Raw genomic sequence first — 64,298 nt, forward strand, 5'->3', positions numbered from 1 at the left:
AAGAGAAGAGCTGCTGCTTCAGGGAGGGGTTCCTGCAGAGACGGACAAGTGTAAAGCTAATTAATGTCTGTGCAAAGCAAAAACTTGAACAAACAAGTTCCATTTAGCACCTGCTTTTAGATTTCTAAACCACAAAGGCATTGCAGCATTGTGTGACATAAATAAATGGTTTTATAAAATTATTATTATTAATTAAAGAGGTGTTGCCAGGAGTTCTTCCTACACTTGATCACAATTTACCATTTAAAGATGTCACATGAAGCAAACACGCAATACAGAGGCTTTTTTATTTTTATATAAATTGAAACTTAAACTTGCAGCCTCTTACCGTCAGTTATTCGAGTTACAGTTTAGAAATATCACAACAGCCTCTAAGCCACCCAACTCACTGAACTTTGACTTAAGCAAACTCGAGTCTCAGGCTAGAGGGCATCACATTGGTCGACATGAGTCAATCAGCAAGGGGTAGGATCATACAAGCATTTACTTCTTCCTACTCTTTTGAACATGTGTATTACCTGTAAAAATGCATTTGTATATTTTTTTAATTTATCTCATATTTATTCTTTATTTGCACTTGCATGTTCAAAATAGAAAATGATGAAACTTGCAGGTGTTCACACTATTTTAACCGACATCTTTATGATCAATTCTTAGTCTTTTCCCAGCAGTGAGATGCCAATGTTTCCCATATACATGGAGAACATACCCGAGTGAATGATAAACACAAGTCATTTGCAAATACTGGCAATGAAAATTGGAAGAAATATTAATGAACATTTGCTTTACACTTGCTGTACTGCACAGCACAAACATGAGTAAAGCAGTAAAATACATTTTTGGGTCAATTTGTTCATAAAAATAATTCTTTTGAATAATGCCTGCATAGCATCGAAAGACATTAGTTAATTAGGTAAGGTCATGTCATGCAAATCAATATTTGGATGACAACCTACTTTGTCTTGGAAAGACCTAGTCTCAATATGCAGACCAAGATATGAAATTATTCTTAAAGGAAATGGGTATATGGTATTTAGAGCAGATCTCGGCTTACTTCCGGGTTGCACACCCTCTGGATCAGGTCCAAGGAGGGCCACAATCCAGCAGGGTTTCTGTCCTAGCATAGGACAACTGCTTTTTCCTGGGTTCCCAGGTTCTTTGAACATAGGACTTATGTGGACACGCCAGCTTTCGACGAAGCCAGCCATCATGTTTCTCAAATATACCTCTTAATAATTTCAATACAGGACGCTGTGCTGTGAAGAGATGGAGCATCATAATTCAGAACTCTACCTGGCGTAGCCAATGATGAGGCTGCCGAAAACGGTTCCAATACCAGCTCCAGAGCCGGCCACACCCACTGTGGCAGCTCCGGCACCAATGAACTTGGCGGCAGTGTCGATGTCTCGTGAGACTGCGCTGGTCTGGAAGGAGCGCGCCAGGACTGCAGACTGGCTGACTGGCAACAGGGCCTGAAAGGAGACACGTTTGGAGAGAAAAGTACGACCGTTTAAAACGTGCATACACAACATTTCTGCCCATTACATTTAAGTAAATGAAGCCTCAGAACTGAAACTCACAACACATCAGAAAAAAAAAAAGAAAAAAGAAAAAGTACAAAACCACACCAAGATGCTAAAATTAATAAATGTTAGCGCCACAGTAGCAGAGTTGGCATTAATGATACACCACATTGTACCATTTTGAACCAACTTAATCAGATTGACTTTAATATCTGTTGTCACTACAGTCAGATGCCCCATTTTAGACAGCTATCAATTTTATGACTATTAAACACCCAACATTTGTCCAGCTAGATGCTAAATGTGGATCTGCTACTATCCACTTAATCAGGATGCACAATGCAAGTAATGACAATTTTATTAATTTCAAGATATTTAGGCTTCTAAGAAGAAAGAAAGTTTAACTGAAAGACTGACCTGCTGCTCTACTGTGGCTTCAGGTCTGTTGAACAGGGAAACGGAGACTGGCCGGGCGAGGACTCTGGACCCCCCACGCAGCTAGAGTAAGACAAAAAAAAATTGACTAATAACACAACGGCACATTTTTTGCATACTAGTTTATACTGCAAATAAACAAAACATCTACGCCCTTTAAGATTGTTTCCTATAGTAACAGAACTGCACTGAAAATGAGTTGGGGGGAATTTGGAAAACAGTTGCACAATCAAAGTTCAGGACATTATTTTTTGCATTTGGTCTGTTTAGATCTTCTGCATTGATGGACAGATGGATCTATGCTTGTGACCAAGATGCTTTAATGTTGGTGGTCCCACTGTCAAATGCAATTGAGCACATGCAGACAACACATGGCTTTTGAAGATAAAATCTCCATACTCGTAACCCTATTAGCGATGACTGCTGAATTAAACTGGCATTTTATCAAAGTGTGAATGTTTCACCTAAATCTGGTAACAATAAATAAGAGCTTTAATATATAGGCTGGTAAGGCAGTGTAAAATATTTTGAGCACATACCACAGCTGGTGAAGTGACAAACTTGGCGCAGGCATACATGGTTGATGCTGGAAGAGAAGTTACATATTACAGCTTTAGACTGGAAATGTAAAGTTTCATACTGACTTCAACTTCTTAGTGAGAACAGATTGCAACATAAATAATCAATATACAAATCCAGATGTCAGACTTTGGAAATCTTTGTGAATTTCTTACGGCGTAACAGTACATGGGATGGCCAACCTGCCAGACTACAGACTTGATTTGATTTGTATGACTCACGAAAGAGACACTGGTTCATTCCCTACATTAACGCTGACAACCGAGCAGCAAGTAATACATGCTAAGCATAGTAAACCAGAATGAAACGACATAAAATGACAGTCAGAAATATACATATAGGGCATGCAAAGGTCAAGTCTAACGAACAAAATTGAGCGAGATGAGCACTTTTGGAATGGTCACGGTCGGTTCAGCCAAGGTGCTAATCCAATTGCACCGATCACTACAAGGATCAACATTAGATAAACCGCTGAAGATCCGCACAGGCTTCAGAATGAATGGGTTTAGCACTCCCCGTTTCAGACGCCATTAGGGTAAATCAAGACGGTATTTATGCCAATATATCGTCACGCTTGATTAAGAGAACTCGACAAGTGGAAGTATTTTGCAGAACGACTTTTACAAATCAAGTTAACTTGGATGACCGTCACCTTTAACAGTTCAGATGACTTCCCTCGTATAACATGGGAAGAGCTGGAGCTCGGCTAGGTTGCTAAGCTATCCATACTGCAGACTTGAAGGTCACAAATAACCTATGAACGGTCACATTGGGCCTGAAGAATTCCATTAAGCAAAGAACATACTGTAGAACAAATATTGCATGCAAAAAGGGTGATCTAACACAGCGGGTCTCCAAAGTATGTCCTTGCAAAGGCGGACGAGTCGAACACAGTAGGCCCGAATGTCAGACATTTTACGCACGACTGTCAACGGCGCTTGGCTGCACGGTGACCGGCGTCTGACCCGCTACGTGTACCGGTCATATGAGAACGCCAGAATCCAACCTAGAGCGTTTCACACAGCGATATATTCCTTAACGAGCCGCAATGATGAACAGTGTGTACAAACACACATGTGCCTTTACAGGTTTCACCCTCCCAAGTACTGTATCATTGAATGGTCGGCCCATCGTTAGCTTAGCCGGCTAACATCGTTTGCTAGCAACGATAGCAATCCTGGAAACAGTTCCTAGATGAATTATTTGCGCCACGTTTGAATACCAGTAGAAAACACCGAATCCAATGTGTATTCGTATTAATTAATGAGAGTCATTTTTACCGGATTATTTGAGCTTTCGGAGGGTCCGGCTTCAGCAGCTCTCGCACACAGCGGCAGTCAGTGAATGTAGGACGTGAGCCTTGTCACCTTGTCATTTATAAGAGCACAATCTACGTCCTAAACCCCAATTGGTCAGAAAGAGCGCTCCTTCCGTCAGAACTGGCCCGACTCTGTAATACTTCCGCAACGCAAGCGTCTTAAGTTCAACCCCATTGGACGACAACAGTTATGATTGGCTAAACGAGTGAAGAGGGCGGGACCTAAAGTAACTCATTAATTCTATTGGCCAGCGGTGCCGGGAGTGCCAAATTTAAGTAAAGACCTTTTAAAGCACATCCAGTGTCCTATATGCTTATTCGTTGAAATACAGGAAGTCCCGCCTTTGCAAAATAAATTCGATTTTCTAGGCCAAATGCTTTAATTGGGGACTTTTTTAAAATTAAAAAAATACTTTACTCCTTATTGCATCTGTATATCAAAGATATGTACTGAACGCACCATGCAGATAGTAAGATATTTCCACCAAGTGCTACTGTGCTTTGAACCATGACCTTTTGGTCCTATTTTCATCTGTGCAAAGGGTGAGGGATATAATACAATCCTCAATAGTAAGCTGGATTGTGTTCTTCAAAAGCCAGCTTGATGTAGTCAGACATTATGGAGTGCATGTTGCTACATTTGACATGCTCTAAGTTGTGACATAACCCTTTTATTTAAAAATGAAATGTTAAGGATTTATTGCAATATTTGGGAAAATGTGACCCAATATCTGTAGAAAGAAAGTAAAGTCATCATCATAGTTACAATATCTTCTAAAATGTGACCCAATATCTGTAGAAAGAAAGTAAAGTCATCATCATAGTTACAATATCTTCTAAAATGTAATCTAAAAATATTATGTATATTATGGAGGCGGTGGTAGCTCCGTCTGTTGAGGACTGGGCTGAGAAACGGTGGATCACACTAACACAGGCTATTAAAACATGATAAGCACATCTCTTCTATTCTTCTATCCATATTGGTCGTTTATCACATAAAATTGCTTTAACCAGGTTAAAGTGTCAGATACACGGAAAACAATTTTGATGAACAGATTTCCATTAGATGAATCAAATTTAAGCATGTGATTGCCTGTGGACAGGCGTGTGCCCTGATCATAAATATTAATATTCCCTTGTAAGAGATCTTATTCTGGACACAGACGAGGACAGTTCAGCACAGACGAGGACTTCAGCAGCGCGTTGAAGCTGCAGAGGGCGCCAAAATACAGGGTTCGCTCTAGCATCTCTTCCTCGCCCTCCTGGGCGGTGCCTCCTTCCTTCCTTCAGACTCGGGTCCTCTATCAGAGGCCTGGGAGTCTGAGGGTTCTGCGCAGGATCTTAGCTGTTCCTAGGACTGTGCTCTTCTGGACAGAAACCCCTGATGTGGTTCCTGGTATCTGTTGGAGCCATCTCCAACAGACAGGGGTTACTAGGGGTTACTGCCCCTAGTGTCCCAATCACTACTGGGACCACTGTTGCCTTCATACCCCACATTCTGTCTATCTCCTCCTTCAGCAACTCAAAATGATTCTCAGTAGTTTGTGTGGCCCCCACGTGCTTGTACACATTGTCCCACTGACAACATTGGGGTATGCTCCTAATGAGATGACGAATGGTGTCCTGGGGGATCTCCTCATGGAGCCTGTTTCTGATTGTTTGGTCAGAAACATTCACACCAGTGGCCTGCTGGAGGTCATTTTGTAGAGCTCTGCCAGTGCTCATCCTGTTCCTCCTTGCACAAAGGAGCAGATCCCGATCCTGCTGAGGGTCTGAGGACCTTCTACGGCCCTGTCCAGCTCTCCTGGAGTAACTACCTGTCTCCTGGAATCTCCTCCATGCTCTTGAGACTGTGCTGGGAGACACAGCAAACCTTCTTGCAACGGCACGTATTGATGTTCCATCCTGGAGGAGTTGGACTACTGTGCAACCTCTGTAGTGTCCAGTTACTGCACCATGTTATCAACAGAGATGTTGATCCGAGCCAAATTAATAACTACAGCAGCAGAAAGTCAGTCAGTAAAAAATCAGCTAAAAAGAGATGAGGAGGGAAAAAAGTATCAGTGGCCTCAACCTGGAAAGCCATTCCTGTTTTGGGGGCCGTTTCATTGTTGCCCCTCTGATGTTCCTGTTGTTGATTTCATTAACACCGAAGCAGCAGAAACTGATGAACAACCCCCTCTGCTACTTAACTGACCAGATCAATATCCCAGAAGTTTGACTGAGAGGTTGCTATACTCTGATTAAAAAGTGTTCCTCTAATTTTTTTCAGCAGTGTATATATCTCCACTCTTTGCCTGAGACGCATCAAATGTGCACTAGATGTCCCTCTAAGCATTTAAACATGGAAGCGACAGAAGGCGCTCCTGACTGTGTGACCTTTTTCATCACGCTGTGTAATGAGCACAACATATTCTGCTACAGACTTTGTGAATGAATGAATGCAGACATTGTTTATGAACTTGTCTCTTTTCCATGTCTCTTCCATAAGTTACATCCTGTATTCAGAAGCTGTCAAGAGCCTTAAACCAGGAAATCATTTAGATTCAGAGATTTCTAGGTTGTATTTTTTATCTTAAACCAAAGCATTTGATTCCACACAATTGTCTTTCTTTCTTTCAACCCCTTTCCACTCATGATTTAACAAAAGCCCAAATTCAGGGCAACATAAAATCACTGTAATTTCACCCAGAAAATATGATTTTTATATTTTCTTGTATATGGTGTCATTCACAATATCAACAAAAAACTAAGCAAAAAGTTTTATTTGCCCAACATTAATCAATCTACTTTATAATTATTGTTACTTCCCAAATTTTGTATTAATAACCTCTTCTTTTTGGGAAAACAATCAATGCGTACCTTTTATCAACCGAAATAGTTCAGACATCTCAATCAATGCATATTTTATAAAGAGGGATTCTAACGGCGAAAAGTGAACTGTATGCGGAATGTTTTACTGTTCATTTTTATTGGTGCCGTGCACAGACATTTCCTCAATCAAATTGTCTCCATCAGCACTGCCAAATATTGACCATGAGAGTACAAAACTATGGAAATGCTGTTGGCAACCAGACATAAATCTATCAACTTTAACGTCTGTCAGGAAGCCAAAATGCCTGCTCATTTTTCTCTCTCATTTCAGTTTATTTATTTTTGTTTTACTGAGGAGGACAAATTCACCCCCCTGTTTTTACTATCCTGGCACACACACACACACACGCGCGCACAGGCACACATTGTGGGATCTACCATCTTCATTAGTGCTGAGTGCCAGTTTGGTCTCTGGAGGCAGCAAACATGAATATTCATGGGTGCACAAACACACACACACACACACACACACACACACACACGCACACACCACACACACACAAACACACATGCACAGAAAAAAGAAAAGAACAAAAAATGTGACACAACTCTGATAACCCAAGCCAAATCAGAGTGGAGAAAATCAAATTAAATCAAACCCTAAGATGATGCATGTGAGGAGCAGAGGAGACACCAAAGGTGAAACACGTGGAGATGGAATTGTTAGAAAGAGGCAGGCAAAGATAAAAGGGTCAGATCTAAAACAGGAACCACTGAAAAAGAACACAGAAAACAGGAGAGCAGAATTAAAACAAAAGCAAACAACCCTGTCGCTTGGGACAATAGACAACACAGGAATCTGAATGACAAAATAACCAGTGGAAATGACAATTTCATAATAAAGGTCACAAAATAAACAGAAAACTCTCAATTAATAGCTACAATGAGCTAACAAGCCACAAAATCTCTCTCTCTCTCTCTCTCTCTCACACACACACACACACACAAAATCCACCGCAACCAACATGGCGTTTTTTTTCACAGAATGTTTGATAGGACAGCAGCTTGGACTATTTACCTGCTCAGGTAAATATCACCATATGACCATGGATTTAAATATTGGATCCTTCGGCTCTCCATGTTTAGTTGTAGCCTTCACATGTCACTGATCTGGAAAATGCACCTCTGCAGTATTTTTATGCTCAGCTGCATCGTTCCATTCTGTTGACCGGTTGTGTCAGTGAATCGGACTCCTGAAAGCAGCTCTGATTATTCTTTCCTGCATCAGGAATTCTCAACCAATTATAGAAAACCCAGAGTTGTAATCAGTATTATTATTATTTTAAATAGCAGGAAGCTCCTCCGCCCCAAACTTGATCATGAATTTACAGCTCCATGTTGCTTATTTATTTGGCAGCCACCAAGAAAAGTAGATTGCCTTTGTTTAATAGAAATGCACATCCAGCTGTTGCCAGCTGTTTATATTGCCCCCACGAGAGGCTGAATATTGCTTCTGTGCCACCGTGTCAGTCACGTCTACAATTTTAATGAGGCTGCCGAACAGGGTTTTCCTGCCTTGATGCTACAGCTTCTGGCAACCGTTAGCTCATCACAATGTTCGCAAAGAATTTTCTCACCAAAGTTATAAGCATGCTATAATGCGTTGAATATGACTATTTTCTTGCTTTGATAAAGCGTTACTGAGCTAATGTTTCATATTTCCTGGCTGCATCAGCCAACATCTTGACATTTTCCCACAACTCACGTCTAGTTGTCCACATCCTAGAGGTGAACAACGTATAAAGTTCCCCAAAGGTGCCGCAGGAGCCTTTACGTCTCTCTCTGGAGGCTGCCCTTCCATAAGAGCATTTCAAAAGGCTTCAGTCAGTTTTGTTGGTTTGCTCAAAGCTTCGGCTTTACAGAAAGTTTCAATATCAGCCTGAGGTCTTCCTGTAGTGAGCTGCATGAGCAATAGCTCAGATTTACATCTGCATGATGCTTCTGTGACAAACTACCATAAAGTCCCCAGTTGAGTGTGCAGACCTTCGTATTTGTATCAGGAGTAGAGCTCATGTCTGTGTCTGCATGTCTATACCAGTGTGCATTCATGTGGTGCTTATTACACTGCCCCCACTCCGCTGTGTGTGTATGTGTGTGTGTTGGGGTGCATATGTGTGTGTGCCTGTGTGTGTGTGTGTGTGTGTGTGTGTGTGTGTTGTTCTCTTTCTTCACTGTGGTAGGGTAGTAAAAGTAGGTGTGTACCACACAAAGCAGTAAAGAGATTGCTTGTAAAACTCCCTCACAGCACCGCATAAACCACACACACACACACACACCACACACACACACACACACAGGCAGTTCCAATAAGCGCCATGTGAATGATATAAGCCTGTTGGTTTGGTATTGAGTTCTCCCTGGTTCAGTTTATGAGGAAGCTGCAGTGGCGGGGGGAGAAGGGGGAGATGGTGGGAGGGGGGGTGGGAGGGGTGGCGGTGGGGGGGGGGGGGGGGGGGGGGCACACATTAGTTTAATTGTAACAGCGGTATGGGACCAAAGTGCAGATCTCGCTCTCATGCAACATTTACAATAGAAATTCTGTTCAGCCTAGATAAAGGCCATCTTAAGGTTTACAAGTGTCATTTTAGACTAAAATATTAAAATGCTTGTGTATTTATCAACACAGACATTAAATCAGCATGAAAACAAGGGGGGTGGATGGTGGGGGGTGCAAAATATTCCCACTGGTGCTGTGCCCGACACCGCAGCCTCGGTTTTATTAAAATTACCCGTCATTCTTATCTTTTCTCATGTCATGCATTTTAAATATGAAGAATGTACATTTTTACATCTGAGGTATAATCATACACTGAAATTATACACTGCAGGTTCAGTGCTGTGCAGCACAAAGAGGTTGCGACTGGGTGCAGTACAGCCTATGAACAAAGGGTGGCAGTATAAATATATACTGAGAGTGTGAGGGCAGGACAGTCTTGTCAGGAAATCGGGGTTCCGATTTCCACCTTATTTCCACCTTTAATACAAACAGAGTGCACTTTATTTTCAGGAATAATGTGCCTTATTTTAATCCCTGCCCTTATAAATTTATGTAGTTTATTAACAACACAAATGGCACAAATGGATCTTTACTGATGGTGTGATACTCCTGCTTTGCGAATCTGTCTGTAAATTGAAACAATAGTAAATAAATAAATATTTTTCTGTAATCCCAAGTCAAAAGATCACTTGATTTTTTACATTTAAATTGATAACACAGCTTTGAAAAATGCTGCTCTGTTTCATGTATACTCTCTAGAAAGAACATGTCCACTGATAAAGGTCTCTTCAAAGAATTGTGCTCTAATTTTACTTCATTCAAAGCTGCAATTATGTCATTATTCTTTTCCTGTACTTTCTCTCTCTTTCCTTCATAATTAGTTTTTGATGTCTGTCATCACTCACAATTTTAAAGTTCAATGAAATGTTCCTTTTGTTTGAATCCCCATCCCAAAATTAGGTGATGTATGCCATAAGGGAGTTTGTGTTATTTAAGTGTTCTAAAATAAAGTCTGTATACAAAACAGTACACTAGTTGTACTGTAAACTTGTGCATGTCAGTTCATATTCATGCGAAATGCTCTGATATATTCTGTCATCACGTGCCAAATTCTATATTTATTGTCATTTATAATCATTTTCTTCAGATGAGTTTAAAAAAAACAACTTTAAAATAATCTTTGATATAATTTGTAGTATCTTAAAGCAACAGAAATACTACTACTACGACGATTACTACTTCTACTACTGCTACTATAGCTACTACTACTAAAAATAATAACTGTCATATTAATAATAATAACAACAATAATAATAACAATAATAACAACAATAATAATAACAGTAATATGCTTCTGTCTGCAGGGATTCCAAACCCAGTATAATTGCTATAATTCAGCTGCCTATGGGAAAAAACCTTGTTTTTAAATCTACTTTAGTTTTATTTTTTGTCACATCATTTTTTGTTTTCCAGTTTTCTTTTAGAGGTGAAGATGCCATTTCACACAAAGACAGATAACTGCTGGGTCTGTCCTGTGTTTTGTCCTGTCCAGAGCAACGAGTCTTTCACGCTACATCGCCTCTCCGACATCATTAATAGCTGGTTGGGTCTCCACATCTAACAGCCTCATTAAACCAAAAGGGGAAATTAGATTTAGAAATGGCACCGCTGAACAGCAGACTCGCAGCTGACCTTGCACAAGGTTAAATATGAGCTTGTTCATTGCAGCGGCTCATTAATTAGATGAGGTTAAATGCCAGATTATGGTTTCTCCTGATTGACAACCAGAAGCACCACAAAGGATTAACAATCCCAATAAAATAATTATTCTTTTAATCTGACCATTAATGCACTCCATTGAGCTTTGACACAGCACATCAATAACATTAATAGTTCAACAGGTTATAATGTCTGACTTCTTTTATAACAAATATATCTGACATTCTGCTTCAAATTCATTTTTACCTTCATATAAATTATGTTAATTAAAAATTGGAGGTTTTATATGAGTGGCCAACAATGTCCCCTCTGCTGCTTATCATGTAACAGTGAAATAAATAGCCTGAGTTCAAATCAGAAACAAACTGTAATCACATTATTGGATTAATCCTGCTTCACATCGTCACCTTTGCTCATTATTGAGGGTAACTAATGTTCACCTGAAGGCATGACGTCCCACCAAGCACTCTGCACTCGGATTATTTTTTTACCACCGCACAGGACACCATGCTGCAAGTGACCCATGCTAAACCCTATAATGACCATGTTATATCCAAATAAATTTGGATTATTTTATGCATATATTCACACATCAACAGCGCCGGTCAGGATACAGGGGACGATACTATTATCCCAAATTCCTCCTGTACCTTAAAGTTGGAGGTCTCGGACAGATACGGAACATGTTAACAAAAACACCGAAAACTCCCTGGGAATGGTGCTGAGAGGTGTGAACCTGCAACGCATATTTAACCTAAATATAAACATGAGAGGTGTCAGCAGCCGAATTGTTGAAATGTTAGCAAATCTAAGATGGATGTTTCCACTTTTACGGTGATCCAAGTGCCTGCTGGCATATTGTTATTATAGTGGGATTGGACCAAATACTCTGGGCACATGTGATGTTTAAACTGTTAGACGATTAAACGCATCATGAGGGAGGACTGCATCCCTCTGACATAGACAAGCGCAGCCGTCTGGTTCCAATGAAGAGGAACTCCAGGATGTCCACCAGACGCTAAATTATGTCACACGAGAGCCTTTTGTTCACTACAAACCTCCTTACATCCCACCTGAGCCAGTAGAGACAGGCCACCCAGTCTCCCCCTCTACTTACAGCCTTACATGATTATACCACATTATTATCCGAGCAGTGCCCGGGTGTCCCGTCACGCTAAGCTCCGTTCAGACACGTTCCCCCCCGTAATTAACGCTCCCGTTTATTGTCCTACATTATTACCCGCAGCCTGTGTGGAGCTGCTCCTGCCGTGGCGGTGATGAACACCTGCCCAGGTGAACTGGAAGCTGCTGTCTGAGGTTCCTGAGACACAGCTGCTGCGCCGATCAGCAGAGAGTTGCTCCTTTAGGTCTCACCCACTCCCGTGACTCTTGAAGGAATTCGGACAAACAATATCTCCAGATTCTTCCCAGATGGGATGTAGTCTCTCAGTCACAGACAGATGCACACTTCTAATTCCTTAAATGAATTGATTACCACTGTTTTTGCATCATGTAAGGCTCCTGGGCATCACTTGAATAAAGTGCAGCAATTATCTTTTGCTATAGGGCATAAAGAGATTTTTGTTCTATCTTCTTTAAATTTAAATACTGGTCAGAGTATAAGGGTCACACTGTGTCTAATACCTTTTAAAATTAAAATAATCCAATGCACAATTCATTAGCAGCAGGATCAAACTTCTTGCCTGCTTTAAAATCAAACAAACGCCTCCCTGATAGCCTGGTGGGAATTCCTCAACCAGGTCTTCACTTATGCCACGCAAACTTGCACCCAATCCTGAACTTTTGCAGAACAAAGGTACTTTCTCCTGATGAAATAAAATGGCAATTAACCATATTCCCCAAAGAATACATTTTCTGATATTCTGGGATCTGGTGTAAGAGTATTAAATAAAAAAAAAAAAAATAATTTTTGCAATATCAACGCATCAAATCACCAGTGCATGCAAAAATGTTCCAAAATGATGTAATGTTATCAGCGCTTCACTCAAATATAGGCTTGATTAAAATGTGTTCACTACTATAAAAGAGAGATTTCAATTCCTGCACCATCCCACCGCTCCACCGTCAGTGGGCCGATGGTGCTGAAGGTAATGTCCAGAATGTAGGACCTGCTCCTCTGGGTGGGTGAGGAGTTGTATGAATCCTTCCTATAGGCGTCCTGATGCGGGTCAATGGTGATGTCAGTAGCGTTCTTTATATGGGCCATAACCGGCCTCTCGAAGCATTTCATGACTGTTTGAGTAAAGGGCTACGGGCCTGTAGCCACTCAGGCCTGTCACTGTTGGGCTGTTGGGGACGGGGAAGGTGCTGGCAGTCTTCATGCAAGTGGGAACAGATGCCTGTGAGAGGGAGGTGTTATAAATGTCCTTTAGCACCTCGGACAGTTGGTGTGCGCAGTCTCTGAGTACCTGCCTTTAAGGGGCCTGGAGGTTTGCAAGGCTTAAGCCTCTTGAGGTTCCTCCTCACGTTCCTGATCACACTGAGCAGCACGTCAGTTGTGATAGTGCAGGTCTGGCACTAAGGGAGGGGTTGCTGGGCTCCTCGAAGCAGGCATAGAACCATTTGTGGGCATTTGGCTGGGAGGGGTCCATTGGATCCTCTTGGTATATTGGCTCTCCTGATGCCTGCAGTCAGGAGGGGAGGTAGGCCGGAGTCAGCAGACTAGACATGTGGTCTGGGGAGGCTGTGGTGGGGAAGAAGGGGGGCTTTGCTTGCGCCCCCTATGTTGGCGTCTACTCCGTCCAGGGTGCTGTATGACCATTGTCGGTATGGTCGGTCGGTTGTGGCTGAAATCCTCTGCAGCCACATAGAATGTTTGCAGGTGCCCAGTCCGCAGCGAGCTAGTGCTTCTGGTAGCCCCTGTAGTGCAACATTAGCATTGGCAACCGGCAGGATGTAAACAATGGCGACCATCTCAGCTGTAAAATGTGAAGGAAATAGTGTGGCCGACATTTAACGGCCCACTGTTCTCTAGTTGCAGCAGTCGATTTTAACCAAGAGCAGTTTGTACACAGTTGTGAACGGGAATGAAACATTTTATTAGCCAAAGAATTGATTTAATGGGATTTCAGGATCTACTGGAAAAGTGCAGAATTAATAGAAAGGCATTTTTATAATAATATACAGGATCAACACATAAAATTCATCATTTATGCTAGATTTCAAAAGGATCAAATAAAAAGACTGCTTTTACACTCTGTTTAATCTACAAAAAACCAATAAACATTTTTGTCTAAAATATAGATTTTGAAACACTCATTTTCAGAAGGTTTACAGAAAAACAAATTTGGATTCCATCTCAGATACAGGATGCATTTTTGTTATCTTCCTAACATCTGCATGGAAGCTTCTCATCCGATCTGAGCTCAAGTGTCTATTCTCCCAGCCAGGGTGGGAGTGTCCTCTGTGGGAGTGTCCTCTGCGGGAGTGTCCTCTGTGGGAGTGTCCTCTGCGGGAGTGTCCTCTGCGGGAGTGTCCTCTGTGGGAGTGTCCTCTGCGGGAGTGTCCTCTGCGGGAGTGTCCTCTGCAGGAGTGTCCTCTGTGGGAGTGTCCTCTGCGGGAGTGTCCTCTGCAGGAGTGTCCTCTGTGGGAGTGTCCTCTGCGGGAGTGTCCTCTGCAGGAGTGTCCTCTATGGGAGTGTCCTCTGCAGGACTGTCCTCTGTGGGAGTGTCCTCTGTAAGAGTGTCCTCTGCAGGAGTGTCCTCTGTGGGAGTGTCCTCTGTGAGAGTGTCCTCTGCAGGAGTGTCCTCTGTGGGAGTGTCCTCTGCTGGAGTGTCCTCTGTGGGAGTGTCCTCTGCAGAGGTCTTATGTTCAGTGTTGGATCTGACGGGAGGTTCTGGTGTCACTCAGCCTGCTCTCTAACTGGATGGGCTGCACACCTGTAGTTTACTTCCTCCTCCCTCACCGTGGCAGATCTCATCATGTCCTCCATGGTCCTCTGCTTCTTTTGCTGCCTTTTCTCATTTTGAAGGCTCCATCTCTCTGCAGTTTGCATTTGGTTTGTTGTAACTGTTTGAGAGTTCTGGATTCCTCTCCAGTAGACCACCAGTGTTCTGCTCTGAAGAGAACCAGGTCTGGAGGCTTCTTGTTGAAGTTATTGGTAGATTTGGTCATTTTTAGCTTCATTCATCTCGCTTTTTTCAACTACAGAATGATGTCATCAGTGCAAAATCACTTTGATGTCATTTTGATTTCATAGCAGAGATCTAAATCATTTTAATAAATGGCAATGCTGATTTTGTTGGTGTTTAGACAAAAAAACTAAATTGTGCCATCTTTTACAGCTGGAGATAATTTTGATAAAGGTCCTAATTTTGCTAAAGAGTATAAGGTGATTCAGAAAAAAACACAAGTAAAGGTAATTTCCTTCAACGACACATTGGTCATTATACTGGACAACACTGTACGGATGCTAGCTAGTTCTTTTTCAAATTTTAGGCTTAGATGATACTAAAAATAGATGCTCCTCTAGTAGTTGAATTAAACTCAAGCAGAATGTTGTCATGATACAATGGGAGCATCATTCTATCTGTTCTAATAATTCTGAAGGAATCGTTTCCAGATATCCTGTGTGACCTCCTTTCTACTATAGATTTATTCACATTAATGTATTTCCTTGATTTGTTTCACCAAACACAGCAATTATCTTCACTTGTTCCTCCTCGTGATTTAATTATCAATCGATCAATAGCTTTCCTTATTTAAATTACATGAAATCATCATAAAAAGCTATCCACTACTATAACTTAACCCATTACATATAGAAATGATGACACACATGAGCCATATAAGGCCTCGATGCCCCGTGTGCCCGGGATAGAGAGCTCTCCAGTGGGATCTGGTTCTTCCTGTACTGCCTCTTGTGCAACCTGAGCAAACACACACGTTGGTGTGTTTGCGTGTGTTGCTGCGGGTGTGGTCCTGAGCAAGGAAACAAAGCTCGCGTCTGTTGTGTAGAGATTTATGGTGAGGTGTTAAAAGAAGATCACTTAAAGAAGGTCAGATCTAAGACAAGGATGCGCTTGGCCCATTTAAAAAGCAACTCATATTCCCCTCAACCCAAACCTTCGATTCATGAATTTCAGGCAGAATCATTTGAAAGAACTGCGGGAGTAGATTAAATGTTGCTTTAATAACACATTTCAGAGCAGCCTACAACAATAATGTGAAGGTTTCAGTCCAGTGAATCAGAAAACCGTTTATTTTTGAAAACATTACTTTTTATTTTAGCTTGATTCGGCTTTTCTTGTTAGCCTAACTTACCATAAAGGCAACAGGGGCAGAGAAGAAAGAAAGGAAAGCTTTATCATGAAATATAGATCAAGCTCTTTTAATGACACGTATACAACATTTACAGCGACCCGACTGAATCAGGAACACTCAGGCAAAGTTCACCGGCAAGCCTCTCTTCTAGGGTCCAGATTAAACCAACGTGAGCTTTAGATGAGGTCTCGCCTGCCGTCCTTAAACTGACCTAAATTAAATGCACCCTGACTCCTCGTCTGTATGTTGGATGATATATGATATGTATGTTAAAGCTGTGCTTTGGTCCCGTCACCAGCCGTCTTGCTCCAGCAGCTGTGACTGTGATAAACGCGGCTGAAAGTGTCAGTGAATGCAGCTACAAATAAATAACAGCAGTAGTCCTTAATGCTCCCCTCAGAGGAAACCGAAAACCACCAGACCAGAACACGCAGGTGCAACTGGGCTTTTTGGAACTAGTTTTATTGTGCTTGGAACAGTAGATCGGATTGTGCTACATGTGTTTTCAAGCTTTTTCCTCTGACAACCATGTGCTGTTCTCTGAAAACATTTAATAATCAGATTTTGTGAGAAGAACGATTCATCTATAGCAAAACTTAAAAAAACAAAACAAAAAAAACACCCAACCAATCTCTAAACTGTCCCCCACATTAAACTACAGCAAAGACTAAATGTGAGGCTGATAAACATAATTCACATTAAGGAGAAATTACCAGAATATTTCTGTAAAAATTGGAACTTCATAACCGTCATTTCAAAACCACCATTAACGGATGATTTTAAATGACCGTGATTTTATCATAATAAATAATTGCACTGAAAACATCCCATTGCATATGGAGCACCACTGACGTGACTATAGAGGAATGAGCTCACTCACTGGTGTGTTAGAGGTTCTTGGCCAGTCACTCAGTGGGCTCTGCTGGTTTTTTCTGCCTGCAGCAGCTTGGTTAAAGTGTTGGAGGGGCATCTGCCTGCTGTTACACCATCTCTTCTTTCCGCTCCGGGCCGGCAGACTGCATGTTGGCTTTTGGACTGCGTGGCCGGTGCGCTCCCATCGGCTCCCCTCTGGCTTTGAGCAACTGTTCTGGGCCCCAGTGCAAACAAAGAGGGCAGGGACACGAAGTGGGGTGGTGCACGATGCTAGCCGAGGGGTAAATGGCCGCCGTGGATGGAGGCAGCCCCCCCGGTCTGTTGTGGTACTGGGAGAGTCGGATCGCCTCCAGAGACCTCAGGGGTGCACTGTAGCGGCTATGAGGCGAGGATGTTGGTGAGGAGAGGGCCAGGGGGTAGTGGTGGTGCAGGGGAAGATGGGGGAGATGCGGTGGGAGGAAGGGGTAAGGCAAGGCGGAGGAAGGCGAAGAGCGACCCATCAGGAGCGCTCCCAGGGGGTTGACAAGGGGGTGAGGCCACGGTAAGGAGTGCCTCTGCCTTTTGTCCTTCATCCTCCTGTTCTGGAACCAAACCTGGAGACAAAAATACAATAATAGCACAACAATAATCCCGATTAATAAACTAGTCGCTGCCAGTGACGTCAGATGAACCAATCAAGGTTCTTTCAAGATTCTCAAGAAGTCTCTCAGAAAGCGAGCACGTAACATTTGGTGCTAGTATGCTAATTCACAGCCACTCATCTGAAGCTGAAGAAGCCCGTTTCAGGACCAGGATTCGGTTGTATGTGGCAGAGGTTGTCAGTGGAAGTTGGAACCGCTTTTTTCCAACAACAGCTAAGTGTAACGGAGCGTAAATGTGCTGTAGGAGATGGTGTGGTGCAGCTGTTGGGGTCTGCGTCACCACGATGGTGCGCGGGGACGGCTCCTGTTCTCTGCTGCACCATCACCACCTTGAAGCTTTGCAGTGGAGACCGAGCCTTCTGTCTGCGTAGCCTTTGACTAGTTTACCAGCTCGTAGAATCTTCCGGAAGGCTGTGCTTCTAAAACGTCAGGTGGCAGCATTTACAAGACCTCGCCTCGCATTCTTGCTCCTTCATAAAAGACCCTCCGGTGGCTGGCAGAAAGGTGGGTCTGTTTATTGCCCGGTAAAGCTGCTGCAGAGGGCCACTGGGCCTCTATGTCAAATGTTTGCCACTGCTAAACCTGTCAATACTTAATTTAACATGCTGATTGAAATGTAACACCAGAAAAGATTTTTTTTTAAAAATAACTCGTGGTAAACCTTTAAGGTCATCAATAGTTAATTGATTTTACCCCCCTGGTTTAATTTCCTTTCATTCGTTTCAGAATTGCGTAAATCTGTAAATTGCTGAGAAAATACAAATTGTAGTTTATTTGCTTCAGTGCCTGCTGAGCAGCATCTATCTTAGCTTAGCATTAAGACTTAAGGCAGTCATTTTAAATTTCACTGAACCTATAACACCCCCCCAAAATTGGCATAGCCAACATGCATGGGGCTACACCGAGTCTCCTGTTAGCTTAGCATTGCAACGGCTGTTGGGTGGTGGCTTGAGCCAATATAATCAGAAGCAACTCAAAACATCTCTTTAGCTCACTAATGACTGTGTTTATCAGTTGTGTGTCTAAATATGATGACTTGCTAAACAGATTAGACTGATTGGATAATTAATTATATCAGTATTCTAAAATTCAGCTCCTCCTTGGTTTCTTCAATGAACGTTATCTTTAGTTACGCTAACTGTATGCTTTTGTGCAATCCAATTTGATATAAAGTGAACTTTTTTGAGGACTCTAAAGGGAGTATGACAGGACTTTATCAATAGGAGTAAAATATAGAAGATTTAAATTCTTACTTTTCTTTAACAATTCATGTCTGATTCCTTCTGCAAATGTCAAATAAATTGTTTCCAAAATCGTATGAAACCACAAGAATCATGCAATTTTTCACTGTGCCACATTTGCCTCAAATACAGGAAATATAAATTATGCATGATTTTTGTTTGATTGGTAGTTTTCCATTATATTTTATTTGGAATTACAACAGGAGCTTGACAAGTGTTTCGTATGTTCAATACTAAGTCCAAAACTTTTTAATAAATCATCTCAGCTGAATAGTTCAAAGTAGCTTCTCGCCTATTTAAATATGAGATACATGTTGTTGTTGTTTTTTAATTTAATGAGAAATTAAGCAATGTAGGCCTACTTTAAGGCTTAACATTATGAGTTATAGTCCGACAGGCTTTGTGATCTATCTTTATCTTTCACTGGGGTCCAGACTGACTCCTGGTGCTGGGTTCTTCCTATTTTAATGAGGCACTGGCTGGCCGGTCACCTTAATCGTTGTCTCGGGCAGGTTGAGCGCAGTGGCCAGCTCGCAGCGCCGGGGTCTGGACACGTAGCTCTCCTTCACGTACTCCTGCTCCAAGCGGGACAGCTGCTCACGCGTGAACGCTGTTCGGTGACGGCGACTTTGGTCGAGTAGCGCGCTGCGCGGGCACGACTCCGTCCGCTCCTCTCCGGCGGGACCGTGCGTGACGGCCGCGGCCGCCAACCCCGGCGTCTGTCTGCCCTCCGACACTGCAATGACGTAGCAGAGAGAGAACACGTGGGAGCGCTCCGACGGCTCCTGGATCAGCCTGGAAGCGGCGCTTTAAGGGAGTTCTCACCAACTTTTATTTCTTTAAAAAGTTAAAAGTGCACTGAGTTCACGCCCCCCGCCCGCCAAAATAAATAAAGTAAATAAAATCTACTCTTTAAAATATTTCAAAATGACAATTTCAATATGATTTATCATAAACTCTGATTAACTTTAAGTTGGCGCTCTCTGTTTCAGAGTGAACAAACTTCGGTTAAGAATTGGCAGACTTTAGTAAACAGTCTCCCCAAATTAGTTGTGTTTTCAGAGTAAAATAAAGTCGATGTATAAGTAAAATGAAGTATTTTCGTCACATTTTAACTGGAGAAAATGCACAACGTAACAACAAATATTAACTGAATATTCTGCTTTCAAAAGGGATAATAGAGGTAATAGTTCTGCTGAAAATTAATCAATATTATTGATTGGTTATTATATTACAACATTAAAGTTGGCCACCAGACAATAAAAAACCTAATGATGCTAATTATATGTGTGGTCTGTAATTTGTAGCGTTTAACAATTTACAATGAAAAAAATATTAAAAAACCAAATCATAGTCTCGACTTTCCCGTAAGGCAAAAACAATACTCCACTTTTTAAAATTAAAGAACCAATTGGCGAACTTATTTTTACACATAGCCTACTTACGCATGAGGACGTTCCTGCTGTGATAGACACGCACACTTGGCTCCTAGTTTGACTCTCTTTTGGTCAAACAACGATCTTAAATCGAATAAGCCTCCTCTCGTTGCTCTGGAGATTTCCCCCAGCGAAGATGCTGCTGCCGACTGACCAAAAAAACTTCTCTTCTTGTCACTCTCGCACACCCAGCACACACGCACACACGCTTCTTTCAGGTTGTTTTCGTCGCCCACTCCTCCCCGTCTTCCTCCTTCTCCTCCTCCTCGTCTGGAGCTCGCTCTCCTCGCCTCCTCTGCCCCTATCACAGGCGCTCCAGACGGGCCGGGGTGCGCGCGTCGGCCCGACGCGGCGCCGCGGCCCGGAGAGGTGTTAAAGGTGTTTAGGAATAAAGCCTTTGGTCTCTGTCTCGGCCTTTGTACTTTTGTTATGGAGAATTAGAGACGCACAAGCAGAGACAGCAGCCAGACCCGCATTGTTGCGCGCCGTTTGATGTTGGCGGGTTTGGAAGTCAATCATTACAGGCCTAATGGCTCCAAATTGGCCGAGGTGGAGAAGTGATACTAATGGATGCCTGTACCTTTTTTATCTATTTATTTTACACATAGAAGCTCTTATTCTAAAAGCAATCTGTAATGGATGTCTATTTTATTTTAAAGTGTTACAAGTTTGATGTAATCGAATTGATGAATTTTTATAATCAACGCTTTAGTAGGACTCGATAGAGATGAACTGAGCTTTCCATAAGGTAATATCAGGAGCAGAAGAGGTAGAAGTGCGATCCTGTAAGTGCACAGCCTCGCTGCTACAGTAGAAGATGACCCTTGAGCCTGTGTTTTGGATCTTATTATGGCTATAATCTGCGCTGATTGTTAATCCAGGGGCCAGATGATGATAAAGAGGACCGGCGGAGGACAGAGACAGACAGACGCCAGGTAGGGTGGTGTCACAGCTCCATGCAGGAAATTTATCATTATAAAAACGCTCAGGTGCTATAAAAGAATCCTGCCCACTCAACGAAGGGCTGGCGATTATCATGACAAAACCATCTCATGCACGCCGCTGGTCACACGCGGGATTTTAATGCTGAATTTAAACCCGAATTCTACATTTAAATTTTTTTGGTTTTGAGTTGGTATTTCTGATGAGAAACATAGACCTTACTATAGTTTTTTAGTTAAATACAAAGCGATTTCTCAGAGCAGTAATAAAATATGCCTCGTCAGAACAAACAAACAAACAAGAAATTTAAAAAAGAAACCCTGACAATATAAAGGGCAGAAATGCTGTAACAAAATAAATAATGCAATGTGTCTACAGGTTGTGATTTATTTCATACAAAAGATTTATGAGCCTGTGACATGAGGTATGAAAATCTCTTGGATATACATGGAATCTTCCAGAAACCAAAGGAAGAATGTATCATTTCCTTCATGAGTTGAAATTTACTTTGTTTAAAACAGTCTGGTTTCTCACTAATTATTGTAGAACAGCAACAAGAGCAAAACCAGACTCATTTCAATGTAAATTGCAATATAGAGAATTTTTTCTTTATTTGTCAGTGTCATTTTAGAGTGCTATGTCATGTTTTCCTCAAAGAAAAGATCTAAAGTGTTATCTCATGTGTTATCAGGCATAGATTTTCTTTAAAATGTATCTGTAGTCTGTGATCTGCTTATTTCTTATCTGTCTGATGGTTTATGAGTACTGCTACAACTTCATGAGTATTTAACAACACTTGGTTAGCTGAAACCGCGAAACCGTAAACAAATAATATTGAACAAGTCAAATGTCATAATTAATAGTGTCTGTCACACTATGAAGCTATACAGTTGATTCTTCTATTTGTAAAATGTTTACATTATTGCATATTTGTATGCTAACATGTGCAACTACAGTCAAGCCACTCTCATGCTTAGAAATTCATATTGTCCATAGACTCGTCATGAAAATTATGGAAATAATAAATAAATGCTGATTCTATAGATAGATTAGATTTCACCATGCATTACATTGAAAAGTTTAAAGACGTCAAATTTTATGATTTGAAGCCTGACGGTGTTAAAACTAATAAAGGTTCAGAAAGATCAGAAAGACGTTTCCTCGTGGAAGGTCAAAATTCTTTTATTTGACACAGAAAATAATATTTGCTCAGAAGATGACGTGGACTTCACGTAGCTAACACGTAGCTGGTTGTTTTCATTGTTCAATAGCTATCAACCCCAGGAATGTACAAAGGTTGTAAGCGTTATAGGTTGTAAGGTGCCTGCGGTTACCTTTAATACAATAATGACGTGGAAAATATAGATAGAGAAGCATTTCTCACGCGTGGCTGTCTGAGGAGAATCCCCAGAACAGAGCCATCATTTGTGAGGCGGTTGGTACGGTCCTGACTGACACACTGAGAATCAATCCCTTCCAGAACTAAACTTCCTGGATGATGCAAACTTCTGCTTCTGACTTTACAGCTAAACCCTCTGGCTCTCTAAAGGAAAAGTTGTGCTTCCCGAGCCACCCGGCCTCTCGCCCCTCCCTGCTTACGCTGTATGAACAGAGCGTTTTTCTTCATACAGCGTCTTGTTTGTTTCATCGTCACATATTTGGCCATTTTTCCGTGTGAGCTTCCAAAGATTTCCAGCCAGTCACAAATTTTTGCTGCGTGTTGGATGTTAACTGCTTTAACTCCATTCATTCATTTTCTAGTAACTGCTACTTATCCCTAATCACTTTCATTGCTGGGGTTAGAGCCTCCCAGTTTGTGCTGGGGCACCTCATCTCATAAACCATTCTGCAGTTTAAATAGCCCAAAAAGACATATTAGCGGTATGTTAGTTTTTAATCAGTTTAGCATTAGAGGTCCAGTAGCCTGACTTTTATCCTGCCCCTTTGAGAAATCCAGTTTTCTCCTCTGTCTCTTGGTGGTAGACGTTTGAACAAAGTGAAAATGGCTTGTGTGTGTTGGTGCTTGGATAAATGCTCTGATCTCAGTGCGAAGTCATGGGAATCAAGGTCAGGAGCTGTCATTTATAGACTTTATTCCCATGACCTCAAAACAAAAATCTCCTTTTCTACGAGTGATCAAACGCTGTTCACCATATCCATACTTGAGGAAAAATGCACATGTTGCATCGTTTTCTTCCTCGGCAGCATCTGCTGCACATGTGGAGCACGGTTGCACATGTTGCCAATGTATTATAAGCACTTACAGAAAACATGTGTGTTATCTCCCCCAAAAAACACCCATGCTCTGAAAGTCTTGATTAATCTCATGTTTTTATCTGAAATGCTTAAGTATTCTTACTAGTCTCAAGAATTTTTATTGCCATGTTGGCCCCAACAGTAATCTGTCAGTGCTGTTGTCTGACATGCTGCAGTGGCAGTGGGCTGAAGCTTTATGGCAGTTTGTCTTTTATGCCAGATAGTCTTTAAACGCCACTTTGTCAACAGAAATATCTGAAAAAGATGACAACATTCTTGTATTGCATTTATATTAAATGAATTAAGAGTTTGCCAATTATACCATCCATCCATCCTCTACCGCTTATCAATTATACTACATTTATTAATATATGTGATGAATATTAAGAAAGATTATTTTTAAAATGTAAATGAAATGAACTATACTTGACCACTTAGGGTAGCAAACTTGACTGAAAAAATGATAGCATTTTTGGCTTGTTTTTCGTTGCTTAATACGCAGTATTAATCAAAAATAGCCTGAAAATGATTTCCATGCTGAATCCATTAATGCACTTATGATAACTGGTCCAATATGCCGTTTAACCAGCTGCTTGGTAATATTAAGAAATGAATATTAAAACCCATATGAAAGTTCAAGATTGCATTTGTTGAGTGGTTTAGAGTTATGGAATTTGTTGCAGATCACCCTCACTACTGTCACCATGCCTATACTGTTAATGCTAAACCCCATCCATGTTCATGCCACCCTCAGTTTCTCCATCAGTCATGAGCGAGAAGTCAAGACAAGCAGTTTTGCCACTCAATAACTACTTTTACACATACACAAGGAAACCAAATTCCTGCAGTATTGGATTATATAAAATGGACTAAAATCCACCCCGAGTAGTCCAAATGGACTACCACCGCAGATAGCACGGTTGTGGGTCGAATTGCGAGAGTATGTGGCCTATGTGATCTGTGCATGTGCAACATTTCATTTATATTACGCTGACCTGGAAGCAGAAGGTTGACAAAGAGAACCCCGTAGTGACCAGTATGGCCAAGTATTATTGGAACGATGTGGAGATGCCCCAGACGCCTCTGTGTCTGAAAGAACCCATTATTTTAAAGTTCATGGATGGGCGCGACCCCATATTGGGATTTAATTCAAAAAGATGGGGAGCAACTAGCTGGGGAAGGGATGCCAATGACTCTGGAGGAGGGACATTGTAATATACTGTACATTCACCGCATACACCTCCATGAACACAGTGCTCATGGTGGCTCTTAGATGCTCCTGAAGCAGAACATACAAATTGATGCCATTGTTTTAGCTGTGGCCGCTGCCTTGCTGCTACCTTACCTTGGCCTGGGGCGCATTGACTCCACCCATAATCCGGCTACTACAAACTCCTTTGGACACAGAAAGTCTGGTTGCATAAACCCAGTCTGATTTCAATGCTCATGTAAACACACTTAATGAAGTGCTGCAAACCTCTGATTCCACCTCGGAAAGGAAGGCACTAATGATCTCCTCCAACATTTTTAGCTCCATGGCAAAGTCCTCAAATCACTATGAGGCTCCAATGACAACTTTGCTGAGGTCATGAGGTCGCACAAATTCCTTCATGCAAAAAGATGGTGGTTCACAAATCAAGAAGATATTCATGCACATGTTCCCCTGAAGAACAGATCACCCTATTGTTGCCTGCGCTGTGATCGGCTCTCTATCAGAAACGTATGCTAGGGGAAAAAATGGCTTTCCAGCAAATGCCAACAAAAGATTTCTTTTTTTTCTCTGTAATTGCATAAATAGCCTCATTTGTGACCGTGCATACTGATGAGACTTTGTTTTCAACCTCAGCACCAGGACTTTTTATGGATGCAATTCGCTCTATTGTTCCTCTTTGTTAAGCCAGTGAACTGCTAGTTTTGATCAAATGATCAAAGTACACTGTTGTATCTGTAAAACATATGTCTACTGGATCTATTTTATTGCCACTCTTTTCCTCCCACATTGTGCTCAGTCTGCCGTGCACACTTGTGCCTTGTCCTCTGTCTGGTCTTACTGATTTGTTGTCAGCATTGCTTTTAATTCTTGAACTGACCTTCACCTTACTTAGCAGGCTGTTACCTGGTGAGCTGTACTGAATTATAGCAAGTATAAAAATCTTTCCACACTGGAATTAAGTCCAGCGTGCAAATATCCTCTGTTCTTCAGAGTTTAATGACTTTCATCTTCTTGATAAATGATTGGCTCGGCCAAATTAGCCTTTTATCGCTACGCCGGAGGGAAATAACTGACGATGGATTTGGTGCTTTTATGACCTCGGCCTCCATGATTCTGACAATGAAGTGTGCATGATAAAGGTATCGGTGTGATCTAGTTTTTCTTCCTTAAATGATAATGTCATTGCTTCAATTCTTATTTTTCCTTTACTTGAAATTTTTGATTGCAAGTTTTATGTGTACACGCAGGCAATGTTATAACACTTTTTTTTACTTACTTTCTATTTATAATGCATGCTCTGTCACGAAAGGTCGTACATTATTACATATGTTGCATATTGTCCACATTAAAAGTCTAAACAACATGATTGCCCTCTACTGGTGGGTGGCGGTAAAATCAATAAACCTTTACGGAATTATACACTTTTTTTTAACAAAGGTGACTTGTGCCATTTTACATTTTACAAAAAGTGCACTGTTCTTTTAAAACTCCATTTCTACGTCAACTGCTGTAAAGATGTCGGGCACGGAAGAATGGCTGTAACAGAAAAGCATTAAGTGTCGTGTGTAATAGCTGAGCGTTGTCATGGGTGTGACTTTTGTTAAACATATGACTTTGTAATCTATTTATACAGAAATTAGTACAGATGCTTCTGTGTCTGGAGCTCTGAAAGTTGTCAGTGACACCATGTGAACTGTAGTTTGTTAACAACTTGCTTGTTTTACACTATTACTGGTCTATGTCTGTGCAAGTATAATGAATTATAATCAAAGAATGAAGTCCATATGCACAGTTATCCTACCTTCCCCGTGACCCCCCCCCCCCCCCAAAAGTTCTCTCCGAGATGCTCTTTGCACTTATGTCATCGCAGCAGCTCATTCTCACTTAGCGCTGTGTGTTTCTCATTGCCTGTGTCAGTTAAGACCCTTTTTAAAAATATGATTCAGCTGACTGCTGCTGATTACAGCTCTGGCCAGATGCGATCTTCTGTTTGCTCACTGATTCTTTGGCTTTGTTTTCTGAGTCAGTAAAAGCAGATGCTGCTGCACATCAGCAGGACAACTCTTAGAAATGTCAGGATGCTCATGTTACACTGTTTTCCAGCACGGTGGGAATTCCTCTCTTTTCACATCACTGCTTTTTTCCTGTGGGTTTTCTCTAACTCATCTTTTTCCTCCAGACTGAAAAGCTGCTTGTTAGTCATTGCTGTTTCTTTGCAGTGCTAACTAAGCGCTACACTTAAACTCCAAGGCAAGACACTTTGTTTTGTCATGATGGAGATGCTGAGATTTTCACTGTGAATGGTCTTACAATTCTGTTCTCACAATCACCGAACACTGGGATACGACTCTGACAATACACCCGGAATTCTGACTATGGCCATTTAGCATTGGGCAGTGAAGTGCCTTAAAACTCCCTCGTGAGATATCCTGGAGCTCTCCGCTTTCCAAATTTCATCACATTGTCGTCCTCGGGCATTTCAACTGTCTACATAGTCGTCTGTTCTTCACTCATCTCAGTAGAGTCAAACATGATAGCAACATTTTATCTTGGGGCCATGACCTTTACAACTCTTCATGTAAGGACTTTTACCACCCCACATTCATGCTTCGCTCCTTTGTTTGATGTTTTGCACATTTTTCTTGTGAAATAAAACATCTGTTGCTTCCAGAGATACTAAGCTTTGTACAAACATGTTAAAATTGTTATTCTTTCATACGTAACACTTACAGCATATTGGTTGGACACAGTATCCATAAACTAACAGGGTAAACAAACCAGCAGATATATACAGATGTGAAGGATGATGTAGTTTGTTGTTCCGTGTGTTTGATTGTTCAGAACATCCCATGTCTCTTAACTTTTACAGGTTCCTGATTATCTTACCTTTCTCACCGGGTCACTAAAGGTGAGGCTCCAGCACAATAAACAACTGTCTGTCTGTCTGTCTGTCTGTCTGTCTGTCTGTCTGTCTGTCTGTCTGTCTGTCTGTCTGTCTGTCTGCTGCCTGCCTGCCTGCCTGCCTGCCTGCCGCCTGCCTGCCTGCCTGCCTGCCTGCTGCCTGCCTGCTGCCTGCTGCCTGCCTGCCTCTTAGATAAGACATGTATCTAGGCCAGAAATGTCCAAATCTGTCTGATAAGTACCCTAATCAGTCATGGCTTTTTGTCCTACTAGCTGAACTGGAGCTTTAATCTGTATTGCTGGTTTTCTTGGTGAAAGCCTTCTTTTTTAACCTGGTAGGACAGAAAACCATCTTCCATTGTGGCCTTTATAGGACTGGTTTGGATACAACTGGTCTAAGTCAATCACCTGTGCCAACTGTTGTTAGTCCTTAGGAAACTGGCAGTATCCTTGTCTTTAAATGACTATCTGTCATTCAGACCTTAGTCATCTTTAAATGCTTTGAGTGGGCAGTCAAATTCCACACCTACATCTCTCTCTTGATACCCTTGATACCCTGGACCTCTTTAATTCACATACAAACCAATGAAGCCCACCAATGATCCCCCAAAATGTCATTGCCTTGACAATATGGACAGCACTTACTCACCTGGACCAGGGTATAGGGGTAAGGATGATGACCAGCTGGTGCCATGTCAGTAAGCATCAATAAAATGGGACAAAGAAGGGTGGGTACCATTTATATCAACAACACCGAAGTGGAAACAATTATCAACTTTAAATGCCATGGAGCAGCTTATAGGACCTCTCCGGGACACTCCGGTTGGAACTTTGTCATTGGCTTTGCATTGAGAATTAAGTATGTTTAGCATGAACCCTGTCATCCTCACCAGCTTCCAGATGGCTCACCATTGAGATGCTGCGAATGGGCTTCTTAGCAGTGCCCCATTTGCCCCAGTTTCCCCCGGGAAAGAAAGGTGTCTCAGTATAATTCACAACATTCCCCATGACGGCAGTCACCGAGTCTGCTGATCGTTTTCTGTCCCACTAGGCAGATGCTACAGAAACCTGAAGGCTGATGGATGCATTCCACTAACATATCTTAAGTGTGCTGAACTTAACATAAAGTCTCTTAACACTTGATAAAAAAATATCAACTTGTATTCCAAGAACATCCCTATATTAACTTTAACTGTTTCTCAGTGCATGTCCAATATGTCCCTACATAATTAACATATCATTTGACTTTTCTTGATGTTTTTGGCAATATTTCACCTCGGTAAAGGCATAATCCATAACCTCTATAGTCCTAATACCACATAGGACTATTCTTTATTCTACTTTCTCTTTTCTGTTCTCTTGCTAGCTTTCAGAACAATCGAGATTGTTTTTTATAATTCCTAGAAATTGCTTGTGATGCCTTCACTGGAACCTGATGACTATTTTTTTGTTTGTTTTAACTAATATTTGGAGCATCACCTGATCAAGTGAGATGGGAAGTGTTCCTTGACAAATATTATTGACACTATCTGTCATTTTGGGACATATAAATCAGGTGCTGTTTTCATTTTGGCACCATAACTACAGGGAAGTCTGACCTCTGTATTAGGGGTGTGAGGGAAGAGGAATGAACACCTGAGCTGCAGAGATGGAGGTACAAGGCTCCCTCCTGTTGGCCACAGAGAGTAGGGAACATCGCGACTGAGCACGAAATATACTGACGATACACGTGCGCAGAATTTTTCCAAAACACTCTCTTGATGCAGTTTCTTCCAACTGAGGTGATGACGTCAATAACAGACAGACGGGAATAAAAATTGCCTTTTCTTATTTTAACATCTGTTTATTTTCATTTAAAAAAAACGATACCACCAAAGTACAGTATCTACCCCCTGTTTTGCATTAAAATTTAATTTATATATTTCTCAATCTGTGTAACCCAAACTAACTTTTAATTAACTCGTAGTCCTCTAAAGCTCTTCTCTGAATTACCTGACACTAATTGATGGCGGTATGACATATTGGGTAGAATGAGCCCATGAACAGAGAGATTATTTCACAGCGTCGTCGTTTTATAATTCCAGTTTTAGTTGATCACTAAAATAAAAGATCAAAAATATTCAACAAACGCCAGAGCTCACAGCAGACACGCCCATGTGGTCTCATATAACTAAACTCACTTGTTAACAAATGGTTCTCATATACTTATTTTCTTTGCTTTTCCTTTAATCATTAATGAATGATCAAATAAACGCAACAAAAGGCTGTTCTGAGTCTACTGCCGCTCTACCTGCAGACGCCTGAAAACGAATTTCTAGTCGATTTAAATATATAAGACTTTTATTTTAATTATATGTTCAGTTCGAACTGAATCGACTTGCCAATTCTAAACTTCGATTTATCCTCCCAAAGAGGATCAAAAACTGGGCCACTCTGTTCTTCAGTAATAACTGATTCTATGACAGTTTTCACAAAACACAATTACCTAAATTTAAAATCGAAAAGTATTTCACAATCATTGATTCTCTTCATTAGCAATAAATTACTGATTCTGTTCAGTTGGATAGTCAGATTTGACTTCAAAGAGCGAAAAAAGTAACCTCAAGTAAAACCTGAGACGAAAGAGATTCTTCTTTCAGAGTTGTAATGGATATCAGGAAATACACCCAGTGATGGTAAATATAAAGATGTTCTCTTAGGCATTTTATTAGAACAATATGCACATAATAATAATAGTAATAAATCTGAACTGAGTTTGTCCATAGATGTCATTCACGTTCAAGTCCCTTAATAATTAGTCTTCAGCCAACATTAATCACGATGGAGCAGAGACCCAATTTGGACAAATTATCCAATATGTGGATGATAGTTTGTCTTTAATGGCTCCTCACTTATTGACAAAGTTCAGTCTGTGTTATCATTGAATAGAGAAGACCCACAGACACCAGGGCTTCGATAGGCCTTTATCAAAGAAAGAAATGTCATTTGGGAACAGCAGGCGGAACGCGCGGGGCACAGGACGCTCGGAGAACCTTCTTTTTGGGTGCTGCTCAACATATTCTACACAAACAGCGTGCACCCTTCAGCATACGTTCACAGCATATCTAACAGAACCATCAGTGACAATTCTAAAGACGTCACCCACCAACGTCCAAGAAGGTCTCCTGTGATAAATCCTTGTGCATCTCTAACGTTATCAGTCACTTCAGAAATACAATGTGATCCAGACTGCCAATCAGCTGTCACATCGCGCGCACATCAAGGAAAAAGTCAGCCCGACGACCGCGCTAAGCTTCACTTTCTTGTGTTTCACGGCCGGGTCTCAGACAGGCGTCACATGCAGCTGCAGGCATTTTAATGAGCTAAAGTAATAATGCTGAAAGAGAATCTCCACTCCTGCACGGTGGCTGCAACCAGCAGAGGACTGCGTCACCCTGAGCGCTTTCACGCATGGATATTCTGTCAGTGATGACTCCTGGAATTTAGAATTGTGCAAAACAATATGGTGTTAATGCTCAAATTGTATTCCACTATATTTTATGTCAGTTTATGTGCGTATAAAATGTTATACAGCTGAGTACCTAACCGGAGAAGCCATAAAGGCTAATTATGAACGTCCATGCTGAAGTTTCGGTTGTGTATTATCTTTCTATAAAGTTTGAAATAAAATCAAAAGGGAGGTTTAGATTTGGAGGTGGAAGAGTAGAATTTTTACATTTTAAGTATAAAGATAAGTGATTTTTCCGAGGGACTGAGATGTAATTGTCTAAATTGAAAGTCCACCCAAAATAACACACCTGAGCTTTGATGGAGGAAAAGCGAAACAAGAACAATATTTTTTTAAAGATAATTTGAGCTGTATTGCTTTTTGAAGTGTTTAGTTAAAAGGCCTCCAACATTTATTTTTTTTAAAAAAAAGCTACTGTTAAACTGATCATCATCGTTTTTCTCCCGCGTTCCAAATAGAAACCGAACAAGGAAGAAAATTGAAAAACTTCATAATTCGGTCTTGTGATGAATGATCCTAATCGCTAATCGCTAATTATTAGGCTACTAAGCGTTGTATCCGCGCGCTGACGTTTCGGGGTTTTTCGGATATTAACAATAAAGATTTGCATATTTGTGTTATTTATATAGGTGCGTTGACGGAATGTGTTATCTGTAATTGTACAATAATAGCCTACATGATGAAGTTTGATGAGTGTTTTATGATTTAAATGTAGTTATTAGTCACAATGCCATTCTTAAAAGCCTTTTCCTGACATTTTTACCCTGTCAGTTCTACGGCGCAAATTTTATGACTTAAAATTCTGACGAAAAAAACACGACTTTCACGTTTACGTCCAAAGAGAAATCTGTGATCGTCTCGAGTTTCCACAGCTAAGGTAACTAAAAAATGTAAATGTGCTTTATTGATACAGAATGTCACGTTTTACATAATTTACAATATTTTGACTTTGATTAGAAAAATAAATAAATAAATAAATTCATATCCACCCGTTGCCATTAGTAGCAGCACCTTGTAATTGTTGAACTGTCCTTGGGGTCAACTTATACCTCACTTCTTTAAATGATGAAAAAAAGCCATTTGATTATGTTGATAATCCTTTCAGAAATGCGTTCATCAGTTCATCTTTGAAGGGCAACGACATGCTTTTTTCCTGCTTTATTTCATTCCGAGTTGCTGCACTTTAGTTACTGATTCTTGACAAAGCAGATGTTTGTCTTTATTCTGGTTTGACTGGTGACACTGGAGCATCACAAGAACGGACACCATAAGGTCTTCTGTGTCAACTGCACCTCACACACACGCAGACACACACACACACACACAAACGCAGTCAGCCTTGAACTTGAGCTTATTACATTCTCCGTATTTTTGTCTGCATCTCCTCCTCTTCCTCCTCCTCTTCTTCTCTCTTGGTCCCCTTGTGTTAAACTTGACCTTGACTCTGAGGGGGCCAGTCTGACCTCTACCCACAGACCACATGATGGGAGACAGACTGACTGTCTATGCGGCTGGGCAGTACTGAATCTAAGAACTAATGTCCAGCTTCAGCTTCAGAACTAAGATATGAAGGTTTTGAACCTGAAATTTGTTAATATCAGTATATTATCATAGATTGCTCGGTTTGTGCGGGTTGCGGCCGTGCGCCAACTTTGACTGCTCCAGACTGCAAAATAAAAGCAGTGACCTTATAAGCAAAATAGCCGTATCTCCTAGTTTTACACCTGCTGATAAGAAGGAAAGTCCAAATAATTAGCTTTAACTAAGAAGAGGTCGATTTATATATAGTGAAAATAGATACGAAAATAATTTTGATTCTGTTTAGAATATGTTTAGATTGGCATTACATTAGTCTCGCACACTCGGTCGATTTCCCTCTACCCGCAACTGTGGACGTTCCAATGCGTTTGGCTCAGCATGTATGTTTCCCCATCTTTATATTGAATTAGAGTTTTTTTAAATTATAGCTTAAATTTTGCACGTTTATAGCAAAATACGGGATTTAACATTCCATATGAATCTTACGACCGCTCTACAAAACATAAGCAAACGGTTAAATGGCTTTGGAAATAAATCAGTTTGGAACAGCGGTAAAAATCAGCTTGAAAACTTTAAACCAAGCTACAAACTTTAGATCTCCAACTGTCCACCATAAACTTTCGTTTACGCTCCCTTCAGTCCGTGTTTCCATGCAAGTTCGACAGAATCAAAACACACATAAATTACGTCTGAATGATGTCACAGAGGGCACTATTGTCTATTATATATTTTAATAATCATAATAATAATAGCGTGGTTCTTTTGAAAAGCTGGCAGAACCCCCGTCAGAGAAGGATTTTAATATTTTTATTAGAGTAGTAAACTTTCATTCATGCATTTGGCAGAGACGGTTATAAGTCTTTAACTGTGTCTATTATTCTTTGTAATATTCAGAAGTTCTACATGCAAATACAACATGTAAAACAAAGAAAATTAAGCTCATAATTTTGGCAAATGTAAACTAAATGTTCTTCTTTTCACGTCATATTATTCTGTTTGCTGCGTCAGGGCGATTTAAAACAAAACATCCCAATAATCAAAACGTAATTGTTCGTTGAAGTGATTTATGTTTTTAATCGGACTAAAGTCCCACAAACATTGAGATACTTTCTCCCTGGCAGCCAGAGGAGATCGGAAACACCGAGGACGCACAGCCGCTTGGGGAAAGCGGCACATGCAGGGATTTTTACCCGCCTCACCACACTCACGCACTTTCCGTGCCACGGCTCGACACTCGTAAAAATATCTTCTCTTTGACTGACAGTCTCCGACATGACTCGTCTTCCCCTTTGTCCCGTCACGTGATCGTTCCCGCTCATCCAATGGACACGCTTCTCCCCTCCTCCTCCGGTCCCGGGGGCTTGTTGCGTCAAGGCTGCGGTTTGGATGTAACCAGGGGTCCGGCCGGTTCCTGGGAGTCTTTGCCTCCCGTCACCAAACGGTCAAACAAAGCAAGACGCACGCCATGATATGACAGTGCATGCGATTTATACGAGTCGTGTTTGCAGGGGATAGCCAACGGGCAGTGAAGAACAAATGCGCAATAGTTTGGCCAATGTAGCAGCCTAGCGCGCAGGAACGGGGAGAATTCAGAAGGAAAAGGAGGCGAGCGGAGGAAAAAGGAGCGCCTATGACAACCTCCCTGGTCTTAAACCCTCGCTGGCCAGCGGACACGGTAATGTTTGTGTATGAAAACAACCTGGACGACCTCAACAAGAACATGGAAGGGCTGGTGGGCAGCGGCAACTTCGCCGCCAGCCAGTGTCGCAACATCATGGCGCACTCCGCTGCAGCCGCTGCACTGGGTGGCCACCCGTCCGGCCTAGTGCACTCTTCGACCGGCTATTCCACAGTGGACGTGACCGCCACAAGCTCCAACGAGACGCTCACTTCATCTGGAAAACAGTGCGCAACCGGTCCGTGTCCGGCGGCGACCGTGCCGCATCAGAGCTCCTCTGCCGCCACCGCGCTACCGTACAGTTACTTTGGCAACGGTTATTACCCTTGCAGGATGGGGCGGGGTTCTCTGAAGTCCTGCACCCAGGCTGCCGGAGCTGCGCTCAGTTCGCAGTACATGGACACCACAGTGAACTCTGATGAATATTCCAACCATCGAGCCAAAGAGTTTGCCTTTTACCACAGCTATCCGAGCCCGTACCAGTCCATGGCGAGCTACCTGGATGTGTCTGTGGTCCAAACGCTGGGCGCCGGAGAGCCGCGCCATGACACACTACTACCCATGGACAGTTATCAGCCCTGGGCTCTGACCAACGGCTGGGGCGGGCAGATGTACTGCTCCAAAGACCAGGGACAAGCTGGACACCTCTGGAAATCTGCTCTGGCTGGTAAACCTCATTTTCTTTCTCCCTTAAAACCATGTCTACTGCAACAAAAAACGGGGTTTGCAATGTATATTTAACAAACCCTTAATGACTTGTGATGGAACATTGCGCTCCGATAATTGAACACAGTGCTCATAAATTTAGAGAAAAGCGTGCATAGTTAATCTGACAGGTCTCAGCGGGGCCCGGGGTGCTAAAAACAAAGTTGTGGCTGATGTTCATAAAGGCTTAAATAATTCCAGTAGGGTGTTAGGGCCTTAAGACGTTTTGTGCAACGGCTTAGCAAACTAAAACAAGCTGCTGCGGCCATAAACTGTCAACGTTTATGCCTTTTGAGTCTCAACGTCAAAGTTTTTCTTTGGTTTAGCTGCCAAACTCATAACGATTTTAATTCAATTACCAGGCGAACGGCGCGCACATAGAGCACAGAGATCCAATTAAATGGAGGTGGTGCGTTTGCGTCGGTCCTCACAGTTCTAAAGGCAACGGGAGAACGATACTATAAATCGCAAGAGGATGCTTTGCGTTTCCTGGTGCTTGTCGAATGCGTTGGCGTGATAAATTTCAGTTATCAAGGCCATAAGTTGCGGTGGTCTTTGAATGAACGGTGCTGCTGGTCAACAGCCGGCCTGTTATTTGTCTGTAAACCCCAGACATCCAGTAATAATCTATACTCGAGCAAGCCTCACCTTTTCAGTCAAATTTTTACTTTTCAAAAATGCGTAATTTGGCCCCCACACTCGCCTGTTTGCCTCATCTTCTATCCGCCTTTCAACAGACGTGGTGGCGCACCAACACGACGGTTCGCCTTTCCGGCGGGGCAGGAAGAAGCGAATACCTTACACCAAAGTCCAGCTGAAAGAGCTGGAGAAAGAGTACGCCGCGAACAAGTTCATCACCAAAGACAAGAGGAGGAAGATCTCCGCCGCCACCAACCTGTCGGAGCGGCAGATCACCATTTGGTTCCAGAACAGGAGGGTGAAGGAGAAGAAGTTCGTGGCCAAAGTGAAGAGCAACGCGCCGTAGCACCCGCTGGGACAGTCAGTGGCATCACGTGGTGCATGTGCATCTTATTGATGAAGAATAAACTCAGAAAAAAGGCAAAAGGGAAGAAATTAACCTTGATCTTCCTGTTGGACTGGGACCGTCCGTTCTGAAGCGGAACACGACAAATGAAAGACATTACGGACATTATTAAAACAAAAAGATAACAACCAAATAATCCTGATGATCCTTATCATCAGAAACAACCTGTAAATACAGCACTTTCTTGCCTGCCTTTGTGTATCTGTCCACTGTGTGTTAATGTGTCTCTGTCGTACTTGCGCGTAGACTATAGCCGAAAACACTATTATGCTCTTCGTATTGTTTACGCCTGAAATACAGTAATCAACATGTAGCGAAACACCTAATAAATTGCTTTTAATTGCGTCCTCTCCAATTGGCTTTCCTCTCTTTAAATCACCAACACAGAGTTTGGCGTGTGTGGATCCTTGCGCGTGGTTGTGGTTCTTTTCGTCGCCAATAGTGCAAATGAGGACATGAAGTTTTGAAAATGGATACCAGGAAATTGTCCACTAAACCTCTCAAGTGTTTATGAAAGCGTTAATTTTTTTCTTTTATATTAAGGGTCTCAACTATTTTCTACAGATCCCGCGATATCGCCTCTGTGGGTGCAACATGCCGCCAATTCAACAGGATTAGCGCGCTATAAATGAATAAGAATTAAAAATAGGCACATCGTTGTAGCCTAATGACCGTAAAATAAGTTTCTAATTAGTGGGACGTTTTAAAGGCTGTCTCGCCCGCTGTTTATAGCAGTTATTTCACTCTTTGTTATAGAGGGTTTTATTCATTAGACTCCTTCAGGTTATGTATATTTACCTATTTTATTGGGACATCTAAAACGCACATTACTTATTGGTAATTTAAATAATTTTCAAGCAAGTTATACGTACATTTTGTGCATCTCATTAAAATGTTCACAGGTATTTCGGCCGAAAAGACATAATGTTTTGTTTTGTTTTTTTAGTTCAGAGTAGTGTGTGTGTGTGTGTGTGTGTGTGTGTGTCTGGGGGGAGGGGGGGGTGTAAAAACAGTGAAGGGTACAGAGGAGACCGACCATGACCTTGATATTTACGTGATCCGGTATCGGGTCTCCCGCCACTGCATTTACGACGTTCTGTCGTCTGTTCTCCCTCTCTCCTTCTCTCCCTCACACACACACACACCACACACACACACACACACACACACACCACACACACACACACACAACACACACACACACACACACTTTTTCTCTCATCTTCATTTCAGTTCATTGTAATTCCACTAATGGTGCGTTCAAGCTCACGAGGACAACGTGCCCTGCGCCTCGCTGCTGTTGTTCTGCGGCTCTTGGCGCATGTTTTCTTCTTGACACCTAACATTCCGCCGTCCAAGCGCATTTCTGACTGACTTTTGTAATCCAGGCAGCCTGGGAAGTGCAGGTTTTTTTTGGTTTTTGTTAACTCTTCTGTTCCACCTCAGCAGCGCGATGTGGATCACGTCCAGACCTCAGTGATGGAGTCCGCCATTGTCATATGTCTCAGATTTAGCGGAGAGGCGGGATCGCGGCTGGTGCTCAGTCCTGGTGTCACGGGGAACAGTCAGCCCCAACACCAGAGCAGATAGACAGTCTGGGTTTAATGCACTGATCAAAAACGCGCTGCTCTGCGCTGCACATTCTGCCAACGCAGCATTCAATCGCCCGAGGCGCACCACATCCAGCTTTGTTGTTTGAGTATGTCCATATTGCAGACTGCGAAGGCTCGTGCATCGCGCAGTTGTGGAATCAGAGCTCTGCTGGGTTCATTGCGGATGTATATGCGAGCAATTACGCCTGCTTATTTCTGTTGTGGAAACTGAACCTTTGAACTATATTTGAGTCTCCCCGCCTCATGGACTACTGCAGAGAGAGGCTGAGACAGAGAGGAGACCTTTCAGGCTGCGCCAAAGCGGAGCTCCTGAGCCTCCACACACACACACACCACACACACACACACGCACGCACAAACAGTAGCCAAGCTTTAATGATTTCCTCATGACGGTGAGAACGCGTCTGCGATATGCGCCGAACGCTGTCTTTGCTTTTTATTTGTTTCCAGGCTTTTTAGCCAGTTTTGTGTCGAGATGCTGCAGACGCGCAACACTTCAGTCAGGAGAGACGCAGGTTTAAAGGCGAATTAAGAAGGCAAGATAGACTATTGCAAGATGTGAGGGTTCCTTATAGGGTTTGTTGAAAATGGAAAATAGTGAAATAAAAAAGAATCAATTAAGAATTAAGGAAAAATGGAAACCACCATCCCAAGTGTAAAAGAAATTAAATTTTCCATTTTCTATAATGATCCCCCTCGCTGTGTGTGTGTGTGTGTGTGTATATTTACATATTTCTGCGTGTGTGTGTGTACATGTGTGTACATGTGTGTGTGCAAGACAACGTTAACGTTAACCATTAACATTGAACTTGACAAACGGCGGTGTGCTCTGCTGGCCTGTTGACTTTCTTTACGGCTCAGTCTCTGTCTTCCTTTAAAACCAACAATACGGACGGAAGCCTTGAACCCATAAAGATCTTTCTCCCCTTTACTCCAAATTCCAGACAGAGGAGGAAGAGAAGGCGAAGGAGGAGGACGAAGCCTGAGAGCTGCACGACTCATGTGGTCCTCAGGACTATTGTCACAACAGGTCAGACCATATCAGGCGTATACACACACAAGGGCAAACGAATTCAAATGAGCACCTAATATAATACAATATAATATATTATATTATATAAAACAACGTTTTAGATCAAAATATATACTATATAATACAGTATCATCTATCTAAACATTTACTGTGGAAGAAAATCGATTTTACGACCCTCGCCATTGCGCACACACATGTATAACAATACTATAACATTTTTTAAAAAAAGAAAAACTTTTAAAACTTTTTTAGTGACTTTAAAACAAAAAACGGTATTTTTGACGCACAGTAACAAAGTTGCAGAGATGTTGAATTACACTCTCCACTCAGTAATTAATGTCACCATTTTACAGAAATAAATGTCAACGCAGTTGTGATGATCCAAGCGTTTAAAGCATAAGGTTGAATACGAATTTAAAATGCTGTTATACTGAAACTTTTTGCATCTCCGTGGTTTGCTGCATATGAATTAAACACCAGAAAGACCAGAGATGCGATGGAATGATCCAAAAATCACCCTATAATTGAATAGACGAGACAAATATGACAAAGAAGGGAGATATTAAACCCCATCAGAACATCAGTCCGTGTGCAGGCGGCCATGATGTCCCCTGAAGCACACGACGCTCTCTGACGGGGAGACGTGGCCTCGGTGGTCCGACGGCAGGGCCGGCAGCCTGAGCAGGCTGGTTAACAACGACAGACGGGGCTTTATGGCGCAGCCTCATCGCGGATCAAAGTGAAACGCTTATGCAGCATCATAAAATACAACCACTCCGAGATCAGCTAATGACAGCAGCCAGCAGGTGTGATGATGCCACCCAGCTGGACTGATCTCACTCAGTCAGGGTGGAGCGCTAATGCTAATGCTAATGCATCTGTGCTGAATGGACCATGAACCATGCTACCATTTCTGTTTACGGTTGTATAAATAAAGCAGCGGTAATTACAACTCACCATACACCAAAAGGCTTCTTATTGTTATTATTATGATTATTGCTATCATCTTGGCAAATGACTTTAACCTGACCCCACAGCTAGTATTATTTATTATTATACGATTATGCAAAATCAATAATAAATATAAATTCAAAGGTCAGGCTTATATCTTCTCATAATCTCATTTATAACATCAGATTTAAAAGGTCATAAATTCAATATTGACAAACATTTGAAAAAACGTGTGTGTGTGTGTGTGTGTGTGTGTGTGTGTGTGGGGGGGGGGGGGGGGTGGTAAAAATCCCTAATTATAAGAATCATGAGTGTAGTTGAGGAAATAGATGTATTTGGATCTCAGACTAGACTTTGACTGGACAAGGAACATCAGGCTGTTCTCCACCTTCCGTTCTTGTTTTTTAGGACCAGAAAGAATTTCTGCACAGGCGTTTGTTCCACGTTCTATTCATTTCTACACACACACACACACACACACACACACACACACCCTCGTTCCCCAGAGTGCACTTCTTGCTATAGAGGAGGAATGTGAAGCTCAAGCTCGTTTTCTGTCTCAAGTTCATTTTGTACCCCCCAAACACACACACACACACACACACACACACACACACACACACACACACACACACACACACACACACCACACACACACACACACACACAGAACTCCATTTTACCACCCTCTCTACTGCCCACGTCCCCTCCTCCTCTGCTGGACTCTCTTTGTTTTCGGCGTTGGTCTGTGCAGTTGAACTTGAGACGGACAGACAGCTTGTAAACAGTTAGTAGTCTGGCCCTGTCTGGATTGGAATAGCTCAGAATGGCCTGGGGGGCCAAAAGGGCGGAGAAATGGACACCAAGCTGAACAATCCTGGTTTAACGGGAATACCTTCAAATGGATTCGGAGCCCTTTCACTTCAACAGCACGGCCCCTTAACGGATGAGCTCACAGAAAACAAACACACGCTCTACCATAAATACAAGTAATCTAGCTAATTCTGCTATTTATGTTGATTAGGATTCTCTTTGACGGACGCACAAGCAGACTTCCCGCTATGGCAACTCTTTCTTCCCTGAAGTATGTCCCGTGCTTCCATTCCTGCCACTTTACAGTCCTCACTGCTGACCTTCCGCTAACAAGTTAACCAGCATCAAACTGCTAGCGTTGGTATATGTTTACTCTGCTTGGTAACCAGCCTGTACTGACGTTTACACTCCTGGAGGCTTTGGTTTAATGTCCGTTAGACTCATTTTAAAGTTACACTTCAGTCGTACTGATGCGGTAAATGATTATATTGCTGTTTTACTGGCAGCAGTGTAAATGTGCTAATAGTTAAAAAGCCATTCATTAAGATGAGTGACCAAGCTCAGCGCCTCCACATTCAGCTGACTTCATCAGTGTACCTGACCGTAAAAGCTCCCATCCTGGATCCTATTTGTCTCATTTGGCTCGCTGACCAAGAACGTCTGATCTCAAATATTTGCCTTTTGTAAATTAGATCTCTAGAGGTTATTGGGGGAGGTTTTATGTGCATCTGCAGCACCAAGGTGCTACCATTATTTGGTGAGGGGTTTGCTCTAAAGATCATGTTTCTGGAGAACAGCTGGATTCATCCAGACTGAGATACTGATGATGATAATCCGCACGCCTCCAAGTGTATCATTTTCCGATCAAAGACTTTCAAGCAAGCCAAGTGCAGCTATTTGGTAACGTTCACCTGATCTACTGTCAGAATGCCCAGAGATGAAACACTGCTTAAAAATAGCCAACAATCACAGTGGAATGAGGGAATCTGTCAAATTTGAGCAAAAAAGCAAAATAAATAAAGGAAAGAAACCTTGACAGTTCAAAACAAATCAAATGTCATTTTAATGATACCACACTTATGAGTTATGGGGAAAACCTGTGGCAACTTTCAGAAGTGTGAGGACGGTGCAGAGGCTCCACTTCAGGTCCTCAGCTACAGGATCAGCCAGTACCCACCCAAGTACTGGAGGAAGACCAGCAGACTGGCAGGACGGTCAGAATTGGATTAGAAGCAACACAATGTTGTACGTGCAGTCTGTCAACGAGTGCATGAGTGCATGCCGTTGTTAAGCAAATGCACTGGCAGCCAACACAAAAGTCATCTGTGAAATGTTTTACAGCCATCTTCAATGATGTTGACCTCATAAAATGTGTGTGTGTGTGTGTGTGTGTGTGTGTGTGTGCTGGTTGTTAAGCAGAGAGGTGACGTGTGTGTTGTTGGTGGGCGATCACAGGTATTTTGATCCATCTCGGCAGATTTTGAGCCTTGTTTGCACACGACATCATCAGATTATCATGAAAGGAGCCACTCTTTCTGTAAACAAGCTTTAATTAGTCAGCTCATTATGAGAGAAACCATGAAATAAAAGTGATCCAAAGCAACTGTGCAGCAACACAGCTGCTTTGTTTGCCTCATGCAGTTGATTCTGGATAAAAGTGAAAATGAAAAGGCCTTTTTAAAGAAATTATTGTAGAGTCTATGTTGGTGCTTTGATCGTTTAAAATGAGATAAATTACATTCAAAGCAAACTTGAACCTTTCCAGAAAAAGAAAAGTACACAAAAAGTAAGATTTCTTTGTCTTAAGATTATTCTATTTCATAATAGTAGGGGGGAAAATATTCATTTAATTTATATATAAACATTATTCATTTATTATTATTTTCACATGTTTAAAAATGTACAGGTATAAGAGACTGAAGTGTCATCTGTTAAAAAAAACAAAGATGATGCATCATGGATCATCAATGGATGTGATCACTAAATATTTCCAAGGAATTCGTGATTGCATTCCCTGAGTTAAGAAAATAAAGAAGACTGTTTCCAGTGGGCTCCATCTATCTGAGTGATTCGCTCTGATAACTGAGTGTGTGACTGAGTGTGTGACTGAGTGTGTGACTGAGTGTGTGACTGAAACAGACTTGCAGCTTTCTTATATGTTGATTAATATTTCACAGTTTAGTCATATGCCTCCTTTCCGTAGCAGTTTTTTCACCAACATCCACTCTGGTTTGCTCAAAGACACCCAGAGACAAAGAAAGAATTCTAAACTGTGAAATTACAGAGTTTGAATTTTACTATATTCTTTTCTAAAAAATATATGTACTTGTTTTCTGAACATAAATTAACATAAACCCATGTGACTTGCAGTGGTCTAGTTACTGTAAATACAAAATGCACTGGAAATACAGGAGGAGTCAGTCAGACAGACAGACAGACAGACAGACAGACAGACAGACAGACAGACAGAGGAAAATAAAAAGCAGATGCGTTGGGATCAGTCGACCTCTGAATCACTTCCTGCTCCGACCGCCGTGTTGCTGCGCCTGTAAAATTGTGTCAAAGGAAGAAGGGATGTCTACCTGGGTGGTTTGTCCACACCTGACCTGTGTGTGTGTGTGTGTGTGTGTGTGTGTGTGTGCACATGCTTGTGATTGTGTGTCTCACATCTGATCACAGGTTGGTGTCAAAGTCTGGATCACACTGAAGAGAGCCATCGTGCTTGGGGATGTCTTCAGAGAAAGGCGAGCGCTGTGGATGGTTTAGCTTCCATCAAAGCCACCAACACTGAAGAAGAACCTTAGAGTCTGTGGTCAGAACACTGTCCTGACTCTGGTAGCTGCCTCCAGTCCAATAAAGTCAATATTAAAAATCCATTGCACACAAACTACATCCTGCAGCTTCAGATGACGCCAGGCATTAAAATGCCTTCACCTTCAGGACCAGGAGCTAAAATCTGGTCTGTTTAGTATTAGATTGGCTTTTGTTGGTCATGGCCAACGTGCGTGCTCATCTCGACAGCTGCCTGCCCGACCGCGGAGCAGCCTCTTCATCTGCTGCCACATCAACACATCGCCAACTCAAATCTGACCTCATCAATGATGTCTTCATTTCTTTGTGCCACATCAGTCAATCAAATACAATGAATTCTAATGTATTTCCATTTCTGACTCCCATGAACCTCTGGATGTTCGTCATATATGAAGCTCCCAACAAATCTAAGATTATTACCTGCTGATTGAGCTATTGTTGAACATTTAATTTAATTGAATCTAAAGAATAAAGTTCAGCACTTCATCAAATTCTCAATTATAAGACACTGCGACCAAAACAGTATGTTTCTAACGTAAGAATCATCAACAGATTAGAGTAGGATATGAGGGTAATAATAACATGAGAAATATAAATTGCATTGCTAAATTCTGAACATGTAATTGTACATCCAGAGAGGTTGAAAGGCTACGGATATAGTGCAGTTTCAAGAGAGAATAAAATATGTTTCATTCACATGCAAATTCATTTTTTGGTATTTATTTTTATCTAATAATCCTGATGTTGTTTGACATTTAATTACGAGGAAAATAATCGTTACATAATAGTATATCGCTATTTCTAATTTTCTGTAGCTGTGCTATTGTTATTTAAATGGATATTTAAATAAATAGCCGCTGTCTGAATATGAAGAGAAACTTGTGTTCTTGTTTAATGTGAGGGTAATCACGTTTGACTATTATTTGCTGATGATGTAAACATATGACATAAACAACATTTCTTCTGGTTCAGAAAGCTGACAGACGAACATCTGAAGGATTAGAAATGTGTCATACTGTTTGCATAGTAAAGTCTGAAGACAAAACTAAACCGAGTAAATAAATCAAAACCAAAGCTCCATAACACTGACATGTCAATATTAATACTAGAGGATGTTTCTCACTGTCGCATGTGGACTGATTATATTTGGCTCTTTTCTGTCATCTAGTGGTGAATTTTTGGAACTACAATTCGCTGATCTGCATAGAAAAAATATTTTATATTATTAATAAAAATAACATGACATCCTCCGACAAAATGAACATATCCACTGTTACTACTAATACAACAACAACTACTATTACTACAACAACTAATAATAAAATCATATTGAAATGAAATAGGGGCAATGTTTTAATCTCATTTTCCTTCTTTTAATATTCCATATAAATGTGAAATAAATCTTGAAGTTAAAACACAAAGTATATTCGGAGCACCAGCCTACATGTGCTATAAGCTGTGCTTTAAGTAACAATAAGGTGTGCTGGCACAGAAATGATGTCAGATATAAAAGTGCTGTCACATAAAAGTGTTATCAGCATTAAATTTACTTACACTCAGTTAAGAGGAGTGTAATGCCGAACAATAGTTCACAGTATCTTCTCATCCTGCTGAACAAAAGAATGAGTTCCATTCCCACGCAAATATGAACATGCTGGTGTCTCATATGGAGTTGATTTCTGTCCCTCTTTCAACTCCATAAACTCAGCGTCTGCATGGTTGCATGCATTATACATGACGCCCGGCCATGCTTGTTCCCGACCGAAGGATGGATATTGGAATTTGGTGCAGACGTTCGCCGGTCTCCTCACACGTCCCCTGATTCAACTGCGTTAAATGCTGGAAACCCATGAGTTGCTTCAAACTATTTCGACACGCCTGCATTCTGACCTGAGAGGATTGTTTTCTGCATTTCATAGAACAACAAAATTAACCACCAAATGCCGCAAAGAGTCTGAGTGAAATTGGATTCACTGTCGTTGCTGCGGCCATCAGCTGCACGTGTTGACCTGCATATTAATGTGACAAACGGCCCAAACAAAGAGGTTTTAGCCTAGCAACAGAATACTCTGTCCAGATTCAACGGGATGACATCACCATTTCAGCCTACACTATTACACAATGATGGCCATTCCTGTTTCACCACAGGACTTGAACTCCTTTGAATATTAACACTTTCTTCTCCACCAAAAGACACTTTTGATGAAACTATACTTGTTCTTGATTCAAGTTCATCAATGCTGTGATGAAACCTGGAGAGACAGGGGCATTAGACAGCTCTTTGGCTCAGCCTGAAGGTCAACTGAGACCCTTTCTAAGGTAGTGTGCCGCAGGGCCTCTGATTTTATGAGCTCAGAATAAAAACCTGATGGCAGAGGGGGTTTCTATCTGCCTCTACTCCCCCTCTTTGAGATGGCACAGTCTCTCATTTTCACAGAAAGATGCTTTTTATAGAGCAGCGGCCTGCTGACTGGCAGAAAGCGTGTGTTCAGCCGACTGTAATTGTCTGTCAGGGACAGTAAAAGTGTAGGTGAAATATGCAACTGTCAAAGAGCTCCAGGCCCAAGCCTGGTGCATGCTGGGAGATGGATAAGAACTAAAAACTGGAGTAGAGACTAAGGATGAGATCAGACAAGGCTACCACTTTTCCATTTTAACTACTGGAGGCATTTAAGTTTGGAAGTGATCAGCTGGCGTTGTCAATAAAACAGTGATCTGACATACAGCCGGTGATGTCATTGTTAAAATGTCCAGATCGTATAATACATTTATCACAATTGTCCTATTAAAGTGCCTTAATCTAATTAAATTAAATTTGCCCCTTTATTGCCATCTTTTAAATTAACTGTAAAGCAGTGAGGTATTCAATTTAACAATTTAACTCGTTATTGATTGGCCATTTTACGCTAATAATTTCTTTCTTTCTTTGTCTTACAGTGCCATCTACTGGTAAAAATAACACAGTACAGTTATGTTCCCAGAACTTTTCGATTTCCCAGGTTGAAACAGGACAAACATCTCCAGCCAGATTTGTTTCTTAAGAAATATATGAATGGAAATTAAAGAAATACATTGCATGGAGTAAAAAGTTTTTTATTTTTTTTTTTTTTTTACTTTAGAAAATACACAAAGGAATCATATTTCAGTAAGATTGAAATAGAAAATGATGTATGATGTAAACTGGAAGGTTTTAACGAGTCTAGTCTCCAGTTCACATATCAAATGTGTCACATTGTGAGTGAATGGAATGAGTTTCAGATCAGCAACCCATCAACGTCTTGTACGCAGCTGCGCTTCAACATGACTCAGAGAGCACCATGTGTGTGAAAAGCGCTGAAAATCCGAAACAAACTCCCTGACTGAACTCATTGTGACAGATCCAGATGTTTTCCTCCCTCGTATTCTGTGAAAATGTTTCAATAACTTAAAGGGGGGGATGAGAGGGTGTTTTGGCCGCATTTTTCGATCTGTGCTATTGTGACGCTGCGCATCAGAGTCCAGAAACAGACATCAGACTTGGGCAGGAATCGTTTTCAGACATCCAGCTTCTCAGCATGTGCTCAGGCAGAGCAGGAACACTTTATATTGTCTGGAAGGTTCTCACGTCCCGATTTTTTTCCACTCTCTCCTCAGATGAAACATCTGAAGCTGAAAATCGATTTGTCAGCGGTACAAACGGACTATTTCAGCATCACGGAATCATTTCATCACGTATATTCAATTTTAAAGTTCATTGGAAATCCGTGACATACCATAGGCTTTAATATGATGTTCAACTACCAAAAGTTTAATGTTTAGGACTATATTTTATACACAATATCCCTGCATGAATCTGCCACTGTGTCTTTTATACACCTTAATTCAATTAATTAATAAGATAAACGTCGGAATATATCTAATTCCTGTAACAAAAACATGATAACTACTAGTAATTTTGAAAGAACGAGTCTTAAAAATCTGGCTAATTACTAATTTTGCTGCTGGTTGCCCGTTATCCCCGTTAAGAAACGTCAAGATGTGTATAAATATTTACACGTGTCTTCCATGCATTGGAAAATGTGAGACAAAATCTCATTTTGTGATCAGCTGTTTCTCTCTGTAATGTTGTCTGGGTTTTTTTTGTTTTGTTTTTAGTTGAGACGCTCCTTAAAATCTTCGTGTTACTTCTTAGTTTCGGATTGCATCATTTTGGGAACTGTTTTAAATATTCTTGCAGGCAGATGCTGAGCTGTGGCTGACCTTCACAGGCGCAAGGTCACCGAGGGCCGCACGAAATGCAAAGCCAGCCCAATAAATATGTTTTAATCCCGGTTCAGCGGTGCGATTTAATGAAAACCCGTCTCAATCCCCCCCCAGCTGTTTTATAGTAGGGAAAAAAACTTCAGAAAGCACGTGATGAAAAGAGAGAGAAAAAGAGAATACAATCTGTTTTGACATGGATTCCGTTTCATCTTTACAGTTTCTCCCGGTGACACACACACGCGCGCGCACGTGTGTGCGGATAGGGCCCCCTTCCTATGCTGTAAAACTTTTTATAGCAATCTGGGGCACTGTTGTCATGGTAACCTGTTATACGAGCTTGACCAGGGTGTTGCCGGGGTCCACCATTTGCAGAAATCTTTGCGCCGGCAGGTCTTGTTTATATCTACGGGAACTGAGGGACTCTCTCTCTCTCTCTGTGTGTGTGTGTGTGCGTGTGTGTGTGATGGTGAGAGATTACTGGAATGGCATTTTTGAACGCAAAAGAATCCCTGGTCCGGCGCAGAGCGGTGGGGCAGCGAGCCAACACACCGTGGGAGTGACATAAACATGCCCACGTCCGTGTCCCGGAGCCCACCGTTCATCCCACGCTGCGTTGCCAGTGAGTATTTATCACACACCTACCTCGTTGCGCCTTCTGTGGAGTGAGACGTGGCCATTTCCAGACAGATTTGTCTCATTATTCTAATGTTGCTCTGCGATCTCTCCGTATTAAAGGCCGATATCTGGACGCCACATGCGCGCCCGTCCGCACATCTATGCAGCCTATTTTTACCCGTTTACATCCATCTGGGCTTCATATGCAACCAAACTTCTCAAAACAATGTTCAGCTCTTGCGCCAGCAACAAAACACGTGAGATATTTTCCCAAGATTGTCTTCCAAGAAAAGAGCAAATAATAGCGTTTGATCCAAGAGTCTTGTCGAGCCTTGAATGTCTTTAGTTTGCAAGATAATCGCGTTGACGTTTGGTTTGAGTTGGCAGTTGTATCAGTTCTGTGTTTTAAATTAATGATAGGCTACTCTTTAGGCGTGGAAGATGCGTAAATCATTTATAAATCTGCGAAACAAAAATAGAGAAATTAATTACTCGGTCACAATCGGGACAAAGAGGTGACAGTGTGCAGCAACGACCAGGCAGGGTGTAAAATATCAGAGGCGTCAAAATAGGTTTATCCAAACAGAAATCCATGAACACGATTCTAAATGGAAATTTCGTTTTAGAAATTCACTCGCACACACGATAGGAACATTTTCCGTGTTAGAGTTCGGGTTCTCGTTTCGCAACTTTGTCCCCGAAAGCTCCAGCTTCGTGTTGACAGTTAATGCTTATGACGGCTTAAACTGAATTCCTCTGTGATTTTCTGGACTAAAGATGGTTTTTTAAAGCCTTATTTAGACTTATACGGCCAGCATCACGGGGTCTATATAGCGTGTGCAAGATTTGTAAATCCAAAGTTGTGTCTGTGGAAGAACAGCGACTGTTGGAGGCGAATCTGATGAACTGCATCCGGTCAGCAGCTCATGAGCGGACCAGCACACTTGCATGTGCGCCATCCTCCTCTTTCCCTTCGCCCTCAGTCTGTCGTCAGATCCGGTCTAAAAATTCAGTTTTGCCGAAGCTTTTCCAGACCAGTTCACGTATTCAGCGACGTTCTCCACTCTCACAGCCCTGAAAGGTGGACAAACCTCTGTGCGTTTAACATCTTAATGCTTGTGCGACTTGGTTATCAAGGCTGAGTTGTGCGCAGCATGAATGGAACATTTCAGGCCGTGGTTTACTTTAAAGATTTTATGTGACTTAAATTCCAAAATGACTTTAACCGAAACATCACAATTTTAAAAATATACTGATATGTGCACATATGATAATATGATAACACTCACGTCTAAATCGTTTTAGAGCCTTTTTGGAAACGTAATCCTCCCCTGACAAAACAATCTCCGCAACTACTATCACGTACATCTCAGAACCAGACGCCTGAAATAAGCGTAAAGCTTCTAAGGAACGACATGTACGAAAGGGGAATTTCCAAGGTTGCTGCTTTCACTTGCACTGTAATTGGATACAGCTTCGGAGTCCTCGCCCTCCTGTCCGCGTTCGGCCTCTGTAACGCGCGTGATTTTCATTTGAAACGGCAGTGAAATATACACAAAGAGTCTTTACATGGCGTCTGCAGGACCATTACGAGTTAAAAACTGAAAGGAACGACAACAGCAGGGATGACAGAAGGGAGTCGTCACGGGGCAGTGGGCGCGGCTTGTCCGTGAACCTCAGAATGCCATTGGACGCCAGACAGGAAGCGCCTCCCGCCAAGTACTGTTTACACTCAGATATGGCCTCCCCTTCTGCTTCTTCTTCCTCCTCCTCCTCCTCCTCATTGTGCAAATGTTTTCCCCAGCCAGGACAGAGCCAAACGCACCGTAAACCCACCAGCCCCCAGAAGACACCAGTGTAAACAATTACCTGAGTGTGCGTCATGACGCGTCACGGTCACCTCCAGATGCGCGCGGGACGCTGCACCGTAGCTAAACACATCCCCGTTACACAGGCATTATTTATAACGTTCAGACCAAAAGAATTCCATTCTTTTCCGACCAACATCCTCACATCCATGGCGCGTTTTGCATTCCGGTACAGTACAAGCTGCAGATCTGACGTCAGTCCTCTGTGGCGGATTCTACACCACCGTTGCTGGTGCCAGGACGATCGTATCAGACGTGTTACCATTATGAATGCATGCCCGAGACACACACGCACACACACACGCACACAAGCGCAAGACGCGTGAATTTTGCAGCCGATTTATGGAGTGGAGGAGGAGAGGAGAGGCGTGCTGCTGAAGCTCTGCAGATTATAAAGAGTAACGGATTTGTTTTAAAGCTGTCTGAGCAGTAACCACGGCAGAAAATGGGAGGAGGAGGGTCAAACGGGAGAAAGGAGCCTACCATCCACAAGATAGGGAAGACGGTGACGCGTAAAGAAGAAGGGCGCAGAGCACAACGGCGAGAGCGTGGACGAGGAAGGAATGATAAATATGGACAAAAAGTGGAGGGCACGGAAACAACAGTTCGGGCTGGCCAGAGCCTCAGAGGCTTCGTTTTCTCTTCTTTCTGTTTTATGGCTCAGGGACACAAAGAAAAGAATCTGGGGCCACCTCCTCTCACCCCGTGATGAATTTATTACTCCGCCAGGGCTCAATTTGCCACTTCCCATGTCTGCACGAACAGGAAGGACGGGAATGGCGTGGACCCCCCAACAGCACCAACCATGCAGCACACACACACACACACACACACACACACACACCACACACACACACAACACACACACACACAACACACACACACACACACACACACACACACACACACACATCCTGTTTTTCGCCTGATAGGGCACAGATCTAACAGAAGTTTCGAAATCGTTTAAAAGGTGTATTCCAAATTGATAGACTAAATTGATAGAATTATAGTGGATTTCATGGTTTCTTAGAAACCCACAAAGCTTACCCGTTCTTTAGTGCCGTGATTGGGGGTGTCTGCCAATCTCAGATCGTTATTTTACTGTATTCATTTAACCAATATTTCCATTAACAATAATGCGTCTGCAAACGTCTGTGTTTTTGAAGAGAAACAGTGGGAACACACTTGAATCTTGTGTCTGAGTAGAAAAAAAATAACCTTGAATATAAATAGTCTGTCGCTTAATATGGAGCGAAGAGCTGAAATAATTCCAATGAAAACTAAATCAGACCCAACAGTCTGAAAGACACTAGAATCTTTGTAAATTGAAATAAATGATGTGCATGTGAGCCGCATGCTCGATAGGCGTCTCTTTCATTGTAAAGTTCGCCTTTCTACAGAAGGCAGAAATCAAATAAGCGTTTCCGTGGCAACACAGAAATATGGACTCCTTTTTAATTGTCTGTAAAAAGGTGTTTTCCATTCGTTGAAAAAAAAATGGGGGGGGGAATAACACTCCTAAAACTGGGACCGATATATTTTACATGTATTTTACATGTCTGTAGTAGCAGGATTATTGTTGTTTTTGTTGTTATAATAAACAACAACAGCGACGACGATAGTAATTTAAAATACTTGTTTATCAGGCCTGAAATAAACTTGGTGCTGGGAATGTTTGGCTCCTGGGATTGGGAAGGCTCCCCGCGCTTTTATGGTTCTTCCGCATCCAGGCAGCCACAAGAGGGTCCGGATATTATGGGATGTTTTATATAATGAACAATCGCTTTGTCTTTGTTCACCTAATTTAGTTTAGCAGTGTGTCGATAAATAATTAGATCCAATGTTGAAATTTCTATCAGAATATTTTAGACCTGTTTTTTAACGGGTCGCACTGCAGCAAACGATGGAGCACAAACCATGACAACATCTGTGGTGCTTCCTCTCGCAGCCGCGGCCGCTCCTCCCTGCAGGCCTCACAGGCCCGGTCTGATCCTCGGGCCGACACCGACACGAGCATCGACCTGGACGCGGATGAGAACAAGGGTGCAGCTGAATTCTGGTCCACATCTGGTGGACGGATAGAGACGCAGAAATGCGGAGGCGTGAGTCAGATGGGGGACGCTCACAGATATGCTGCCTGGCACAAGATCAGTCCCAAGATAAGGTAATAAACTTAAAACAGGATGTCAGTCCGCTGACCGTCTTCTTTATTTTTAGAGTGGGGGGCGAGCGGGGCTCTAAAAATCCAAATAGGTGCCGTCGGAGCAGCGACAGAGGGCAGGATTTTTGGGACTGAGGTGGGTTCGCCGCCCTGCACCGAGAAGGTGGAGACGGCATCACCGTCTGGCTCTCACGGTGGGTGGGACATTTCTGTTCGTGGTCATTTTTCTGCATCTCAGTTTGTCATGTGCAAACAGCTCCGTTCTCATATGTTCTGTGTAAATACAAAAACGAAGTGCTTTATTCTATTTCAATGTGATATTTGGTTTTTCCCAGCAGGCTAGCCTGGATTTTAGTCCACACGTCTTCATCTCAAGGTGAGTGCGTCTCTTAGTTCCGTGCGTGTGTGTACAACAGATTGAACGCACGTTATTATTATTGCGCCAATGTTTCTTTTTTTATCTAAGCATTTTTTTGTAAAAATAAATAAATAAACACCGTAATCTATTTAATTGAACTATTTTATCGACCCCCTAAAACACGATAAAAAAATATTCCGTTTTTTTTCCAATTGTATCATCTACTCAACTAATAGTAATTTATTTTCTACTTTCAAACCATATATTTTATTTATAAAAATAACAGGATTAAGGTAAAAAAAAAAAGACACTGCAGCTATTATTGTATGACAAAGGTGAATCTGAACTGTAAACTAGTAGTGACCTGTAAGCCTGTAAAATTACTTTATATGTGTAATCTTCTTTATTGGGAGAAAAGTATTTATTTCTGCATGATTGCTACAAACCAAAGCTGCACTACTGTTGCAACATCTGAACCTGCTTAGGTTGGCCCTGTCTCATCTTTTCTCTTTTCCTTTCAAAAGTAACACATATGATATTAGTTGAAGTAATGTCATCAAATGATCTTCAAGACACAAGTTTTTGTTTTATTTCATTGTGACTTCATACTGATGCTGCACAAAGCGCCTTTTTCAAGGCAGAAAAATCTCAACAATCAAACGAATGCTTGTGGAAAATACTCATCTGTGGAAAACAAGAGACAAAAAGCTGACCAACAGCACTGGAGTCTATCAGAATTAGCCTGATACCAGACAATTCTGACTCGTTCCCCCAACCATTCCAAGCTTTTATAGTTCATTTTGCATTAAACTCCAGTCTGTGGGAAGCATGTAGCCTTCTTTTAATGGTGTCGTATTTCCTGTGAGATCCTTTGAGCTTCTATTTATCATCTGTAAAGCCCTCTGGAGCAGGGTTCTTCCTGCAAATGAAGGGAAGCCGAGATAAGAGGCAAATACAAAAATGTTTTCAGACTAATATTTATCCTGGATACATATATATATATATATATATGTATATATACACATATATCGAGGAGCTCTAATACCAGGCCTGTCAGAGGTGCTCCTGTGTTATCAGATACACAGATAAAGATGCATTTAATGTCTTCTGCATATTTAAGTAGGGCACCATACACTGTAAAGCAGCTCTACTGAATCAGCATAAAACATCTCTCAGAGGGACACACTGATTCTAGTTATAGGATTGAAATTTGTTTCAGGGATGGGATCCACGCTCCTCGGCGCGACCATCGCCGTGCCTCACAAGCGGCTAAATGCGCGATTTAAGCAACGTTGCACGAGAGGCGACTACAGGGCTTCTATGTGGAGCTTTGATCAGGAACACATGGCTGAACTTCCTCCGCCACAACAGCCAGCTGCCGTCTGTTTGTTAGAGGAGGATGAAAAGAGAACGCGCTGCAGCAAAGGAGAGCGGCGGCGACCGTAATTCAATCGGGAGAAAACGGAGCAAACGAGGAGAGAAGAGGCAGGAGGAGCAGATAAAATACAGAAGGAGAGGAAATGGAAGAGAGGGAGAGGGCAGTAACGAAGGAAGCCATTCCCGCGGCTCGCAGGTCGGCGGGCGCCATGTTGAGACGTCAACGTGTCTGAAGTGGCGCGCCGTCTCCTCCATCTCCATCCATCTGCATGCCTCTCTCCCATCTGTGTCCCTCTCACCACCACTTTTATCACAGTGGCAATTGACCAACTCATTTATTGGCGGTTGGAGGAAGTGGAAAAGGCAGTTGTACTACGGCTGTATATTATCGCTGGGTGCTTTTACGGCGGTCTTATTGCCCCTTATTGCCTATTGGTGGTCAACAAAAGACACTCCAAAGGATGCTTTGCGCCTCCAGGAGGGTTTGTTTTCTTTGTTGCCCTGCCTGTCTGTCTCAGGCCTTTCTGAACGCTGGCTTCCTTTCAGACGCACATGGTCGATTGTCTGGATGCGATACGGCTTCTATTCTACTTCCTCGTCTGTGGAACCCAACTTCTGAATCTACCCCAACATTAACTTCTACCACTGTGTATCCAAAGGCGGCCTTTTCTTCCTCCAAGACTGTCGTCATCGCTTTCTCACATGAAACAGCTCAGGACTTTTTCAAAACTTCACCTCACATCGGGGTCACACAGTTGGATTTTCAATAAGCCAAGGAGGAACCAGGTGCTGAAGGGATTTGACTTGTTCAGTATGATTTACTGCAGAGGTTTGACCTCCTGTTGCTGGACCCAGTCACATGCGCCCTAATCGTTTGATCATAACCAGAGGACAGCGGTGCTTCCAGCCCTGCAACTGGATTTGCATTTGTCAATCCTTCAGAAAACTTTTGGCATGGCTAAAACCGAGCCTGCGTTCTTTTGCTGATTCTGAGCTACGAAAGTGAGATGCGAGCAAAGCAGAAATGAAACAGACCGGCAAGTTTGGCTGGACAGGGGAGGGGGGAGTAACAGACGGCCTTTTTTTAGAATATGACTGGAATGAGGACCGTATGCGGCTGAAACTAAAGATTGCCGTACGGCGCGGGTTTTCAATGTAGATCGGTACACGGGAGCCCGGATATGATAAGAAGCTAGCTGCTAACAGCTCATCTGGTACCACATGTGCGCCTCACCATTTTCCATTTTGAACTGATAGCAAATCACAGCTGCCGACTCTCTGATTCCAGCTCAGAGGCAAACCAGCGTGGAACCATTCTGATGTTTCCATACAATGCAAAGCTGTTATGGAAGCGCGTCGAGGCTGGTTTCAATCACTGAGAGTGCTGAAAAGTTCAGCGGAGTCACGGCATTACGCCGCGCTGCAGGTTCTAAAGTGGTAATGCACGCTGGCGTTGGATGACCACAGGAAGAAGGGATGTAATCCAAGATTAGCTGCAAAGCATTCCTGTGAAAAGATGAGGCAGCCAATGAGAAGATTTATCATTAAAACATCACTAACTAAGATTCCAGGTTATGGGGGGGCTTTGTTTGAATTTGGAATCTCCCGGTGCACAACAGTAAGATTAAATGTGATTGGATTCGGGCCTGGAGATCGCAGGGAATCTGAGGTCAGGGATATTTGTTGCCCAGGTATCCCTGGGAAACATGTGCCTTTGCCCTTTGAGGTGGGTGGGGCCACAGCCAGCATCACAAATCAGCACAGGGAATCAGTAAGTCCAGTAGAATCAAACCAGCTCACATTGATCCTTAGTGACACTGTGGAGATGTTTTAAAGTTTTCATTCTATTTCTGAGACTTGGGTTTTACAACATCTAAATTCAGTTTTCTATACCTAATCCGAACCTGATGCGTCCACATTATTTTTGATGGATCGTTTTATGCTTCGCTCTGTTAATCCGCCTGAACTATCTCACCCTCCTCCCTCGCCTCCTCCCTCGGTGTCGGCCGCTCTGTCCTGTGCCGGGTTCACACCGGAGCGGTGTGATATAGGTAGTTTCAAGTTGTTGGGCTGAACTCTTGTGATCACAGGAACCTGAAACTGCCTGAGTCACGCTGACCTCCGCTGCACATCTACACGCCCCACCCGTCACCCCGCGCAACGTCTATCCACGGTTGAGGAGTGCAGTGTTTTGTTGTGTTTTTTTTTTTCAAAAAAATGTAACTTATTGTGCAATGTGATGGATAACACAAACTGCAGCTCTTTCAGATTTGTTGCCACATCTGAATGAAAAACACATGTTTTTCCCTTTTTTTGGAATTTGAAATTCAAAATGGATACACTGTGGTTTTCCCATGTGTTACAGCATCAAGAAGCCTCTATAAATATTGCCTCATTTTCTGCAAGGTGCTCCCAGATGTTGTGTTTTTCTTTCGCCGTGTGTTTGGGAGGGCATTCGTAGGTATTGTGGATCGACTGTGGTGAGAAGGACGGAGTGCAACGCTGCCTTTTCTCCAAGTGGTATAGCTGAGTTCAGTAAGACCCTGATCTGGTTTGTGTTTCCACTGGGGGTGTGCAGACCAGATGGTCATAGACAGAAGGAGTGTAACAGTAAAGTCCTGGGACAAGATGCAATGTGCTTTCTGTTCGTACCTTCTAACACTGACCTCAGAATCGGCCAATCAAAGGAGGACGACATGGACATGTTTTGGTGCGGGGCTCCAGACTCGATGGTGAAAGAGATCAGCCAGTTTCCTCTACCGTATCCATTTAACGTAAAAATCCGAGTGCACAACAGCAGGGTCCATAATCAAGCCTGCATTTTAAAACACGGTATCCAGAGCGGCTCTCGGCTGTCATTCACGTATACAGATCCAGAATGAATTTCATCGTCTTTACGCATATTTTGCTCTTCACTATTGGAAGCGTTGGCAGCCTCAGAGTGGAACATCTGCACACTCACGCGGGTGATTTTCATTATATGTACCGATCTGCAGCAGGTTGAATTGAGTCATGTCTCAGTGCCGATATCGTGAATGATGTTCACCGCGATATTTTCAAATTCGAATTTTTTTTAATTTATTTATTTTTTTAATCAGGTGTGGAAACATGTTAAAAATGCAGGTCAGCTGTGGGGCCTGGTGCACCTTTCTTACTCAGATCGGGTGCGGCTCTCTTGTCCTTGGTTAGAGACCACCGACACATTTGAACACAGTTAGCATGTAAAATCTAATATGACTATTAGCAAAATCCTGTAATAATTGTGAATTCCATTGGCCACGATAATGAAATGCTGATGTCTGAAACTCTTTCTTATAGCAAGAACAGGTGCAATGAATCTAACAGCACAGCAAGGGAGATGTCAGTCAAGCACAGTTCTGAGCCAAAATGTCTGGAAACATCTGTGGAAACATGAGGAGCCTGGATTCAAACACACCACAGTCCATAATATTTTTGTGTAAAATGGTAAAAGGTAGTAAAATAAAAGCTGTAGCACTGCGTTTCGGAGCTGGGCTTCTCTTGGAATCTATGAGCATTCACTAAGATAGCTGAATTTTAGAGACCTTTACGCTTTTTGTAGAGTTTTGGCCAGGGCTTCCACATCTCTGACTCATCGCAATTCTTCACACTCAGCTTTCTTTCTGGGAGCGACGTTAAAAAAAGAAAAATAGATCCCGATCTGTCTTATGTCTATGTACAAAGTTAAAGGGGGTCAGGGTGTGGTTAGCCTAGCTTAGCCCTGGATTCAGTTAAAACAAGAATATGGAGCCTGGGATGGGTTTTGTGTGTGCTGTAGAATAAACGTGGCTGTCTGGATCAGAGTGTTACTGTAGAGTTCTGTGATCTAAAAAGGAGAGCCCAAGAGGCAGATTCCAAGAGGGAGATATGAAACTATAAACTTTGAATCTTGAGCAAACAAACACAGGCAAGAGACAATTAGTCATTCACCAACTACATACCATCGGGGCTTTATTTTCATTTAATTTGACATCATTATAAAAACCTGATCAGAACCAATCTGATAGAAAGAAAAAGGACTTCCTTGGCATAATTCTGTGGTATCACATTAGAATAGACTTGGGTACGCAAAGGAAAAGCATCATTTAAAAACGTCTCTAACTACATCTTCCTTTTGGTACATTTTAATTATAATGTAGTTACAGAAACATTTCTGACATCTGCACAAAAACAGAAGACAAATAATTCCCACTTATTCATAAAAAGGCTTCAACAAGTCAAGTTAGGGGGTTTACATTGTCAAAAGTTAACCAAACCTGGTGTAATATATTTATTTATGAATCTATTAATTGCTTTGCTTTGGTTGTGTCAGGACCTTAATGTTGAATGAGTCTGTAAATTGGACAGATTTTGAAAGCAAGACTCTCCCCAGATTCTACAAAAGGGATCAAGTCCAGGTAAATCTTTCCCTTTAACAATAGCAAGCTCTCTCCTGCAAAGTAAAACAGGCTGCAACCTTCTTTGTCCGCATTCCTATAACAGTTGTGTTTTTCCAGAGGAGTGCTCTTATCCTCTTGGCCAGCATTCATTTTAAGTCAATGAGCAATGGTTGCTGCACAGTAACGGCACTTCTCTCCTAAATTCCAAGAGTTTGGCTCAAGGAGAGGCTGTTTCACCCATTACACAGCTCATACATTTAGGAACCTTCCTCCAAAATCCCCGCAGCTCCGCACTCACTGTGCACTCACCTTTGACCTTTGGTGCTGAACAGAGCGAGGACCTGAACGTGAACTGTACTTACGGAGCATCTATGCGGTTTTCCACCACAGGCTGCGTTGCATTCTGTGAATGGCCGCCCTTTAGCATGCAGACTCAAGTGTCTCTGATAACATTTGGTCATCACACCACTTTCGCACGCACCGGGGTTGGGGGGGGGGGGTCAGATAGAGTTGGCCTTTTCCGTCCCTCGCGTATCCTCCGTCGTGCTGTGATATAAACTCTGTGTTCTTTTTCAAACATAATATGTTTTATGAAGGCGAGCCCGCTGCCACGGGGCTGTAAATCTCCTCCTCTCCCCTGCTCTCCAGTGTCAGCGGCGGAGGGTTTTTGTATAATTTGCAGCGCGTTTAATAGCACATTAACATTTAGCAGCCACAGTTCAGTCTGACTGCACTCTGGCACCGGCACAAACTCCCATTTTTATCCACATTACATCAAGCGCAGACGTCCAAATGAAGCAGTTTACTGTGAAAAGCCACTTGCGGCTAATCCTAGCACCACTGAAGGCAGATAATTTCCTCAGTTTATCAGATATTGTAGAAATATGGCTCCATCGGTAGCGCACCTCATAAATGGATACAATTGTCCTAAATAAACAGATGGATTTCACAGTTTAGTTGCACGAGCGGCTACAATTTACAAATATTACAGCAGTTTCTTTTGTGGAAATAATGTTTCAGGAAATATTTACTCGCGCTCTCACACTGTGCAGCAGATTTAATATTGCCACGAGGGGGGCAGAGGTGGGGCAATTTTCTTATGACATGCCGATTTTCAGCTTTAGCTCAATCAGCTCCACATGCAGCGAGAAATGGATGTGGTCTTTTTCATACGGAATTTTGGTTTACACATGGTGGAGTCACACTCAGTCTGTCCTAACAGTCATATAATATGTGCTGTCATCCTGGAAGAGCTTTGTGAAGTCTGAGAAAAGAAGCCCGACGCTGCCATAGTCCTCTGTCATCTGGGTTTCCTCAACTTGAGCTCGGAGACAACAAAATCCTGATAAAGAGCGCGGAGCCACTATCAAAGCAAATGAGTTCCAAATGTGAAGCGAGAAGCTCGTTACAGCACCTAAACACACGGACATGCAAGATTAGTAAATGAGCGGCTGGAATTACCTAGAAGTTAGATTGGAGCTTCCTGGTGGATAGACACTTTTATTGTGACAAACAGAACCGTTAAGTGCTGCTAGCTGGAGCTGCCAATGACGTTAACAATGCAGTGGATAATTAGACCCGTCAATCAAAGGTGTCATTGGGAATACTCTCTAAAAATGAGTGAGAAGAACAGAATACAGTGTGATTTCAAAATGGTGGTTGGATGTCAGGACTACATGGACTCCCAACCTCGTTTCCATCTTTTTCAATGTGTTGGTGGACAGTTAAACAATAAAAGCCTGGTTAGTAGGAAATCATGGTGGGTCTACCACATCATGGAATTCATATGAACTTCACATGGATTCCTTAAATCATACATCTGGCAGTTTAATGTGCACTAATTGTGTGCGTTTACTGATTTGGAGACATATTTAAGGGCATAAATTTCCCAGATCTCTGTAGCGTAGTTATGCATGCAAATGAACATAGATTTTATGGTTTGTGAGCAATATTATTTCCTGTGGGTAGAGTTCAGCTAGAGGCACAAAACTACATTTTTTTGATATGGGAATCAGGATTTCTTAATTTCTTTGCCATCACGCAACACAGCACGACACTTCTGATTTGTGAGAGATTTAAATGAGCCATATCGTCAGCAGCTAGCAGATGCCCCCCGCGCCCCACTGAAAGGCACAACAGGACACTGGCTTCCATCAGTTTTCTGCTAAAGGCCAATTTTTCCTAATCAACATTGCTGGTGGTGCTTGAGTCTCTCATAACACACCCTGGACAGGTGACCAGACAGGACACACAGCACGTTCACGCCTGTTAGAGTCACCACAAACCTCATTTGCATGTATGGACTGTGGGAGAGAACACACACGGGCACAAGCTGAGCATTCACGCCAGAAACATCCGAGCACCAACTGCAGCCAGTACCGGCACCACAGGTGACTGTCCATGAAACAAACAGAAAAAAGACTCGTCCATATGTGGAACATGGTTGGCTCCTTTCTCTCTTGTTATCTGCTGCAGTTCTGTCACATATCGGGCAACAGACGCTTAGAAAGCGGTCACAGATGCCCAACACTCGATTAAGCCCGCATGGACGCGCATCATGGTGGGATTGGTCTGTGACAAGCTCTGATGAATCAAAAGATGCGGCCAGGGTGAATATGTAATGCCGTTAACTTAAAAATAAAAACCTTATGTACTTGGCCAAGGAATTAATTACGATTTTACTGGCTCACTATCGTCTGAGATTACTATAAACTTTTAGTTTAACTGAATATGAGTACAAATACACTTGAATACAGTCCATGCTGACAGAGTTAGTAGCTACATCACCACCTTTACCAATTATATAGTATTTTTGAACATTTATACAAACTTTAACTTTGTTTTCATTTATTTTAAAGCGTCTGCACATGGCTGACAATGCTCCTTAGTGTGGTCGTAGCTTCACTTTCCCAACACCCAGCAAGTGTAGCCAATATTTCCTCACACCAATATGAGCATGGAAGTCACACCAGAAAGCTCAAACCAGCTGCGAAAACTAACAGAAAAGTTTCCCGTTCCAGCACCGCTGATAGTATCAGGGTAGAGATCGCCCTCTGAGGTCTCCGCTTGTCTAATATCACCATGCTTTTATCACCAGCACATGCGGCCGACATTAATTGGATTTTATATCGATATGAATTCTCTGCTGTCAATCTGACGGACAGAAAAGCTACGAGCAGCGTTGGAAACATGTGTTGTCTGTTTCCAGGATCAGCTTGATGCCTGTTGACGGTAAACAGCCATGGAAGACTTGGTGGTGTCGTGGCAGCGCGCTGGCCGACCTGTTCACATCTTGCTCTGGGGTCGTTCAGGCTGGATGGACGTGAGCCTCACCTGAGAAGCCGACCCCAGAACTGCAACACCAACATCTGGATGGCACAGAGCTGTTGCAGAATCAATAATAATAATAAGTCTTTTTTAATGGGATTTGTTGGATCGCTCTTCTTGGGGAGTTACAATTAGCATGATGTATGATAAAACATTTAGGCTGCACTATTGAAACGCTAGCAACATTTTAAAAGAACAGTTTGAAAAGTAAATTAAAACAATGACAGAGACAAATTATTTCTCACTCTGTCTTATTTTGTGGGGCCAAATTGAAATAAACAATATCTGGCGTGTATAGAGCTCCTTCTGTGACCCAAGATGACCTTTCACACAGAAAAAGTAGCAAAATGTTATTTGGAGGAAAATAATGTTTTGTGAATAGTTGCATAATCAGGCCGTCTGGATTTTTTTTTTAAATCAACATTTCTCAGATTATGAAAATAATTTAGCTATATTATAAAGTAGCTAAGGCAACACTGTCAAAAGTTTCTTTGTTGTCTGAATACATTGTGTAATTTAGCTGAAAAATTAAATGTGTGTGTGCCTGCGTGCATGTGGGAGTTTAAATGTCCCACACATGCACACTTGTGGTTATGCTTATAATGAAGGTAATCACAGGAATGCTCAGTCATGCTGCTACTATAACACACCTGCACCTCTCACACTTTTCCCTGCTTCCTCTAAAATTCATCCATGCAATCATGTCACATTCATGTGCACATGGAGCCTCTTATTTTCTTTAGTCTTCGTGATCTGAAGATGGACCCTAGAGATCTGAGTGTGCCAGAGCTCCCTATGAGGACATGTGAAGATGCGTCTGGACCCACAGACTTTTCTATTGTGCTGTTCTGATGAACTGATGTTAAAGGTGATGTTCTCTATAGGTGCCACCTACAGCACCTCTGTCCATCCCAGGGAGAACGATCCCTCATCTGCCGCTCACTTTTAGGTTTCTTTTTTTACCCTAAAATGTTTTTTAAAAGTTTATTCCGACACAGAAAGTGACGCAACTGTGCAGCTTGTAAAGCCCTCTGAGGCAAACAATATTTAGGATTGTCTCCAACCAAATCTGATTTGATAATGAACCAATTGAATATATATGTTCTACATATATCAAGATTAAAAGGAATATAGAGACAATCCCTCTTTCACTGATAATGGGAACTGCAGTCTTCCTGAATAGGAAAAATAAAATTACTCACTAAAATGTGTATAATTCCTTGTAACATCAACAGGAACTTCTGATCTGTGGATGTTTTTTTTTTATATTTAAGAAAGTTGCACATGCAGGAAAGATTGCAAACACATGCGTGCATGCACACGCACGCACACACACACACACACACACACACACACACACACACACAGAGCGAGAGACAACTTTTCTTTCCCGCCATTTCCAGACATTTGTGCTTTTGTGAAAACATGTTTATTTTATTCTTTTACTGTGGACAGGCAGTTAATAACTCTCACCTGACTGAGTTCGCAGAGGAAACTTTACCATGTGAGCCATAAAGAGACTCTGGGAGATGCTCAGCGTCTCCTCCAGCTTTTTAGCTGAGAAATATGATGCTACCTATAGTACATGTGGCCTGTTAGTAAAATATACAGCTTATATGAATCAAACAGTTTGGCTCCAAATGCTGAAAACAGATCCGATTAAGAAATGGGTTCATGTTTGCTCCTGATATTAAAATCAGTAATAATCCAACATAACATAAGATTCACATGCATGTTTCAGCTTGCCACTTGTAGAGACTTGCCTACTGAAATATAAATCGTACCATAGAAAACTATGGATTTATTTCTAACTACAATTTAAAATATAGAAAAATATAGTTTAAATGAGCCAAGAGACTGGAATAAATGTTTGGTTGTAGCTTCACATTATAGTCTTAATTTAGTTTAGAGCACCAGAAGCTAAAACTAATTAAAATCTTTTTTTCCATCACCCCTTTCTTCACTGATTTATAAAGCCCTTAATAAACATATATTTCAATATATAACGAGGCCAAAAAGCCTTAAATAGATGTTTCTTTGAACTTACTTGGGGGTGGGGGTGGGGGGGGGGGGGGGGGGGGGGGGGGGGTGATGTATTAAACTAGAATTGTACATGTTAAAAATGAATAATTTGTCTAGTTTTTAAAATCGTATACTAGTCATTCCCCCTACATCTCACCAACCTGACCCGCTCTCTGCCTTAGAATTAAAACATTATCAAAGGTTTGAAAGGCTTTATTTACCTTACACATGACCAAAAAAAAAAAGCTTTTTAAAAATAGTTGATTGGATGCATTCTTGATTAGAATGTCAGGGATTCTCTTGTGCGCATATTAAAATATTTCACTTTCAAAACAAAATACCGCGTGGATGTGGCTCGAGTGTAATTAGAAACACGGTGCAAATTCATGCCTTCTAAATCCAGATCCGTTTGTGGAAAAGGCTTTGGCTCCAGGGAAAGCAAATTGCCGCCTGCGTTTAAATGACAGTATTTCATATCAACAGAGACGAGGGCGTCGTTTTAAC

The 64,298-nt window shown here is 42.1% G+C and overlaps 3 protein-coding genes and 1 long non-coding RNA gene across 5 annotated transcripts in view; 2 read left to right on the plus strand and 2 right to left on the minus strand.

Annotated features, from left to right (window-relative positions):
* The window catches only part of atp5mc1 (ATP synthase membrane subunit c locus 1), a 4,382-nt gene extending 369 nt beyond the window's left edge, over window positions 1-4,013 (minus strand). Inside the window, exons 1-5 of the mRNA XM_057013891.1 lie at window positions 3,818-4,013; window positions 2,498-2,544; window positions 1,941-2,021; window positions 1,294-1,472; window positions 1-32 (exon numbers count right to left, since the gene is read on the minus strand). The exon at window positions 1-32 is cut by the window's left edge and continues 369 nt beyond it. Coding sequence (XP_056869871.1) covers window positions 1-32; window positions 1,294-1,472; window positions 1,941-2,021; window positions 2,498-2,536 — 331 coding nt within the window. The 5' untranslated portion in view covers window positions 2,537-2,544; window positions 3,818-4,013. The remainder of the gene's footprint in view (window positions 33-1,293; window positions 1,473-1,940; window positions 2,022-2,497; window positions 2,545-3,817) is intronic.
* A 12,656-nt stretch (window positions 4,014-16,669) lies between these two features.
* eve1 (even-skipped-like1) lies at window positions 16,670-28,739 on the minus strand. The gene is made up of 3 exons (XM_057015425.1): window positions 28,622-28,739; window positions 19,475-19,719; window positions 16,670-17,694 (listed from the first exon to the last, which is right to left on the minus strand). The coding sequence occupies exons 1-3, from the start codon at window positions 28,737-28,739 to the stop codon at window positions 17,209-17,211; spliced, it is 849 nt and encodes a 282-aa protein (XP_056871405.1). The 3' UTR covers window positions 16,670-17,208.
* A 5,410-nt stretch (window positions 28,740-34,149) lies between these two features.
* On the plus strand, window positions 34,150-36,561 carry hoxb13a (homeobox B13a). Its single transcript, XM_057014518.1, has 2 exons — window positions 34,150-35,123; window positions 35,899-36,561. Exons 1-2 carry the CDS (start codon window positions 34,409-34,411, stop codon window positions 36,144-36,146), a joined length of 963 nt encoding a protein of 320 aa, XP_056870498.1. The 5' UTR covers window positions 34,150-34,408; the 3' UTR covers window positions 36,147-36,561.
* An 11,235-nt stretch (window positions 36,562-47,796) lies between these two features.
* Window positions 47,797-57,864, plus strand: LOC130515223 (uncharacterized). 2 transcript variants are annotated; one of them, XR_008947173.1, is made up of 4 exons: window positions 47,797-48,288; window positions 52,101-52,507; window positions 52,652-52,689; window positions 53,891-57,864. It is a non-coding gene; the product is annotated as an uncharacterized LOC130515223 (long non-coding RNA). The 2 variants fall into 2 exon arrangements; XR_008947172.1 differs by lacking the exon at window positions 53,891-57,864 and having other exon boundaries at window positions 47,800-48,288; window positions 52,652-52,984.
* Window positions 57,865-64,298: the final 6,434 nt, after the last annotated feature.

The sequence above is a fragment of the Takifugu flavidus genome, chromosome 18 (assembly GCF_003711565.1).
Source record: "Takifugu flavidus isolate HTHZ2018 chromosome 18, ASM371156v2, whole genome shotgun sequence".
Lineage (NCBI taxonomy): Eukaryota > Metazoa > Chordata > Actinopteri > Tetraodontiformes > Tetraodontidae > Takifugu > Takifugu flavidus.

Coding starts and splice junctions, on each gene's coding strand:
- hoxb13a (XM_057014518.1), top strand. CDS start 34,409: ATGACAACCTCCCTGGTCTTAAACCCTCGCTGGCCAGCGGACACGGTA. Junction 35,124..35,898: donor CTGGAAATCTGCTCTGGCTG/GTAAACCTCATT, acceptor GCCTTTCAACAG/ACGTGGTGGCGCACCAACAC.
- eve1 (XM_057015425.1), bottom strand. CDS start 28,739: ATGGGGAATGTTGTGAATTATACTGAGACACCTTTCTTTCCCGGGGGA. Junction 19,720..28,621: donor GGTGAGCCATCTGGAAGCTG/GTGAGGATGACA, acceptor ACGTCATTGCAG/TGTCGGAGGGCAGACAGACG. Junction 17,695..19,474: donor TGCCCGAGACAACGATTAAG/GTGACCGGCCAG, acceptor TTTTGTCTCCAG/GTTTGGTTCCAGAACAGGAG.